The sequence below is a fragment of the Periplaneta americana genome, chromosome 17 (genome assembly GCF_040183065.1).
Source record: "Periplaneta americana isolate PAMFEO1 chromosome 17, P.americana_PAMFEO1_priV1, whole genome shotgun sequence".
Classification (NCBI taxonomy): Eukaryota; Metazoa; Arthropoda; class Insecta; order Blattodea; family Blattidae; genus Periplaneta; species Periplaneta americana.
The window spans coordinates 11,779,155-11,847,587 of NC_091133.1; the positions used below are offsets into that span (position 1 = coordinate 11,779,155).

The 68,433-nt window shown below is 36.3% G+C and overlaps 2 protein-coding genes across 4 annotated transcripts; both read right to left on the reverse strand.

Annotated features, from left to right (window-relative positions):
- Positions 1-532: 532 nt before the first annotated feature.
- Positions 533-33,716, reverse strand: LOC138693467 (zinc finger protein 235-like). Its single transcript, XM_069817448.1, has 5 exons — positions 33,214-33,716; positions 10,332-10,431; positions 9,486-9,626; positions 7,753-7,835; positions 533-1,796 (listed from the first exon to the last, which is right to left on the reverse strand). The coding sequence occupies exons 2-5, from the start codon at positions 10,356-10,358 to the stop codon at positions 653-655; spliced, it is 1,395 nt and encodes a 464-aa protein (XP_069673549.1). The 5' UTR covers positions 10,359-10,431; positions 33,214-33,716; the 3' UTR covers positions 533-652.
- Positions 33,717-38,488: 4,772 nt separating this feature from the next.
- Positions 38,489-64,895, reverse strand: LOC138693402 (zinc finger protein 664-like). 3 transcript variants are annotated; one of them, XM_069817347.1, is made up of 5 exons: positions 64,584-64,895; positions 60,869-60,966; positions 55,272-55,367; positions 48,370-48,507; positions 38,489-40,940 (listed from the first exon to the last, which is right to left on the reverse strand). In XM_069817347.1, the coding sequence occupies exons 2-5, from the start codon at positions 60,959-60,961 to the stop codon at positions 40,863-40,865; spliced, it is 405 nt and encodes a 134-aa protein (XP_069673448.1). In that variant the 5' UTR covers positions 60,962-60,966; positions 64,584-64,895; the 3' UTR covers positions 38,489-40,862. The 3 variants fall into 3 exon arrangements, with proteins under 3 accessions (XP_069673448.1, XP_069673446.1, XP_069673447.1); XM_069817345.1 differs by having other exon boundaries at positions 38,494-40,902; XM_069817346.1 differs by lacking the exon at positions 55,272-55,367 and having other exon boundaries at positions 38,501-40,902; positions 64,584-64,889.
- Between the last annotated feature and the right edge of the window lie 3,538 nt (positions 64,896-68,433).

The window sequence follows — 68,433 nt, forward strand, 5'->3', positions numbered from 1 at the left end:
ACGTCAATTTTGAAAGGCATTTCGCCAGTATGAAGGTACTTAAATTCTTTAAACTTCCAGATTCAGGTTAAGTCTTATCGCATATATCATATTTCATTACTCTGTCCTGTATAGGTGGACGTCACTGTAGAGATATTCGTTTTGTGAAGAAAGATTTCGCATGTGTGTCTGCTTAAAACTGATGATGCTGAGAAATTCTTTCCACAAACGTCACATCTGAAACGTATTTCGCCTGTTTTTTTTTTCTTTTTAGTGGGTTACTTTACAACCCTATATCAACATCTCAGGATATTTAACATCTGAATGTAATGAAAATGATATTGGTGAAATAATTCCATGGGACAGCATCGATAGTTACCCAGCATTGACAGAAAACCGCAGAAAAAACTTCAATCAGGTAACTTGCCCTGACAGGGATTCGAACCCGGGTCAACTGGTTTTGCATTCAGACTCGCTAACCGTTACTCCACAGGTGTGGACTCTCCTGATACTATTTAATGTTCTTTTTTAAGGGTCTCAATTTTGAAAAAAAAAAAAAAAAAAAAAAAAACCGCCCACAAGCCAAGTAATTGAATGCCACTTCGCCTGTGTGAATTTGAACATGTCAGTTTAAATCTCCCAATGCTGAGAAATGAAATCCACAGATCTGGAATTATAATGGTTTCTCGCGTATATGTATGCTTGCATGTCTGTTTAAATCGTACGGGAATGAAAAACACTTTCCACAAACATCACATTTGAATGGCCTTTCGCCAGTGTGTATTCGTGCATGTCTATTTAAATCTCCCAATACTAAAAAACATTTTCCACACACACCGCATTTGAATGGCCTTTCGCCTGAGTGAAAGCGCAAATGATTTTTTAAAATTCCCGGTTGTGAGAAACACTTTCCACATACCTCACATTTGAATGGCCTTTCCCCAATGTGTATGCGTGCATGTCTCTTTAAAATTCCCTGTAGCGAGAAACATTTTCCACACACCTTGCATATAAATGACCTTTCGTCTATGTGTATGCGTGTATGACTTCTTAAATTTGACGCTTGTGAGAAACACTTTCCACAAACTTCGCATTTGAATGGCCTTTCGCCTGTGTGAATGCGTACATGATTCTTTAAAACTACAGGTAATGAGAAACACTTTCCACATGCATCACATTTGAATGGCCTTTCGCCAGTGTGAATGCGTGCATGTCTCTTTAAAACTCCCGGCACCGAGAAACATTTTCCACATACCTCGCATTTGAATGGCCTTTGGCCCATATGTATGCGTGCATGACTCCTTAAATTTGACGCTTGTGAGAAACACTTTCCACACAACTCGCATTTGAATGGCCTTTCGCCTGTGTGAATAAGTACATGTTTCTTTAAATTTCCCGAATCCGAGTAACCCTTTCCACACACCTCGCATTTGAATGGCCTCTCGCCTGTGTGTATGCGTGAGTGTCTGTTTAAATCAAAGGATCTCATGAATGTCTTCCCACACATTTGGCAATGAAATGGCTTCTTGTCTTTGTGTACGAGTGCATGCTTTTTTACATCACTCAGTTTCAATAAAGATATTCCACAGATATCGCATTTGAATAACTTCTTTTTTGTGTGTATATGATAATGAAGTTTCAGAGATTGCGGTGTTCCAAACACCTTGTTGCATATATTGCACTTGATAGAATTATCGCTTACGTCGTTAATGTTTGAACACTCCGGTCTGTTGCTAGCACACTGTATCAAATTGTGTTCTTCGCTACCAACGCTGGCGTGTTCTTGTGACAAACTCTTCTCAACATCACTTGCAATGCTGAAATGAATAAAACATTATATAAAATATTATAATAATCACTGTGCTGAGATGAAAATAAATTAACAAATGCGAGAATAATTATACAGAATGGATGGTAAACTCTGCACAAAAATTAAACTGGTATTAGATCATGAGGATAGATTTGAAATGTCTAAACAAGTTTATATTAGAACAGGGCTGGGCACATTACGTGATTCTGAGAAATGAGCGCTGTGTGCTTTAAAGAGCGCGACTTGCGAGCGCTGTGACGTAAGCATACTCTACGTCATTCGGTGTCGGTGCAGTGGTGACTCTGTAGTATGAGACGAACTTTGAAGACGAGCTTCCGCTCATACACTAAAGCGGTCCACTACTCCCAATGCTTTTAATGTATCATGGAAGGAGGAGTTCTTTTTGGTAGAGAGCAGTGGATTAGCAAAGTGTTTAATTTGGCATAAAACACGCCGACTGATTAAGAAGTTCAATATCAAACGACATTATTCTTTACAACATGCTACTGAATATGACAAATATGTTAGTAATGAACGCCATAAATTAATACAACTTAAAGAAAATGTTTCTCAGGTACATTATATTAGAGTATCTATTTGATATTTACATTGCATTATAAGTTATTATACATTTAGTATTATATAATTTTAAATTATACAAGTATTATGATATATCATAGTATAGTATATTACAGTTCATGATATATCATATATCATATTATATATCATGAACTGTAATATACTATACTATGATAATACTTGTATAATTTAAAATTATATATTACTAAATGTACTATAATAACTTATAATGCAATATAAATATCGAATAGATACTCTAATATAATCTACCTGAGAAACATGGTTTTTAAGTTGTATTAATTTATGGTCATATATCATATCATATATAATATATATCATATCATATTATATATATATCATACCATATATTATATTATATATTATGTATTAACAGGATGACAATAATGCACTTAGTGAATCGGCTATGAGAATTAGCTACAAAATTTGCCACGAAATTGCAAAGGAATTGAAAACATTCAACGAAGGTGAATTCATCAAGCGATGTTTAATTATATTGGCAGATGAACTCTGGCCACAGCAAGTAGGGGAAGTGGAAGCCATACGCCTGTCTCGTAGAACCGTGGTGAGGACATTGCAGTATGTGCGTATGGGTTATGTAAATAAGCATAATGATTTGTGTGTGTGCATAGACCGAAGTTTATTTCATTAAATTAATAAGAGTGTTATAAATTCTGTAATGTACAATGGATTGATGTAATATCCTTATTAACTATTATGTACTGACAGACTGAATGAATAGAACAACCATGGCTCATGTTATATTAATGCAGGGAAGGTAGCTGTAATGTGAGTACGCCACTGCGCGAGCGTTCTGCTCTGGCTTGGAACTGTAGTGCCTTGCGGAGCGAGAGCAGCTCTGGCCGGCTAGACTGAGCTGCTTTCATGCCCGGCCCTGTTCTACAACATTCACTCTTCTAGAGGAAACAGTTGTGTTTCTATGAAGCATATGGCAACATCACGTCTAATCCAATAATTCTTAAGTGCAGCCTGCAATCTTTACATTCTCCTCCACTGTTGTTCTCGGCTCGAAAGTGTGCTGCTTTGCAAGATTTATTTTAACGATTTGGCCATTATTCAATTTAAATTCATGACTAAACGGTTTCAATTTTCATGTTATGCATTGGAACCAAATATATGATACATAGCTGTTTTTGATTATGAAACAGAACAGTGTGAAGTTCCAATTGCCTTTTGAACTGTTTTGAAGTTACAAGATGTATTCCATAAAAACTGCTTTATATTTTCAGGAGTATACATATTTTTTTTATTTTTCCGGCCCTTTACTCTATTCAGATTAATTTTAACAATATCGTTTAATATTTTCTTTGAATTAGCAAATTCTTGTATACCTTTTTACTTTTACTGTGGCTGTCAGCAGTAATCGAATGTAGAGAATTTATATTGTCTACAAATTTGGAGAAGTTATGTTTTGATGAGTCAGTAAAGTATTATGAAATAGGTATGTTACAATCATTGAACTGGTCCTGGTAAAAACATTGACAATGTGAAGTTTGAAAATCACTGTTACTGTCTCTTTCTTTACCTTTCGCTTTATCACACATACAGACCTACAAGATTCATCTACTGAGAGCTAAGGTATCTCTTGGAAGGATGAAATAAGTAGGCTACTAGATCCTAGTGCAGCATCTCATAGCTGTATGTAGATCAGGATATGACCTCATATCACTATTATTTCAATTGATGCCTGTGATATCAGAAATAAAAAAATAACCTTTGTTACTTCTGTTTCCATTTATCCAAGTACAGTACGCATCTCATAGCTGTATGTAGATCAGGATATGACCTCATATCACTATTATTTAAATTGATGCCTATAATATTAGAAATAAAAAAATAACCTTTGTTACTTCTGTTTCCATTTATCCTAGTATAGTGCGCATCTCATAGCTGTATGTAGATCAGGATATGACCTCATATCACTATTATTTAAATTGATGCCTATAATATTAGAAATAAAAAAATAACCTTTGTTACTTCTGTTTCCATTTATCCTAGTACAGTGCTCATCTCATAGCTGTATGTAGATCAGGATATGACCTCATATCACTATTATTTAAATTGATGCCTATAATATTAGAAATAAAAAAAAACGTTTGTTACTTCTGTTTCCATTTATCCTAGTACAGTATGCATCTCATAGCTGTATGTAGATCAGGATATGACCTCATATCACTATTATTTAAATTGATGCCTGTAATATCAGAAATAAAAAAATAACCTTTGTTACTTCTGTTTCCATTTATCCCAGTACAGTGCGCATCTCATAGCTGTATGTAGATCAGGATATGACCTCATATCACTATTATTTAAATTGATGCCTGTAATATCAGAAATAAAAAAAATAACCTTTGTTACTTCTCTTTCCATTTATCCTAGTACAGTACGCATCTCATAGCTGTATGTAGATCAGGATATGACCTCAGATCACTATTATTTCAATTGATGCCTGTAATATTAGAAATAAAAAAAATAACCTTTGTTACTTCTGTTTCCATTTATCATAGTGCAGTATGCATCTCATAGCTGTATGTAGATCAGGATATGACCTCATATCACTATTATTTAAATTGATGCCTGTAATATTAGAAATAAAATAAATAACGTTTGTTACTTCTGTTTCCATTTATCCTAGTACAGTACGCATCTCATAGCTGTATGTAGATCAGGATATGACCTCATATCACTATTATTTCAATTGATGCCTGTAATATTAGAAATAAAAAAATTAACCTTTGTTACTTCTGTTTCCATTTATCCTAGTACAGTACGCATCTCATAGCTGTATGTAGATCAGGATATGACCTCATATCAGTATTATTTCAATTGATGCCTGTAATATTAGAAATAAAAAAATAACCTTTGTTACTTCTGTTTCCATTTATCCTAGTGCAGTATGCATCTCATAGCTGTATGTAGATCAGGATATGACCTCATATCACTATTACTTCAATTGATGCCTGTAATATTAGAAATAAAAATAATAACCTTTGTTACTTCTGTTTCCATTTATCCTAGTACAGTATGCATCTCATAGCTGTATGTAGATCAGGATATGACCTTATATCACTATTATTTCAATTGATGCCTGTAATATTAGGAATAAAAAAATAACCTTTGTTACTTCTGTTTCCATTGTCCATAGTTGTAAATGCTCCATACTAATTTTGTGTACAAATTGAGGAGCCCATACCTTATGTTGATCCCCAAGCTTGGCACCAAAATATCATAGATATGCTGTATTCAGAAACTCGGAAATAGGTTTTCTACTTGCTTTAAGTGTGCATTAGCCACAGATATAACAGATTGTGATGATGCAAGCATGACTCTTGTGAAGTGGCCAATCCTTAGCGATGCTCTGTCTGCCAGCATGAAATGATATGAGTCAGAATATAATTAGACACAACTCCTGTACGATCGTAACTGTGATATAATTAAGAGCTGACAATTCAGAATTCAATATTTTTTATGTAAAATTACAGTTGGTAGTACGTAAAAACAATACTTACAAATTTAACGCCTGTAAAAACACAAGCTAGGAAACCAAAGAACATACTCCACTGTGGAAGTGACTATATAGATGAGTACCAAAATTATGTGATCTATAAAAACAGTGCTGTCTCTAGAAGTTAGCAGGATAATGTAACAAATCAGGATTATAGTAAATTATATTACATAACTGTAATATAAATTCAAGAGTAGTTCAGATACTGGATCTTAGTACAGTCTATCCAATGACGATTTCTGAAGCAGCACTCCAATTAACCTCAACAAGAAATCCAAAAACCAAGGCACCAAAAAAATATATATTCGCCACAGTTATTATTATCTAATGTGCAACGTGGTTCTTTCTGTATAAATATATAGTTTTTACTTTGAGACAGTTGGGACCCTTAAATATCCATGTACGCATTCGCACAGGCAAAAGACAATTAATTGCGACATGAGTGGAAAATGTTTTTGTTAGTTTCCGTAGTTTTAAGTAGAAATGCTTGAATGCACATTGTATACAAGGTGAAAGGAGACCAGTGTACAATTTCAAGAGGTTAAATATATGTTAAATATAACAAAACTTTTAGCATACTTTTCCTTTGATGAAGCACCATTAAGCAGGGGGAAAAAATAGTCTTTACCAAATTTTTGCAGAGCTCTAATGTGGGTAATGGCCCGAGATCAATGGCTGATTGTTTTTGCTCGAGCGCCAAGTAGTTCATAGCATAATCCGATAGGTAGTGCACATCCAAAATTGTCACGAACGATAAATCCTCGAATGGTATAAGCTGAGCATTAGACATTCGTTCTTGTTATAGTGATGAATTGTGTAGTAACTTCATAGATGTTTATCATTTCAAAACTTTGCAGTGTTTAACTAACCTCTCCATAGTACAACTACAAAACTTGCTTTAAAATGTAATATAAATGTTGTAGGTAAATGTTTTTTTTTTTTCTTTTTTTTCCACACAGGAGTGATTTTGTTTTTGCCACATCTGATAGATGTTATTGGATGGAAATGTAATTATTATAAATGGAGAACACAATCACGATAATGCAAGAACCGTATCAACTTTTCTAGTAGTAATAATAATCTCTAATAATTAGTGTATTAATCTTTGCGTTTGTAACAGTTGCGCAGCATGATTATTCGTTTTATTATATTTTCTGTGACGTTATCTCTGTACTAATATAGTTATTAATCTCCTGCTATATCAATATTATTTTGTAAAACATTTCAACATTCTGACAGTATATAGACGGAACACTATGTATGGACCTATCATATTATATATGTGGTAAATCAAATATTTAATAATTATTAATTAGCAATAATAACTGTATATCGAAAGGGAATACAACCGAATAATGCAGTAAAGTATGACCACTGAGAAGTAAAGCTCCACACAGCTGCTGCTGCAAAAGTAACGCAACCAATATGTACAGAAGTAGAGAACCATAAAACTAGTCGCAACTTTCCCAGCACTCGAATTTTGCTGCACGAAAAGCACCACCTAGCACAACGAGAAGGGATTGCAGCCACAGTAGAAATGTTGTCCATCAAAGTAGTGACATGATCGTCCCTAGAAGAGATCATGGTTCTCGAAGGACAGCAGAATAATAAAGTTGCAGATATATTAGGAGTTATGGTATGTTATTGTCATGGTAATGATCATTTTAGTGAATCTTATATAATTTCAGTACCAAGACAAATACTAAAGCTTCTACAAGGAAATCTACACAAATTTACTACATGAAAAACAGGAACATAGATTATAAAATTTATTTTCTACGTCGCCATTAAATGAAGTTCTGAAAGAATGGAAGAAGCAAAACCAGCACAGTACACTCACCTCTCAGAGAACACTTCATCCTCTTCTGAAGATACTTCCACTTTCTGCTCCTGCTCAACTCTGCCTACCTCGAACAAATCTTCCTGCAAAAGTGAGTAAATAATGAACCTCGACCAGAAGTGCTTAGAAAAATATTTGGGGCAAAGAGGCATGAAGTTACAGGAGAATGAAGAAAGTTGCACAATGTACTACTACACGCATTGTATTCCTCACCTGACTTAATTAGGAAATTAGACGTTTGAGATGAGTAGGGCATGTAGCAGGAATACATATAGAGTGTTAGTTGGAAGGCCGGAGGAAAAAAGACCTTTGGGGAAGCCGAGACATAGATTGGAAAATAATATAAAAATATATTTGAGGAAGGTGATATATGATGGTAGAGACTATATTAATCTTGCAGAAGATAGAAACCGACGATGGGCTTATGTGAGGTCGGCAATGAACCTCCGGGTTCCTCTGTAAGTAAGTTAAGACATGGCTAATAATAACTCCTTCACTGTTGTATGTGACTATCACATGACTTTCACCCTAGAGGGTTTTCATGTCGCACTTTTTTTGGATGTGGTGATTCTTCGTGGTGCCATTCATTAGACTGACAGTTTAGTTCAGGCTTGTATGTCTGTGCGCATGTCTCGTCAATGGCAACAATACGTTGCGGAAATAGGCACGTCCCATTCGTTGTGGTATCTCTGTAGGTGAATTCAACTATTGCGTATCGGTGTCACTTCTGTGTTTCTCTCAGGTTATGAGGAACCCAGCGTGCTGCAATTTTTCTCATGTGGAGGTTTTCCTTCAGAATGTGCCACACAGTTTGATGACTGAGTCCAACCTGGATGGATAATTCTCATTCAGTCCAGCGATGGTCAATGGCAAGGATACCTCACACTACGTCCACTTTTTCATCACAAATGGATAGACGACCTGTTGGAGCCACATGTGCCGTCTCATTCTGACCCATACGAAATGCAGAGACCCATCTTGCATCCGTCCAATACGGGCGTGCGTCACTGTCACAAGCCTCAAGTAACTCTTGATGACATTGGCGTGCATTTCTACTATGGGCTACCTCGATTTTTATTCACGATCGGAGCTCAAGTTCAGTAAACATGCTTTAGAGGAGTTAAAAATAGTACACAATAACATTATTTGTTGGCATAGCAACCGGCTTTATCATTCAATACATCGACAATATCTCCAACTATGAGATCACCAGTTGTCTCGTATCGTATGTAAATGAGTATGACAAATTCTCGGTACCTAGTGTTGCGACTGTACTTCATTTACAATCCATGTATTATATTATTATTATTATTATTATTATTATTATTATTATCATTATTACTACTGATATTATTTTATATAATCTCAATTCTGAACAAAGTTAAAGGATTTCCAAATAATTGATTTGTTTTGTATAAACCTTACACCTGTTAGAAACCATCATTCAATATCTACCAATTGCTACATCAGTAACAAGAAAATAAAATATTTCCTAAAATTTAAAAGAAGTCTGTCGCTAAACAGAATAGCCTGCGTAATTTCTTCATAATTCTCTATTCAATATCAGAAATATCATTATGAATTATTATTTTATTTCAAATCTAAAATGGCAACCGTCCAATTTATGAACATAAAATGAGACAACAGTTAATACAATTCGAGACTGTTAATAGGTCTGACTTACTTAAAACAACACTCCTGGTATATGTGTATGCTGACAGTGAACCACTTACATCAAATTCAGATTTCACCATAGGAAAGCTAATAGGAACTAGATTGGTGTCTTCAATCTTTATCTCTGATTTGACATCGTAGCTCTGGTCCACACATTCCGTCTTCATGCCAGACACTTCCAGATGCGATAAATCCCCTTCCTACAGAACAAAAAAGACATTGTGAATTAACTTATTAGCTATGCGATGACTTGATGTGTAACAGCCGCAATCAGGTTCTGTATGGCAGTCATTGGTCACTGAATCATAACATGAACGTCAGTAACACAATTCAAAACAATGTACCAGTATTTTAAACTTTTTCACATAATATTTAATTACAGGACAATCACAGTTTTACTTGTCAGTAAGTGGTCGCATTTATTTCATAAATACTGATCAAGTGAAAAAGGGTTACTGTTGCAGGATAACAGAAAGCATCTGGCCTGAATACAATTATGTCTTAGAAATTACAATTCAAAACATAATGTTGTGGGGTACAGAGCAAAATCTCTCTCGCATGATAATCAAGGTTCATCCAAGTTTCATACAGAGGTACCAAACAGAATGCTGTTGAGCTGTTCAATATGATCTTGGGACAGCGTTGAATTAATAACTGTGGCTCCATTATTCGATCGTCATACAGGATTAACAGCAGTCACACAGACTAGCTGAACAAGGTGTGAAAATTTCTTCTCATGAGGAGAGTAGAGCCAACGCACACTTCATAAAGCCATGACGCTTACACCACACACAACAGCATGGGACTCTACTTTATTCTACCGAATATAAAGTGTGAAATGTATGCTTTTCTCCACTGTTCGACAAACACACAAAGAAAATGCATAGTAAGACTTTTCCGTTTACCTCTAATGAAGTCTTATTCTCTTCCATTCTGTTTGTGTTATCATGAGGTACTAAGCCAAAAGATAATCGTCAGCCTCCATCTCGATGAAATCCATCACAACTGAAAGAAGAGGTTATGTAGCTGACAGTGATTATAAAAACTAATCTGCTAAGAAACACTTACTAGAAATTACAACACAAATTCAAATCGCACTTCCTCGTACATATTTTTGCACAAGACCTCTTATATAAAATTATTAATACCGGTATAACTTGTATATTTCAAGTCACTACGAAACAAACCATTTGAGGAGTCTGATACTAAAACCGGCTAAGTTACAACATTTAAGAAAATAAGCTTGAACTATAAGCTGAATGTAATAGTGTATCTCTATCTGGTGAAACAAGAATTTTCTACAAAGTCGGCCACGTCATCGTATTACAGATGACTCAATCACGGTCGACTATACTAATCGACCTAGTCGACCGTGACTCAATATAGGGTCGTGCAACAAAATGGGCGTCACTCAACTAGTTAATTAAAAACTGGCCAAGTCAAGGAGCGACTTGGCGTCATCTTTTTGCGATGTTTTTGTTTTTAATCCTATATATGGTTTAAGTGAAATAACACTGCAGATCGAAAGGGACGATGGGATACACTTAAAGGAACAGAAAACCTATATTACGTTCCGTCATTAGATACACGTTAACAACCCAGGTATTTCTATACGCGAACTTCCCTTGCTCGCTATGACGTTACAACCTGCTCGCATGTTCAGTGGTTTGAAATTAGTGGTATTTAAATTAAATTAACATGAAAACCGTCCACGCTACTGAAATACACCAGAGGGATAAATAATTCATTAGATTTTCTAGCGATATGAACAGAAATTTCGATCCTCCTCGCAATAGTAACCGAATAAGAGTGTGTTAAACATATGGGGAAAAAACACGCTTCTTTTCGTTGCAGAAAATTGTTAAAAAAAACTGTAGGAAATTGTAAAAATTATAAAAGAGATTGTAAAAAATTTGTAAAAATTGTAATTGTAATCTTGTAAAATTTTGACTTGTTCCACATCTTAAAGCTTCATTCCTTACGTGAGATCTATGGAATATAATAAATGAAACGAAAAAAAAAAATGAACTTCCTTCCAATATGGTATTACCACAGTCTAGCATGTACAGTCACGAAGCTTAGGATGATTTTTTGCATTTCTCGCGGTAGTTGCTAGCCACTTGGAGTGCTGAGTATTGGGAACAATAGACTGTGCCACTGCCATCGTGATCTAATACAGGCCGTAAGGCAGACCATGTAACTCGCTTAACCCGATCACGAAGGGCGGCGTTTCAACCATATAAATTAGTTGGAATGCATAATGAGTGACATATATTTCCCTAAAGTGTAATGTGATTGCATTAATAAAATTTAGAACAATGATTATGAGACACTTCAGATATAATTCACTTGCCAGTTAAGGTGTAATATTATTTTTGATTTGAAAATTACGTTGTTCGTATGTGTAATACCTGCCTTTATTTCGATTAAATATTGTGAAATTGTTGTACATTCATTTATACACGATTCAATAATTTTTAGTTGCACTGCACGGATATGTTGAAATTATACGTTATGTTAACTGTACCAGTTGCCCCTTTGTGTAATTTTGGTGGTCTCCAATGCCCTGCCATTCATATGGAAATTATAGGTTATGTTTACTATGTTTAACTCATATTCCTAAATTCGCAATTATATATTACAAATTAAGTATAATGTCATGTATGATACCCCGCACATTCAATCTGTCTGCATTTTAATACTACAATTGAGTACTGAATGATTGTATTTATATACTATCTAAGAGACCAAGTAACACAATCGTACGTAAACTAATTTCATAGGAGTGGTATGGTAAATTTTCTGTCTACAGTTAAGGAAGGTAGATGTGCTAAATTAAAATCACAATATAAATTCTTTTTTATTAAACGTCAAAACAGCTTCCATTCTAAACTTAAAATGTTGATGCGAACAGATTACCGGTATGTTAACATGTAAAATTCTCTTCACATTAAAATAACACAGGTAATTATTTCTCCAACATATTATGCAACAAGAAGTAAACGGAACTTATGGACACATTACGGTAAATAAAACTCAGCAATGATACGCAATAAAGTTATAATATAATATTTCACTGAGCTCCATACATTGAAATATAAAACCCAAACATACTGTACATTACGCCCTGGTCTAGATCGAAAAGGCATTGACTGTGCCGTATTTCGCATTGTTGTGAAAAGTTGTGTAAACTGTGAAATGTTCGTTATCGGTTGTAATAACTGTAAATGGCTAAAATACAACAATTGGAATAATGATATTGGACAAGGAGACGTTTTTAGTACAATAAATTGTAAGGAAAAGAGGTCAGAGTTATCCTTCTTTCGAAAGATCCAGGAAGGTGAGTTTATAATATATAATATATACTTTATGAAAATAATATATAAATCTTATGTATTTCATATTTCAATACTGGAAGGAAGGTGTAAATTTTTTCAAAAGAACACGATATCGAGAGTCGTCTGCTGGGGAAAGTGTCTGATGAAGCGATAATAGCGATCCTAGTGGTTAGCAACTATGGATGCATATTTATTAAGTACTGAGCTTCGTGACTGTATATAGTAGACTGTGGTATTACACTGTTGTTACATGCAACATGAGCTATTCGCTCTGAAAATCTGCTGAGTTATTTCGCTTCCACTCTGTATTTCTGGATTATGCAACAATGTTACCAAATCAGTAGATAACATATGTGCCTATTCTTGAAATCCTTATATATTTTTTTCGTTTTAGCGATGTTGGTAACAAAAATTCTGAAGTTTCGCATTGTCGACACCACAACTTCAGGACTTTAGCATTCATTATCAGGAGATGAGATTTATTATTAACGAAGGACAATTCATTGCAATCACCAAACCTAGCAGATATAAAGATTCTTGATCGAATCCCGATGGGTGCACATAAGGTAAATTCATATAAAATAATATTTATAAAAGATATAGCAAAAAAAAAAAAAGTAGAGTGAATGAGGGAAAAGAAGATAAAAGGCAGAACCCATACAAAATTATACTCTAATTTCTTACAGAAGACTAAAGTAAACTCCATATTTTCACGCATCCTATTATATATTCATCCATGACTACACCAGGAAGCAATCTGGAAAATTGTTTTCAAAATATTTCAATTCATATTACTTGTTGTTCATAAAGAAACATCAATAGATGACTCCAGTGATATGTACATCTATTTTATCAGGCACTACATCTCACTTGACGTAAAGGAACAACAATTGTTTGTATGCACCTCAAATCTGATTAGTGTAATACATAGCTAAGGCGATGTATGCAATGGAGGAGGAGAGGAACTGGCCACTCCACCTCATTATCTCCTGGTCTAGTTGCCTCGTAAGTGGTACCTTGTTGGTATCACTTGTGAGGTTCAGACCTGTCTTCGGACAGTTGACTAAACAACAAACAACATGACGCCAGATTATAGGTCACTTCCTGGAACTAAGCTGAGTAGAAATTCCTTCCTATTAGCTCTGTCTCTGTTTAAGGCCCGTATTCACCAACGTCAGTAATATTTGCTATTATCTCAGATTTCTAAAACCCTGCTAATAGCATTATCTCGGATAACGCTCAGTTCTGTATTCACCACATAATTTATTATCCTGGTTTTCAGACTGCATTTGGTCGTTAATTTTTTCATAACAAAGCACGGAAAGCATAGAGGGAAACAATTGACTAACGCCATGGAAACTATAAATTCATGATAAAAATAAACAAGTTTATGAGTGTATATAGGTTAGGTGTGCGAAAATAGTTTATCTACTGTAAGTTATGGCTAGTGTTGATCAGAAATGTAGAAAGAAACCTAATATGACATGTCAAGAGAAGGAATTGTTATTGGATTTGGTGGCAGAAAATATAAATGTGATAGAAAATAAAAAAACAGATGGTGTAACAACTCAAATGAAAAATGAACAGTGGCAAACAATTTCAATTAGTTTTAATTCTCAAGGAAACGGGCCTGTTCGGGATGCTACAAACTTGAGAAATGTTTGGGAAAATTTAAAGAAGGCTTCTAGAAAGGCATCGGTGGAAATCAAGATGGAAGCATTGAAAACAGGTGGGGGCACAAGTAAGGTTATTACAAATGATCCTATCCTTGAAAGGGTAATAGAACTTATTCGGCCTTCGGTAGAGAGACTGAAAAGCCCATATGACGGTGACAGTGAACCGTTAGATATTGTAGTTGTTAATAATGGAGATACAATTGTGCTGACAGAAGGAGCCGCGGAAATAAGTAGTAATTTTGAGATTCATCCAACGCAATTCAATTGGGGTCAATCTACACCAAATATGCTCAAGTCTCCCAAGCATCCAGCACTACAATCGACTGTGACTGCACGCTGCAGTAGAGCAGTCGACAACGCTAATGTTCAAGCCATAAAAAACTGCTCCACTGAAGCTATAAGTGAAGTTGCCTGTGACGACTCGGCCAACGTCAGTGTTACAGCTCCTTCAACTCTTCAAAAAAAGTCCCCACAAGCTGGACTACACGCAGAAGACCGATGCTTAGCAAGTCCCTGAGAGCCCTTAGCAAAAATCCACAAGTTGAAGGCTGAGGCAATAATGAAGAGCATTGAACAAGCAACACAAGAGCACTTGTGAAACAAGGAGCTTCACTCTCTTCGACTAGAGCAGGAAAAATTAAAACTCGAAATTGAAAGAGGAAAACTTGAAAAAGAAAATGAACTACCCAAACACGAGAAAATAAAAACTGAAATATTATTAAACAACAATTAAAATTGTTACAATGCATTGTGCTGATAATTATTCATTCATTCAATCTCATTGTTTTCATTATATGAAAAAATCATTTAGCCGTGTCAGTACATTAAAAGATATGAATAAGTAATATGTAAATAGTACATTTGTTTACAGAATTGAACCATGAAAAAGGCAAATTATTTCTTATGTTTTGTAATATAACAACAATGTGTGAGAAAAAATAGACAACATTTATGCAAGACCTTGTAATAATGTAAAATGCTGTGCTGCTACTGTGGTAGGAGACTTCTAAAGTAGGTATCAATTATTGTTCGTCTCACTAGATTGTCGCGGCCAGATTTAGGTCTACTTTGCTGATACAGTCGTCCATCAATCTGCCCTTCTCCTAAGAGTTCAGCCCATGGTGCAGGTAACAGTAGATGTGGATCGTCCTGAGGTAATTCTTCTCCAGCTCGACGAAGAATATTATGCAGTACCGCTGTAGCAGTTATCACGGCAAACGTATGATCTAATGTCACATTCATCCCCAAAGCAAGAACCTGAAATCTTCGTTTCCATAAGCCAAACGTTCTATTACATTTCTTGATCTGATTTGCGATTCATTATAGAGATTCTCTGCCGGTGTATGAACTATATCCAGAGGAGGCATTAGGTAAGACCTACAGGGATAGCCTGCATCTACTAGTAACACTGAATCCCCATAGATCCCCTGTTCGAACCTGGCTCGATGTACATAATTATTGAAAATGGTACTGTCGTGATTACTGCATGGCCATTTAGCCACTATGTCGCTAAATTCCATATTAGCATTACATATTGCTTGTACATTTAGCGAAAAGTAAGTCTTCCTGTTTCGGAAGAGTTCCGCATTATTACCTCCAGGGGATCGTATCCTAATATGGGTACAGTCCATTGCTCCTATTACTTTTGGAAATCTGGTTATGTTGTAAAAACGCATTTGCGTTTGAAGTACAGATTGAGGTGTTTGCGGAAGATTAATATATTGGCATCGTAAAGCAGCTACGGCACTCTGACTCTATGTAGAATTCGGGAAGCTGTAGACTGACTCACACCAGCGTAATCTGCAACGCTAAGCTGGTCACCACTAGACTAGACGCCAGTTTGGAAGGCGGTCGGCTGCTAGCGTTTGCGTCGAGAGACACAGATAGCGAGAGAAAGGCAATACACAGCACTGCCACATCGTACTTCACGCGAGCGCGCAATACAAGTAGCTGAGGAGAGAATTTCAATTTTAAAAAGACAATAATGACCTTAACCGATGATTACTGCAAGCATGACAAACCTTTTATCAGAACATTATCAAATCTTACGTTTTATTAATAATGCTTATACCAAGTTTTAAGATTTTTATATGCGGTATTATTATTATTATTATTATTATTATTATTATTATTATTATTACACACAGTTTTAATAAGAAATGTATACGGTGTATTACTAGAAAAATGATACACTATTTAAGTAATAATAAATAATAATAATAATAATAATAATAATAATAATAATAATAATATTTATTTGTCAGAAACCAGTGTACAAGGCCTGGATATGACATCGTCAGGTTCGATAATACACACACATGCACACATTGAAGTAGAAATTGAATTTAGATCTATTTCTAGGCGCAAATTATTTTATCTAGTTAAATACCCTAAAACAATAACTACGAGTACCATGTTATATTGTCACATTTCGGTCACATTTAATATAAATTAGGATTTAATAAATATTCAGTACTTGGTTTCAATCGAAGTCGCTGATTCCATCATCAGTCCCGTCAGATTCTTCAGAGTTGGATTCTCGAAGGTGAATTACAAACCATGATTTCGTCTCTCGAAATTCCCTTCGATAGTCCTCTTCTTGTAGATATTCTGCATGTCTCACACAATTCTCCCAGGCAGATGTCGAGATGCTTTCAATGACCTCATTTGTAAGTTTCTCAACTTCTGCAATCTTGAAAGTGTTGTTTCTTTCAGCGACATAACTCTCAACTTGTGACCAAATTAATTCTATAGGATTATAGTGATAATGATAAGGGGGAAGGCGCACTACATTGTGGCCAAGGCTTGATGCAATAGTGTCTAATTCATATGACTTGCGTTGTGGTTTGTTGGACTTCACTATATATAAAAGTTCTTCTCTGTTTTGTGAAGGCGAATGAGGAATGTTCTGCTTCTTTAGCCACATAATTATGTCTGCCTTTCTTGTAACTGTGGATGGAGCTTTCTCGAGTTGCACAGAATGAATGCTGGCGTTGTCCGTAACTATTGTAGAATGTGGAGGAAGATTTGGAAGAAGCTGCTCGACAAACCAGCTCTTAAAAATGGTCGAGTTCATATCGGAATGGTAGTCAGTAGATGTATTCTTACTTTTTGATTTGAATATTAATTTGCAATGCGGAATGAATCCTGTTTCTGCGGACCCTGCGTGACACACGATGAGGCGTCCCCCTTTACCAACAGGCACTTTAAGACCTCCCGTTCCGTCGCTCATCTTCCAGCAATATTTCCTGGTGTGATTTTGATTTACCCAAATTTCATCCAGGTAAAATATTTTCGATATTCCTTCTTCTCTAATTCCATGCATTTTTCTAAGGAACTGAGTCCTGGCTGCTACTATATCAGAGCGTTCCATTAACATCTTCCTTCCATCATTGCACTTCTTGTAAGTGAAACCTATTCCTTTCATTATGTGAAGCATAGAAGTTTCACTACCTTTGAACCCTACAGCTTCGTTCATTTTCTTTACTAGCTTTTTAGCTGTTGGAAATTCTCCTTTGCGGTACATATCTAATACTGTACGTCGCAGCACACTTTTATTAAAATCATCTAATTCAGAGACTGTTTTTTCACGACGAGGATGTTTTTCAGGAGAACGAAACGTGGCAGTTTCACTCACATTAAAAGATTTATTTCCTTCATTAACAATTCTTTGCACGGTTCGCAAACTCACACCACATGCTTCTGCAGTCGTCTCCTGCGCGTTGACAACGTTGCGGCCAGCACCATGATACCCGGCAGAGTTCTGCTCGTTAATGTTTTTGAAGTAATTATACACCTTAAACACTATTTCCCGCGCCTGCCTGTGGAGTACTTGTCTTTTTATAGTAGCTCCTTCCATTTATTTATCTTACACATACACAGTATATGTTAGTTTTACTTATTCGATGTTTTAAAACACTCACACGTGAACAAAGTAACACGAGAAGCACCTGTTAGTGATTGATTCTGATTGGTTCTCCTGTTCAAGCTTGTGACGTCACATGCCATACAGGCTACGGCGCATCTAGTGGCCACCCGCCTTCCGAATTGCCGTCTAGTCCAGTAGCGTAAAATCTTAGTGCTAGTAGCAGCTGATTTATGGGCGATACAGCTTGATTCCTAAAATGGGAGAAGAGTAATTTCAATGTAATTTTAATTTTCTTAATTTTATGAAAAAATGTAAAGATACATAGCCAACCACGATGCCTGTCAATACGATCGTTAGTATGCATGTATATGCGCGTGTGTATTTATAGCACTAACTTATAGGTATATAAATTGGGTAACTATAGAGAGAGGAAGCGAAAAGTTACCGCACTAAGCAGAAGACGTCGGGGAACAGATAGCCTGTAATCCATTGCTCGACTCGCCGATCAGCTGTAGCAGCGCGGGCGGGCCAGGCGTTCAGTTTTATTACGATAGGCCTAAAATTCCAAGTGGTGAGGATTGAGTGTGTGGACAGCTGGTAGCGTATGGAGTGTTTAGTTGACGAGTGGAGTGTTTATTGAGTGTACGTTATTACGTAGTGTTGCATTACTACACTTGTTATTGAACACTGTCTGTGTTCGCTGTCAGTATGGTGACGTATAGTATTGTACAACGAATATTTCTAGTTGAGACATTTCACCTAAAAAACAAATCTTATGACTGTACTGTTCGCAAATTTCTACATCATTTCGTGTCACTGCAATGCTTTCGAGACAATACATAACCAAGTTATTCAGAAAATGGCGAGAAACTAATAATTTAGGCCTACCGTAATGAAACTGAATGCTCGGCCAGCACGCGCTGCTACAGCTGATCGGCGAGTCGAGCAATGGATTGCTTGCGATCTGTTCCCCGACGCTGCCTGTTAAGTGCGGTAATTTTTTGCTGCTCCTCTCTGGTATAAACAATAGGTATTGTAGGGAATTCAGCTTACCTATTTGTTGTAAATTCCAGGTTATGTTCTATCATTGATAAGACTGATAAAGCTGAAGTTTTAGATAATCTAAAATGTGTTACAAAATCTGAGTCATCGTAGTCCTAAAAGTATGTGGCACGTTCTTTTAGCCACCTGGACGTCGTCTTTTGTACTCTTGGTCATATTCCTCATCACTGTCATTTTCCCTTTCATCAATTAAATATTCCAGTCGTCTACGAGCCATCTTGTTATTCCGATTATCTCGGTTTTTCCTATTTTATCGGCCAACATTTCTCCGGTAAAATTTTAAACCGAAATAATCCCAATTAACCGAGATAATTTTGTTGGTGAATACAAATGTAGCTTTTATCTAAGTTTTTGTAGCTAAAAACCGAGATAAAATTTTTACCGACGTTGGTGAATACGGGCCTAATTCGGAATGTAGTTCTGTATTTCTATGCAAACCTCTATTACGCCTAGCGTAACAACATTAAAACAAATGAAATATATACAAGTGAAAAAGTGAAATTTCCAGTGAAGTTAATGTAGTGGAGCAGAATTAACCTGTGAGAAGAAAAATTTAAATTTATAAATCAAATTAATTTATTAATTTAATAAATAAGAATACGTTATAAAACAATAAAATTATTGTTGTCATATTTCACATTACTTGATCCACTAATGAAAGCTATCATTTAAACCGTCCTTATAAGAGCAATTCATGAATATTACAACATCAACTGAACAAAAGCACGTCGGAAAACTGAGACTGCAAACACGTATAACGTGAGTACAAAACCGGCATATCACTGAACAGTGTATTATGGTTAATTATTCATTTGTATTGTATTTAGCTCCAGGGAAAAATTGTGTTTTCAAAATACATGCTATTATAGTACTAGCATTGTACAGTTCCCGTAACATTTCACTGCATTGTAAACGAAAAATTTTCAGAAATGTATAGCACTTGGTCACATTAATAGTGTGACTCCTGAATTTGAAAACAATTTTGAAGTTTTTTATTTATTTGATTAGGTTATTTTACGGCACTGTATCAACATCTAGGTTATTTAGCATCTGAATGAAATGGTGATAATGCCAGTGAAATGAGTCTGGGGTCCAGCACCGAAAGTTACCCAGCATTTGCTCGTATTGGGTTGAGGGAAAACCCCGGAAAAAACCTCAACCAGGTAACATGCCCCGACCGGGATTCGAACCCTGGTTTCGCGGCCAGACATGCTGACCGTTACTCCACAGGTGTGGACTTGAAGTTTTTTTATGTCGTTCACAGTGCAAGACATGATTTTTTGTTTAAATACATTATTTCTATTAATCATTTATTATGCCTGCAGCATATGTTGACAACATGAAAACAATGTTTTTCGTTTCTAGGGAATTACTTAACTGTTAAGGGTCTTTGAATGTTTGTATTAAATTCCATTACCTTTCACAAATTGACAGTCTCAGTGAGATACTGAATTAGTTTGCACTAATAAAGTATGCTAGTGTTGTTACTTTACTACATATTGCACACTGTGTTTTTTGGAGTGATTTTGTCAGGGTTTGTTATGGGCAAAATTAGCATCTCACGACTAGAAAGAAGTCTGGTGTTGCAGCTTCAATCCAGAACACAGAGTTTCTCACGAAGCGAAATTGCGAGGAAACTTGGCATTTCTCAGGACTCTTGTTAACTGTATTAGGAGAAATTGAAAACAACAGAAGATTTATGTTCACTTCAGTAGAAAAATGCCGTTCAAAAAGAAAAACATCACCAAGAGATGACAGGAAAATTCTCAATATACGAAGAAAAAAAAATAGAAAAGAGCATACATTAGTTGACAACTAAGCTGGAATGTGAAGAACTGGTTATTTCTGAAAGAGCGCAAGAGATTGTATGAGCAAGGCAACAAGTGCTGCATACTGACTAAAAATCTTTCCTGATGGATGCAATGATGAAGATGGGAAAGCAGCACTTTCACTAGGAAGAATTGGAAAAATGTACGTACTAAACATTATGCATATTCTAATATCGTATTTCATAATTTCCACCTAGCTAAATACTGTTAAATTTTAAAGTTTGTATCACTCATAGGGTACTGTGTTTTTATATCTTCCTCTGGTATGGTTTTTTTATTGGGTTATTTTACGACGCTGTATCAACATCTAGGCTATTTAGCGTCTGAATGATAAGGTGATAATGCCGGTGAAATGAGTCCGGGGTCCAGCACCGAAAGTTACCCAGCATTTGCTCGTATTGGGTTGAGGGAAAACCCCGGAAAACACCTCAACCAGGTAACTTGCCCCGACCAGGATTCGAACCCGGGCCACCTGGTTTCACAGCCAGATGCGCTGACCATTAGGTATGGTTTTCGTATGAGTCAATATTGAAGTGCATGATTGATAAAGAAACGTTTTTCTCATGACAAAATAAAAAAGAAACAAGACGAATTGGATCCTGAATGCATGGTGAAGCATCCAACATCGATCATTATGTGGTGAGTGATATCAGAAAAAGAACCAGGTCGTCTGTATATTATTCAGGAGACAATAAAACAGGAACAGTATATCACTGTATTGGAGACACAACTAATTCCATAATTAAAAGACTGGTATCAAAATGGAGAGAAATATTTATTTATGCATGATGGGACATCTTGTCAGACTGATAAAAGTGAAAAGCTTTCTTTCAGAAAAACATTCCTTGTTTGCCTTGGGTCTGAAATTCTATGGATTTGAACTAATCGAGAATGTTTTGAGGGCTAGTGAAAAGGGAAATTGCTTTACAGGTTACTACAACCAAAGTACAACTAACTGAACGCCTACTTCATGTTTGGAATCACAATAATCGAATCCAGCAGGTTAGGCAATCCAGGATTGAGAGTATGCCATGCAAAGTTGAGGATGTTATTAGAGTAAAAAGAGGGCTCATCAATTATTATGTACTTCATATGGGCTTATATAGAGTATTTTGCCATTTTGTAATCTGAAAAAATAAATATTGTTCAAAATAAGCCTATATTCTGGAAATGAAATGAAGACAACATAATTATATGTTTAAATACAAAATTTCAGTAAATACTTACTTACTTGCTTACAAATGGCTTTTAAGGAACCCGAAGGTTCATTGCCGCCCTCACATAAGCCCGCCATCAGTCCCTATCCTGTGCAAGATTAATCCAATCTCTATCATCATATCCCACCTTCCTCAAATGCATTTTAATATTATCCTTCCCTCTACGTCTCGGCCTCCCCAAAGGTCTTTTTCCCTCCGGTCTCCCAACTAACACTCTATATGCATTTCTGGATTCGCCCATACATGCTACATGCCCTGCCCATCGCAAACGTCTGGATTTAATGTTCCTAATTATGTCAGGTGAAGAATACAATGTGTGCAGTTCTGCGTTCTGTAACTTTCTCCATTCTCCTGTAACTTCATCCCTCTTAGTCCCAAATATTTTCCTAAGCACCTTATTCTCAAACACGTTCCTCTCTCAGAGGAGAGTCCAAGTTTCACAACCATACAGAACAACCGGTAATATAACTGTTTTATAAATTCTAACTTTCAGATTTTTTGACAGCAGACTACATGATAAAAGCTTCTCAACCGAATAATAACAGGCATTTCCCATATTTATTCGGCGTTTAATTTCCTCCAGGCCTATTGCTCAAAATATATTCTGGAAATGGAGTGAAGACAACATAATTATATGTTTAAATATAAAATTTCAGTAAATATAGAATTAAAATGAAGTCTTTAACAAACTGCAGGTGATTCTATTAACGTGGGCGGTACTATACACTAAGTAGAACAGTACTTAAATATTGCAAGTTTATGACTACATAGAAGACCTAACCTCCAAAAATGAACTGAGATCCAAAATAACAAATGAGTTCAGTATCTGCTAGCATACTTCCTATTGAATTAAAATAAATGTAGTAACTAAGTTTAAATCTCGATGTGATTCTATAAATCAAGTTAATACTCCTTAAGAGTAGACTTGCCAACCCTCCCGGAATGGCCTGGAATCTCCCAGCATCAAATGCAATCTCTCATCTCCCAAGAGAAACCTGAAATCTCCCAGAATTGTCAACTCCACTTTTAGCTTTTTCTCCTCAAACGAATGAAAAATGGCTTGCTCTGCTTCAGGTGTTACAATGTGTGAGGTTGACAGACTTGCCAACCCTCCTGGAATGACAATCTGCGAGAGTGGATGCAAGTTAAACATTGTCATGGCTAGTTCGGAATGGAAAGAAAAAAAAGAAATATTATTGTACGTTTAATGATGCATGGAAAAGTTTATATAATTGGTTAATAAAGAAAAGTGACTTTGAAGAAGAATGTAGTGATTGTCGTCATAGTTTTTCAGTTAAGTCAAGGGTATTGGTGCAATGGTGCAAGGATATCACGCAAATTCCTCTAAACAGCAACGTACTGAGAAACAAAGAAAACAAAGTGCCGTCCTCACATAATTTTTTAAGAAACCTTGTACGAAAAAAATGATCTTATAACGGCAGCAGAAATTACAGCAACTTATTACGCGGTTAGATGTATTAGTTCTAATAAATTATCTAGTACTATTCAGGGACTCTAGCATCGCAAAGAAAGTGTAATGTGCTCGAACTAAATATAGCATGCTTGTGGAAAATGCGATTGCGCCTGCAGCACAAGGAAAACTTATTCAAGATATGAAAGAGGCAAAATATTTTTCAGTTGCTACAGTCTTCGAATGTTGGAGACCGGAAAATATTTCCCATAATCGTGCAGTACTTTTGAACAGATGAAGGAATCAAAACTGGCCTTCTGGATATTTATAATGATGCCGACGAAACAAGCGAAAATATAAGCACACAAATTTTAAATGTGATTGAAAGTAATGATTTCAGTGCTGCAAATATTTCGTTTGCTGCAGAACTTTGGTAAGAACTGAAAATGCGTGTGCCGTACATAATCAAAGCTAGCTGTAAGTTCACATATTACACAACTGTGTCAAGTATAGAACGAAAAATTTTAGTTTTGAACAAAAGAGCTTAAGTTATTTTTTCGAATTTGTCAATCTAGAATACAGAGAAGTGTTAAGGCATGTTGTAATCAGATGGTTGTCCCATTCGGCCACTCTCAAACGCCTTCTTAAGCTGGCCAGAACTAAGATCATATATTCTATCACAAGGAGAAGACGATCATTTGGGAGACTTTTAAAGGCGAAGAAGCCTCATTTCCTCAAATTGTGTGTCTGTTTCTCCTAAACATCATGCAGATTTTCCATAATAACATTAAGTCATTGGAAGCCGACCACATATCCAGTACAGTACTGCATGAAGTAATAATAAACTACAGAAAGAAATTCGTCGATAGAAGAGACGACAAATATTATGGGAAAGTAGTTATGGACATAAGGAAGAAAATGGTACAGAACAAGAAACGGAAATTTGTAAGAAAAGTTAATATGTTTATGGAGAAATGATTGTCGTATTTAGATTTTGATAATTCTAATTTCACGCTGATGGGGATTCTAACTTTAAAGAACCTATTCAATGGGATGACTTTATATTTCTCTGTGAAAATTTGAAACTCGATATTAATATGGATAAACTGTATGATGATTTTTGTCTTGTGAGAGAAGTGCAGATATCCTTGTGTAGTAACAATGACAGAGCTCACATGCGTTGGGTGGAATTTTTTAATGAGGCTCAAGAACAGGACAAAAACTGCGAAAGTGAACTAATAGTACATTATGCAACGAGCCTATAATAGTAGTAAGTAAGACGCGAGTATATTTATGAAACGAGCGTAAACGAGTTTCATAATTTTCATACGAGCGTCTTAATTACCATTATAGGCAAGTTTCATACGACTTTTTATGCTCGACCATATTTCTAACTTGAAATTATTCATAAGAATTCATGTTATTCTTATCTGACTGGGGAGCGGAACTGACCTTGTGCAATATCTGGTAAATTGTGAGATGTGCGCAGACGCGAAGGTATTGATTTTTTCCGAGAAACAAATGTCACTGACCTTGATATAATCTAGAGAGTAAAATAAACATTAATCTTGATATAACCTTGAAATTGATTTAGACATTGAAAAACGAGATGACAAATTGAATTTATTTGAATATTATTTACAATTAACGCTAATTATTACAGTAACAGAACATAACCTCCTGCGAAAGTATTGGATTTCCAGCCTCCGTGACGTTTCGCTAGTTGTCTTTCGATTGCATATCCGAGAATAATCGATACTTGCGCTTTCATATTGCTACAATGGTGTTTTCTGATTGGTGAAACACCTGAACTTTAATGAAGTCCATTAAAGGGCTTCTACCAGGTGTATAATTACTACATTTCGGCATGGTCGAGCATAAAGTAATTAATGTAATTTGTACAATCAATTTCAGTTCCTAATGCAACTTCTGTACGACAGTTTAGTGTAATGAATCCAACATTTACTAAAGAAAGACGAAAAATTACCCCAGTACTACTAAGGGCTGAACTTCAAGTATGCCATAATTATCGCATGACGTGCTTTGAATTGTATGACAGTATACTTAAAAAACCCAAAGCTTAAATGCAGCAAGGAGTGAGGCAACGTACAAATTCAAGAGAAATTAGAACCCGGCCACCACAAACTAGCGTAAAACAGCAGCAGAAAAAATTCAGAATTATTGATTTTCAGTAATTTTGTTTGCTTTACTGTATTATCATTTGAATGTCATAGCATTATTATAAGCTGATATTATGGCAGTTATGCATGATTTGGTTTATTTACTTTTCATGTTCGCAAATGTTTCCATTTTTTAATTGATGAATTTTAAGTTCCTCTGTTCGAGATGTAGACGTTAAAAAGATTGTATCTTTACATATAGTGCTTCTCCTCAACATCAAGGTCATCACTGCGTAACAGTGAAGATGGAAAGAAACTAACAGCCATTTGTTACCTGATGTAACATTTCTCTGCCCTTGGACATTATAGTAGGGAGCAGGAATATTAGTGGATGGAGGTATTCCCCTTCATACTAACCCACCCCACGTTCCACCCCTACTTAAGGTGTAAACGTTCTTCGAAGGGTTGCTTTCGAAACATCCTTCACTCCTCGCTACGTAACCGAAAGTATATAACATCGAAATAGTATCTATATATAAACACTGTCTGTATGTTAGTATGTAGTGTAATTTCTGTGCGCAGCATTATAATTATTTCATTATATAACAGCACATGTGAACACTTAATTTATTATCATACAAACTACTGGTATACAGGGTGTTTCAAAAATACGGGGCATAATTTCAGGTATGTATTTCCCACATGTAGACAATCAAAATAGTTCATTACAACATGTGTCCGGAAATGCTTCATTTCCGAGTTATGGCCTTCACAACATTGAAATTCACAGGAACGTTTTTCTTTCCGCAGGTCGTTGTCATTACAGAAGATGTTCTTCAAAATGTCCACCTCCTGCATGAATACAGACCTCACATCGATGTCTCATTGACCTGCGAACACGATCCCAAACTCCAGGAGTATTGCGTATATCCTCAGAACATGCCACAATTCGATTCTGAAGGGATTCAAAATCAGGCACCGAGTCCACACCTGTGGAGTAACGGCTAGCGCGTCTGGCCGCGAAACCAGGCGGCCCGGGTTCGATTCCCGGTCGGGACAAGTTACCTGGTTGAGGTTTTTTCCGGGGTTTTCCCTCAACCCAATATGGGCAAACGCTGGGTAACTTTCGGTGCTGGACCCCAGACTCATTTCACTGGCATTATCACCTTCATCTCATTCAGTCGCTAAATAACCTCAGATGTTGATAAAGCGTCGTAAAATAACCTACTTAAAAAAATCAGGCACTGGAGACGAATAAACCAATGATTTTTATGTGCTGATAGAAGGAGTCATGTTCACAGCCTCCAGAATCTCCTCCTGTACTTCTGGAGTTGTAGATCTTGGTCGTCCCCTTCCCAAACCAGTAGAGTTAAATTTTCCATACTTGCACAGACGGTAATGGAGACGTACAAATATCTTCCGATCTGGACATTGTCGCTGTGGGTACCTCTCCTGGTGCAAACGACGAGCCAGCGCAGCATTGCCGTCCGCCTTACCATACATGAAGTGTATCTCTGCCAGCTCTTGATTTGAATAGATGTCGCACAGTCTGATGCCTACACAACACTGAATGTAACCTTTGCCTCGGAATGAACTGTCAGAGTGCCCTCTTAATGTATCCTTTGACGGCAACGACCTGCGGAAAGAAAAACGTTCCGGTGAATTTCAATGTTGTGAAGGCCATAACTCGGAAACAAAGCATTTCCGGACACATGTTGTAATGAACTATTTTGATTGTCTACATGTGGTAAATACATATCTGAAATTATTCCCCGTATTTTTTAAACACCCTGTATAATACGCGACATGATTTTATAACAATATTGATACCGAACAACATTCATATTTTGAAATGAACAGCATAAGAAATATTAAACTTTGTAACAAAGAAATTTAATTATTTATTGCTATAGTACTTATTAATAATCATTAATCACTTCATGAAACAATTCATTAAGTACATCTTGAAATTATTCACTTCACATAAGTTACCATCCTCACTTTCATTACCTGCACTGTAATTTTCTCAATTAAACCTCTCCTTTCACTTGTACCCACAAATTCGATCGCATTGTACTAAGAGTGATAAGGAGGAAACCTTACTACTCATGTCCCATATTTAATGCGATCTGATCAATTTCATACTGGTATATCCTATACATATACATATGCTGATTCACTATATGCAATAATTCAAGAACTATATCAGAAGGACCGTGAGCAATGTTTTTAGTCTTAAGCCATGACACAATGTCTGCCTTCCTGGAGTTCGAAGAAGGAATTTTCTCCACTAACGTAGAATTGTAACTCGCATTGTCCATCATAATGACACAACCTTCTTTTAAATTTTCCATCAGATGCACAAACCATTCTGTAAACACTGTGGCATTCATCTGGTCATGGTGGTCCCCGGGAATTCTTTGTCTGAAATGCAAGCATTGCCTCTTCAATAAACCCATGCTGTGCTGAGCCTGCATGAGACATAATTACCCGCGAACCCTTCCCAACAGGTACCTTAAGTCCACTTGTTGAGGCCAAATTTTGCCAAATGTACTGCCTGGAATAACTCTGATTAATAAACGTTTCATCTATATAAATGTTTGGTCGTGGTAGTACCTCCTATCTAATGAGATGTATTTTTCCGAAAAATGATATTTTCAATGAAAATATGTCGTTTCTCTGCATTAAAAAGCGTCTACCATCGTTGCACTTCTTGTAACGGTAACCAAGATAGCTTTAAGAATTCTGCCCATCGACCATTTCTAACCAGGAAAGTTGATGTTTTGTTTCATAATTTCCGTTACCTTACTTCTGGTGGGATATAATCCTTTTTCGTAGAACTCTTAAACTGTCACAAATCACTTCCTTCTCAAAATCATCAACTTCAGTGATACCTTTTTATGTTCTCTTGGGAGAAGAAAAAGATGGCTCTGGCGCTTCCATATTTGTTGTTTGTTCTGCTGATTTAGTTTCTGCACAAATTCTTTGAACAGTACGCTCAGAAACTCCACAAGCTGCAGTAGCTTTCTGAGTTGCAGATATAACACTGTTAATGTCCTCACATATTTTAAGTTTTTTTTTTTATTATTCGTAAATTCCTTTCGCTTGGCTTCGCGTATCCGTCCCCCTTCTAGACATGTCGCTCAATTAGACATAGAAGCAATTTCACTGTTAGTATTGAAAAATACTCTTTCAATATGCACACAATGAACTAACAACAGCTACGAACACTACTCTCTCTATTCAAAACGACTGGCTTGTAAGCGACTACTAACATCCGAACGCGCCGACACACTGCCAGTCACACTGGACAGTAGAGATTGGTAAAAAATAACACAACAGTTATTTTGGAACTGTTCCGGTCTCGGAACTGTTGCAAAAATGAACAGTAGGTCGGAACCTCCTGTTCCGAAATAACAGTGTTCCGACTCCGAGCTGCTCACTTGCCCAGCTGTTGCGGGCTCGCAGTACCGCGTTGCACAAGGTATGTTCCGACTCCGAGATAACAGTCGGAACGTCGGAGCTTGTTCCGATGAACCAACGACAGCTTCAGTTACACTGTTCTCGTTGTTCTTTATGTTATACTTGGAACTTCGTTGGATGAAGTTGGTACTTGAAACTCTCACGTGGTTGGAGGGGGGCGCATGGAAATTGAAATCCTTGCGGTGGCGCGAACTTTAATATCAACATTTGTAAGACTGGCCAATCATCTGTAATGTTATAGTAAGTATTTAATAATCTGTAATATTCATTCCCGCTTTATGGTTTATTTCACCATTAGTTGACTAATTCTGTTTTATAAACATTCTACAAAGTCATAAGTACGCATACTATTATTAATTCATTGATCAGCTGATTTTATACAAAGGTTAAAGTCGTAAATGGTAATGAGTGGTTTAGTTACAATGTCTGTATGTCGTTTGTTGAGGTTAAGTCTGACAAGCACAAGTTTTTGTGCTATCTTCTCTGTTATCAAAGAACGACAAAAATGTTGTAGCATTATTTGTTGGAAACTACCCATATAAGTACTGATTTGGAGAGCGAGGTTTAATGCGAAGTTTAAATTACACTTTGGTAAAGATGCGATTCCAAAATTTTACTAACCCACTGCGGGGTTTCCAGGTTTCAGTATTGCCAATATATATATTTTTTATTTATGAAATTGTAATATATATTATTATTATTATTATTATTATTATTATTATTATTATTATTATTATTATTATAACTGTGCATTAAGAAAAGTAAAAATTAAAATTAATGATTTGTTTTTTTTTTTATTATGTAATAGAGAGAACAGAAATTACATACCATATGTTTTAAATGTTATGTTATTTTTTTTTTTTTTTTTTAGTCGGCTACCATGTCTTTATAACTTTATGTACGAAAACAAAGTGTTGTATTCTGTCCTTGTAGTCAACAGCTGTGTAATTACTAACATTAAGCTTTTGAGTTCTGTCCGCATGCACAGCAATTTTCCAAAATCGATTCGAATGTGCATTGCAGTGCCATCTATAGATAAGAATGTGTACTATGTCATGCCTATGAGTGCTCCAGTGTGAGCAGCATGGTGAAGAGGGAAGGTACTGTACCGTTCGTTTGAACGACTCAACGACTCCGACTCATCACCACTGGTGACTGTTATTTCGGAACTGTTATTTGGAACATAGTATATTTCGGAACCGGAACAGTCGGAACTGTTCCGGGAAAAGAACAACTTCGCCCATCACTACTGGACAGGTTAGAAAATAGGGGGCGGTACGTGCAAAAAACGTGCTATGTACGTCCCGACAATATCTTTGCTCCCTACTATAGCAATAAATTGTATTATGCCTAATAGAAATTATAATTTAATAGCCCTAGATGCAATAATAGGTAACATATAATATTATTATAGCAATTGTTTAACTATGGAAATGTTCAAAAATTAAGAAGTGACGCAACGGAAAAAGAGAAGAGACCCGCGTCCATCTGAGTTTCTCCTAGCAAAGCCGACTTGATGTTACCTTCGCTGAGAAGCGAAGCGAGCATCAAGTCGGCCGTGCTCCTAGTTAATGGCCAGTGTTCCCAGGTTTTTACAAAAGAAAATCCCTCAGATGGGTTGAAAAATCCCTCAAATTTAGAAAAAATCCCTCTTGGGGTGAGGTATAGCCTAAACTCCAAAATACACCTTTTTAAAAACACATTAAAATATTAAATTAGAAAAAGACAATGTTTCCAATAAATACCACAGTGCAACAGATCGTCATATTATTGATGATCCTGTTCACATTCTTCTCCCTCGTCTTCCGCAACCAGCAGCCCAGCTATTTTGTTGTCTCTTGATTCCTTGTTGTAGGCTATATATTTTCATTAAATAGTCTCAACACGTCGTCGGTGATTGGATGTTCATTTTGCTCATGTCAAGTTTCACTCGTACTAGAGACGACACTGTTTTTGTTGCTAGTTTATTTCTTTTTTTCGTTGTTATATCACTAACCCTTAAAAATATGCACTTTACAGCTGCATTAGAATGGGGCAAAAAGGGCAAATTTGCTAGTTTTCCTAAATTTTTGAACAAGAATTCAGAAATAAAACTGTGATATCCTTCTATTCGCTTTCAAAATTCTAGTACAGGCAAATTTAGATAAGCAGTTTTCTCTTCAGAAGGAAAGTAATTGGGTAGAAGACTCCATTAATTTAATATTGATTCTTGGTTTACTTTTGTCTTATATTTATAAACTAGTGAAGTAAGGCTGATACTAGATCTTTCAACAATCTTACTGATACCTAATGAAATTTTTGGATAGAAAAGTCAAATTAGGCTACTTATAACATCTTGTTGAAGGGGCAATCTTTTCAAGGACTCATTGAGAGCTACTTGATAGAACTCCAAACACCGTAATCTGAACTTTCACTTTGTCATCAGATGGAATTTTGTAAAAAAATACTGGTAATTCTGGGGATATTTTTCAACTGTAATGCATTTTTTATGCGAGGGCATGGAGCCATGTCTTTCTAATTCACTCTTACTGGCCGACAGTTCATTTTTTGCAACACAAACATTTTACTTTATAGCGATCATTAGATTTGTCCAACCAACCTTTTAAATGAGGTGCCTCCAACCATGATTCAACGAATGATTGTTTTCGCCAAGATTCCTCACTTTTAGATAACACTTTTCTGATTTCACGTTTTTTTTCGGCGTGACGGTCCTTCTTGAAGATCACATGCTTAAAAATATCAGTTATTTAAAACTAAGAAAATGAACAGACACTTAAAAAATATCAACCTAAAACTATGGTCATAATGTAAAATATGTACATCTTTCCCGGCTGATAACCCAAGAACTGAAACTACAGTATATTCCTAACGTACTCATTTTTGCAACAATCTACTCTCTGCTGAGGTACTGAATTGGTTTGAATATAAAGCGGGAAGACATAAACGACAATGGTAAATGGCAGCCAACAAGCAGTAAAATTAAAAAAGAAAAACACGAATCTCATTGGTTGTTTCTATCTGAATTACTCAACTCTTTGAATTAAAATTATGTTACAACAATCCATTGTTGACAAACCACATATTAAGCATATAATAGAATTTTCAGTGTTACACCACTTATATGTGCTTTTAACAAAAATAATTAATAAACGTCGACCTGGTTGGCGAGGTGGTATAGCGCTGGCCTTCTATGCCCAAGGTTGCGGTTTCGATCCCGGGCCAGGTCGATGGCATTTAAGTGTGCTTAAATGCGACAGGCTCATGTCAGTAGATTTACTGGCATGTAAAAGAACTCCAGCGGGACAAAATTCCGGCACATCCGGCGACGCTGATATAACCTCTGCTGTTGCGAGCGTCGTTAAATAAAACATATTTAAATTAATAAACTCATTTTATATCTGAAAAATAAAAATTTATTTTCAAAAATATTTAAAAATTGAAAAATTGGAAAGGTGTGAAAATCCCTACTTTTGTGTCATTGTCAAAAAATCCCTCAATCCCTTTTCGACCAAAAACTCCCTACGCCGAGGGTTAAATCCCTCAATCTGGCAACACTGTTAATGCCCCGGTAAGGAGCATCCAAGAATCTCCCGGAATCCTGTGTTCAGGAGTCGGCAAGCCTACTTACGAGACTAGTCATAAGAAAATATCGGTACCGATAGTAAAGTAACACGTATCAATCTATAATGATAATATATTCAAGACTAAAACCTATGTACACTTATAATATATATCCCTTTCATCTTTAATATAATATCTTAAAAGTAAAAAATTGCAATCTACCTTTTCAACAATGTAACACTTCCATCAAACAGCTCTTCTTCCAGAACATGAACCGAAACTTTATTGCCTTAGAAAACGGCTAGAAGCGAGGATCAAACTGGCCGTGAAACGAAGTGCTATGACGTCGAAGTAGCCGCATGCTGTCGGTTCAGATACAAGTTACGAATAGAACGTAAAGTCACGCTTCATCTACTAAATTTTTCGTTAGGCTACTTGCCACTTTCACGTCTAGTCAGTCTTTCATGCTCGTATAACTCGCAATAAAGAGGAATGGTTCATTTAGTAGTAAGCGTTAAAATCAATCGTTCATAAAATTACACAGAAACAAAGTTAAACAGTATACGTTGCTGGTATTTAAAGTTAAATTTTTTACTGCTATTGGAAGGGTTATTGACCTTTTGACACACAAACCGTTACTACTGGTCTCAAAGATTAAAAAATTTCTATATAATATTATTTTGTGACTTTGCATTTGTACTGATTTATTTTACAATGCTTTTCAACTATGACGGTTCTTTACCGTCTGACTAAAATGCAGGTAATCATGCGAGCACCGAAAGTTACCCAGAATTTGCTTTAACTGAGTTGAAAGAAAAGAAAAAATCTCAATCATGTATCTTGTTCCAATCAAGACTTGAACCAAGACCCACTGATTTCATGCTCACGCTATACTGAAGAATTAGCACGGTCACTTTGAACCGTGCCGTTACGTTTACCATCAAATTTAAGTAAATACACAATGTCACCAACACAAGAACATGACGTTGGTGTGTGGCGTAGTTGGCGGGAGAAATTTTTTCTCTCTGTCTACCTCCTTCGTTCTGAACATTATTGAGAGATAGCACCACTGTTAGCGACAATGTGCATTTGCGTAAATATTGCGAGTAAATTATGACGAGTGCCTTAGATGAGAGGCTCGGGACAGAAACAGGTTTGCTGTAGCGCATGCGCGGACCTCTCATGCAGTGGGAGCGTGATCCTTACTTGAATTTATTTTTGCGTGTACTTGCAGATTAAATGATTGAGATCCCTTCTTGCTCCGGTTACAGGCCTTGCATTTACGAAGGTTATGTTATGTTAGGTTAGCTTAGATTAGCTTAGCTTAGGTTAGGTTAGCTTAGGTTGGTTAGATTAGCTTTGGTTAGGTTAGATTAGTTTTGGTTAGGTTAGCTTAGCTTTGGTTAGGTTAGGTTAGGTTAGCTTGATTTGATTCGTCCATGTAGTAGTTAAAATTATATAATATGACAGTTTTTGATTCGTAATATTGTTAAAAAATAATAGGCCTATAATGAAAGCGGCGAAAAATTTCATTGTCCTTAAATTTTTTTTCGTAAAAGGCTAGGTATTTTTCTATAGGCTAGAAATAAAACAGCAACGCCGTCATAATTACGTACTTTACGCTTTGGCGAACATTAACTGGAAATTTACTTTCCGTCATTTTAATTGTATTCCGTGAAACATACCTTTTTTTCCTGTTAATTTCCTTGTGATAACCTAGTTTATTATCTTATTACATCTTCATTTTCTTTTAATGCATTCAAAAAACCGCCGTTGTACTACATAAAACCTTGAACTTGACTAATGGAGTGAATTATTTAAGAATATAGTCGCGAATTTGACTACCACCATTTCGATTATATTTTGTTTGATACGGCTCGGTACGGCCCGGTGACTAGTGGCCAGCGAGTAGAGTCGACTATCGATATTGGTCTGCCGTGCGTATTATCCAGTTGTTCCCATGCTCAGCCATATCAATCATCACTCCAGTGTTTGTGAGCAATTTGCATATAGTGATTTGGGGTAACTTTGTATTAGTTTCCAATCTTACTAGTAGATTTAATTTCACATTTCCTGAGTGTTATATCTTTGGACTCAAGCTATCTCTGTAAACTAGCATCGCTATGCCTTGCTTTTTTTACCAATTAAATTTATTATTATTATTCGTCTCTGAAGAGTCTTTAAGGTTCCACGTCATTAAATATTGGATTCTGTTTATAGTATCTACTTAATGAACGATCTTAAAATTTATATTAGAAGTATACAATTCTATCTTAGTGTAGATCTTAGATCAAATTTCTTAAGCTCATTAACAAGTTCCATAGACGAGAGCCAGTTATCTGCAGTAATGTTCCTGTTTGTCTTCATTATGGGTGCAGTCAATTTTAGAATACTGAGTGTAGGTACTGATAACTTCCTAGGATTTGTGGAATTGTCATTCTTTCCACAATAAATGAATGCATTGAACAAATAACTATTTTAGCACCACATAAGCACATGATTTTATAACATATTCATACTCTAAAGCTGAATCTACCCCTAAATCCAACTAGCATCTCATCTATTGTAATATATTCGGAATAACAGTAGTTGGATTGGCAATTTAGCAAGAAATCTTGAACTATATCTGAAATTTCCGCTAATTTGTCACCATTTTTCTTCCTTTCTTCTCTTGTTTCACAGTCATCAAATCGCAATGCATTTATCAAGGAAATAAATAATTTCAATGGCATTGTGCACCTGAATATGTCACGCTCAGTACCATCTGTTGTCCATAGTGATTCTACATCTTCGTGACCTGACTTGAAAACTCCGGACAGAATTAGCAAACCGATCAACACTTTCATTTCTACCTCATATGTGTGATTCACAAATGTAACTGTGGTACGGAATTTGTAACCGAGTTCTGTTATCTTGATATTAGTGTACCGAACAAGTGTGCCGTTTATATTTCGGCACATCTTTCTTTTCCTTTCTATTTCTTTTAGATTTTTCTATCTTTATATTTTTCTCTGTTAATTTTAATTATTCTAACTTTTCATAGATGGCTTGTAGTTTTTTCTTGCTGATCTAGTTCTTCTTACTTCTCGTAGATGGCCTTTCTCTCAACTTTCTTTTTTTTTTTATGCTCTGTTTCTGTTCCTATTACCTATGATAAGTTGATACCGAGGGAGCATTAATTTTTTGATCCGGGGAGAATTAATTATTTTGTAATTACGCTTGCTGATTGGTCAAGACAGTGGTGTGATTTAGATTTGGTCTGTGAAGCGAGTTTCATCTCGAAAAGTAGAGTGAGTCTAGACGTTGGGCTCGAGGAGGTCGGACGCGTGGCAGAGTGCGAGCTGTTGCGCGGGCAGGGACCGGGTTCGATAATTCTGCCTGGGGCAGAATAGTACTGCCTGGGGCAGAATAGTAATCGGTGTGCGGGAACCTACAAGTGAATTGTAGAAGATATTCGGGTGGAGTTTAGCGGCGAGTTTTGGGATGTACTTATCAGTTTGAGAGCTGCTACCATTTTGCAGATGGATTTGTGTTCAGTCTACTCTGGTGAAATTCTGGTCGGTATTTGTATTTTTGGTGGATCGTTATTCGAGTTGTGAAATACCTAAAAGCCTCCCTCTAGAATTCATCAGTTCAGTGAGTTGGTTTCGATTTATGTTTAATCAAGTATTTCCAGTAGAATGGATTTAAACAGTATGGAATCCACGACGAAGGCGCCCATTGTTGGGTGACGTTTGAGGGGTGAATAAACTGTATAGAACGGTTATGTGTTACGAATTTATGTTGCATGCCGTAATAAATAGTTGTGTTTTACAGTGAATGTGTGTTATCACTTGACTACCTCGACACCCAGATTACCATCCTGATCATAACGATTCATGGCAGGGTTACCTTATTATTTAAAGGTCTTGTTTTTCATCTAACAAGTTGAGACGTTTAGAGAAGACGGACAAACATAAGTAACAAGAAGAGAGCCACAGGATGTGTCACAAGTTTACTAATAATTTGTTCACCTATCAATAATGACCATGCCTTAATTGGTGACAGGTTGTACATCACGAGCTGCACCTCTTAGGCCAGGTAAGTGTGTAACACTGCTGTGACTTCGTATTTTTGTTGAAGAAGGAGGAACATTCGAATATTTCAGTCTATTTTTGGCGTAAATATATCTCCTTGGTTCATTATCTCCAATTGCGTCTTTCATCATTATTTATTACTTCTGTAATTCCATTGTTATCTTCATTTTGACCAGAATTATTGCTATGTACATAACTTATGTCATTGTTGTCTACATCTCCAATGAAGTTTTTCCCAGCTATAAGATGAGACTGAGAATTTACATTATTATTTATGCACACCTCTTCCTCTGAAACCTCCATTTCGGAATTTGTATCATGTTCACTAACTTCAATTTCCTTATCACTATGGTTATCATATTCACACTCTGCATTACATATCCACTTTCGAATTTGCTTTTTATTACTAGCAGGAACACTCATGGTTGTAAACTAGCACGTTGGAAACATTACTCATAAAATGATTCTGTATAAACTGATACAGACTGTACCACAACAATCGACCAACTGAGCTGCATTTAGATATACATAATATGTACAGCTAAGTAGTGTATGGTAGCGTTCGGAATAAAATATCCAATAAGTGAGCACACACTACTGGACAAAATAAGAACTACATTCATATGGGTCGTATTTGACCCCTAGATACTTACTCTAAACTCAAACTTAAATGTGATACTTACTCTAAACTCAAACTTAAATGTTACACTTACGGTATCTATGGGTCTAAAATGACGCATATCTTATCATAACAATACTTGCACAGACATAATCAATCTCAATTATACCCATTTATATGTAACTGAATATGGTTTGAGAATACCTCGAGCCATGATCCGGTAAGTATGTGCATACTATGGGAAAATATGAGAATAAAATCCATATGAGTCTATATTGACCCACACTTTCTTTACATCAGAGAAGAGTTGAAAAGGCCCTAACTGTGATGAAGAAAGAAAACGAGTCACAATTGTTGCAAGTGATACGTCTGTTGTGTCTACAGATATACAGCAAATGCTATACACTCCTACTCTTAACTCACAGCAATATGTACTATTCAAGACAACTGGCTAACTACAATTTCTATGTTCATGTAGGAGTCACTAGTCATAGTTTCATGTGTACGTGGCATGAGGGTTCGGTTGCACGGGGAGGGAATGAAATTGCTTCATGTTTCTTGAAGATACCGTAAACTGGGGTAACATTGAACACAGAGGAAACTTTGAACATTTTTTCAGAAAATCATATTTAGGTTTCTACATACTGCACTTGTTAGAGATGAAGACAAATTATTATAAAATCATTCTCATACCAAATTTACCTCTATCTGTAACGAGAAGCATGTAGAAACCTAAATATGATTTTCTGAAAAAATGATCAAAGTTTCCTCTGTGTTCAAAGTAACCCCAGTTTACGGTAATGTTATCAGGAGTAACAAGGAAGAGGAAATTGGTTGTCTGGTGTGATAACTGTGCAGGACAAAATAAAAACCGCATGATTTGGCAGTTAAATACTTGGAATTTTTTATGCAACTGATATGAAATTTCTTATCAGTGGTCACAGCTGTAACAAAGAAGAGAAATAAGAACTGTAAAGCTATGGCGCCTGAAGATACGCAAGAAACAGTATGGTCAGCCAGAAAAATAATAAAAAACAAAACCTTTAAAGTAGTTGCCATGGATTGTTGAGACTTCTATGATCTTACTGCTGAAGCTGATAAGTTCATTAATAGTGCCAAGTTGCAGACCCGTAAAGTATCTTGGATCAAGGTCTGCTAGTGCCAATATACTAGAAACAAAGAAATCTTTAAGTGACACTGAGGATTGGACTATTTTTCGCGTGATCAGAAAAGATTCGAACTCCATCATCTTCCAAATTTGGGCAAGGTCATACAGCTCAATAAAAAAAGGCCATAACTGTGAAGAAGAAGGACCTTCTTTCCATGTCGGAGTTAATGCATTTAAAATATCATACGTTCTATGAAGATCTTTGGAAGTGACATTCCAAACTATTTTTCATTTTATTTCATATGCATGAGTAACATTATGGAAACACTATAGGCTCAGGGTAAAGTGAAAAGGAACACATTCATTGCATTCATTGTTCATGTTATGATCTAATACCCACTTATGTTCCATGTAATGATTTACTGTATCTGATATTCGTGTACTACACTCATTTTTGGTACTTGTATCTATCCTAATCAAGAACTCCATTGTACATATATTTTCCATACTTGGAAAATTTTGTTTCACGTTATGCTTTGCCTATTAACAGACTATCGTAATTTCATTTGACAATGCGTAATATGAGTCTTAAATACTGTAAAAACTATAAAAAATGTAAAATCTTTAATAAATAAAGTGCAAAAATGTTTTTTTCTGTTTCTTCACAATTTTAGTTTCTGCACTTGTAACAACACCCACGGACAGTTCACATTTATTGATCATAATGTAGGTACAAATCGAGTCGTAATAGTCATGGAAACCGTGGAAGATCTTCAGATCAATTACCTTCCACTTCCACATTGTTGCCCAGATTCAAATGCCACGGAATATGTCTGGGCTATTCTTCAAAGGCATCTTGACAACCATCTACCACACAAATATTTTACAAAGATACTAATCACGGCATTGAACGAAACATCAGAAGAAAAATTTGATAATTGTATTAAAGCCATGTCTGAGGAGTGTCAAGCTACTGTAGATCTCCGTGGGAAAAAAAAAGCTTTAGAAAGACTTGTCAATCTTCTTTGTGTAATTATATAATTTTAAATTTTGTTTCACTGTTTCTTTTCTTTGTTTCGCGGTATTACTTAAGAATACTCTAGAAAATTATATACAAAATATTTAACTTAATCCATTGCATTACTATATTTAAGAATAGATGAGAAACTACATCTTTTGTTATTTTCATTTTGAAAAGGTGGCATAGACCGATAAGCAATTAAATAAAGTGAATAAAGGTTAAATGGATCCGTCTTCTTGCTTACTTGATAAGCAAGAACCATTTAACCTATATTCACTTTACATCTTTTGACCTCCACTCGTCAGACCTCCTTGAACGATTTCTCATCTTCTGCGAGAAACAACTAGCACAATGACTGCAGTCGAATGACATGTCGCTCGTGTGCGCGTGAATGTACTCTTAAGTGTCCAGGTTTTAAGAACAATTTACCACACACATCACACACGACTGACTTCTCCTCTGTGTGTGTGAGAGAATGTCTTGTTAAGCATCCAGACTGTGCGAAACATTTACCGCACACATTGCATTTGAAACGTTTCTCGCCTGTATGCGCTACAGCATGCCTTTTAAGACATGAAGAAGCGACGAAAGTCTTTTGACAGACCTCACATTTGAATGGCTTCTCACCAGTGTGCACACTTAAATGCATTTTTAAATGATGTAACCGTGAAAAACATAATTCACAAAAATCACACTTGAATGGCTTCTCACCCGTGTGCAAGCGGACATGAACTTTTAAATTACCCAATTGTGAAAAGCACATTTCACATTCACCGCACTTGTATCGTTTCTCGCCTGTATGTACATGTGCATGTTTAGTTAAATAAGAATACTTCGAGAAACTTTTGTTACAAATGTCGCATTTAAATGGTTTTTCCCCTGTATGTTTCCGAACATTTTTATATAATTCTGATGAACTCGAGAAACATTTTACACTACTTTCGCATTTCAATGGTTTCTCGTCTGCGTGCTCACGTACATGAATATTCAGATCTTCCAACTCCCAGAAACAGTTTCCACAGTCATAGCATTTGAATGGCTGCAGCATCACATCTTCTGCCACTGACCCCACGTCACATGATTCTTCCTGCAAAGAGGGTAACAGAAGAGATGACGCATCTGTAGCTGAAAAAATAGAGCACTCAGTTTCTAAACTGGAGAAAAAAAAACTAAAAATTTAAGTCAACCAGTGGCGAAGTTCTTCATAGATTTTTGAGGTTTAGCTTATCAAGAAATTTCAGTTATTATACCTAGTAACACTAAGCCTCATAAGTTCGTAATAACGATGTATTAGAACTTCCACCCTTCCACATAAAAAGTATACTGTTGGCAGTCATTTCAGGATTTGAGAGTTCAGTGCGAGGCTTGTGGCAGAAGCTTCTAACGGCATGGCTATGATCTAGACTCGCAAGCTTGAGGGGTAACTGGGAATGGGATATCGATTCGCTACATCTCCGTATGAAACGAGGCTAGCCTACCCTAGGGTGACCAGATTAAAAAAAAAAGAAAAAACGAGACATTTATTAAAGCTGATATGAATCAATATTTTATCTAAACATTCATTATTTGAGCAATAAGGTCCAGTTTTATTTATTTTAAAGTAGTAAATATTGTTTACAATAACTGGGCTATGATAATTAAGCAAGAAATTAATAGACAAAATTTTTTGCCTCATGTTTAACTTCAACTATTTTGACATTCTCCATGAAGATAAATTGTACAATTAGCATCATATTTATTTGATGTGAATTTGCTCTAGAAGTGTTAGCCTTTCCTTCAGGATACTATAGATGTCCATGCAAGACATTTTTGAAATGACATTTTGTGATTAACATGGCCTTTATTGAATTCATTACTGTAACATCTGATGGAAACAGTATAGAATTAATGTTTTACGTGACTATTAAATAAAAATAAATATTTTAACAATAATTTAGAGAAAAGGGACACAATTTAAAAAACCGGGACATTTGGCATCCTGAGCATACTCTTCTCATGACAGGGGACAAGGTTAGCATACTCTCACATAATCAAAAGTGGATTCGTGTGTGCTACATATTAATTTTATGTAAAATGGCTCGTACTCAGAGAACATTGAGTAAATTATTTGCAGAATTGCAAGAGAACCCATTTTAGGAGGACGTATGAAACAAAATGTTCTTACAAAGATAGGATATCGACACCACATTTACAAATATAAATAGTGGACGGAGGAAGACAAAATAGAAATTTTCGTGGTATAAGAAACATCCTTGACCAACAGGGTACTCTGACAAGGTGCATTCGCGATAATGGTATAAAATCAAACACGATGGAAAGTTCAGCTGTAATCAATTGTAGCTGCCCATAGTGATAATTATACAATGTTTATGAGCCTAGATAGATATTGATATAATAATGAATATGGAAGGAAACTCACCTATAAATGATTATTATACTAATTTTAGGTGTTTCTACATATACATGTATTTAAACGTTTATGGGTGTTGATTTAGAAATTCGTTAAGCACAGCTGTTTTTTAGTAGGTTATTTTACGACGCTTTATCAACATCTTTGGTTATTTAGCGTCTGAATGAGATGAAGGTGATAATGCCGGTGAAATGAGTCCGGGGTCCAGCACCGAAAGTTACCCAGCATTTGCTCATATTGGGTTGAGGGAAAACCCCGGAAAAAACCTCAACCAGGTAAGTTTCCCCGACCGGGAATCGAACCCGGGCCACCTGGTTTCGTGGCCAGACGCGCTGACCGTTACTCCACAGATGTGGACAGCACAGATGTAAATGACAATAGTCATTGTAGAGCAAACGGCAGAGTCAACAATGGAAACACGATTCTCCCCCACCAAAAATGTCCAAAGCAATACACTCAAGTTTCGGTAAAGTCATTTTGACATTCTTTTTTTCTAGGGGACCTCTGCTTGTTGAATTTCTCGACCATGGGGTCACAATCAATGGACAGCGTAATGAAGGAACTTTACAGAAACTGAGACATAGTGCCTAATCCGTGAGGAATACGATTCAGAGATTTGGTTGGGAAATGCTTCAACACAGCTCTACAGCCCAGATCTCTCCCCATGCGATTTTCACATTTTTGGAGAGTTAAAAAAAAAAAAAAAACATTCGTGGACTTCGTTTTGTATCGGATGAAGACGTGTGTGACAGAGTAAAGAATTGGTTCGGTAGACAGCCCACAAGCTCTTTCAAGAATGGGATTGATCGCTTTGGCTCGCAGTGGAATAATTGTATAAACAGTTTTGGATATTACTTTTGTGGTAATAAACGCTCTATCATACTTTTTGGCATCTGACACGTTTTCATTTGACTGCCCCACATATAATTATCACTATGAGCAACTACAATTGGTACCATAAACATTGATTACAGCTGAACTTTCTATCGTATTTCATTTTATACCAATATCAATCAGGCACTTAGCGAATGTACCTTGTGAGACAATTAAGTTATATTGTTATACCTGTATTCTGTTTCGGGGTGAAAACGAGTGGTCACCTTCTTATGGGGTCTGTGTCACAATATTACAACATTCCCTCATAAGGATAAACATAAATATACTTGGACTTCTCCAGATGGATTGACACACGACCAAATGGCTCACATCTTGATAGATAAACGAAGACATACTACCATAGTAGACATTCGAACCTTCAGGGGAACAGACTGTAATGCTGAACATTATTTGGTAACTGGAGAATTAAGTGAAAGGATATCAGTAACCAAGCGAGTAGAGCAACAAGTTAATATTAGTAGATTCAAAATTCCGAAATTAAAGGACGAGGAAACTAAGCAACATTATCAGGTCAAAATATCAAATAGGTTTACCACTTCAGCAAGTTCGACGAAGTTGAGGAAAAGTTAGATGTTAATAGTGTGTGGGAAAATATCTGAGATAATATCAAAATTGCAGCTGAGCAGAGCATAGGTTATTACGAAACTAAGAAAAAGAAACCATGATTTGATTAAGATTGTGCTAAGGTAGTAGAAAGAAGAAAACAAGGAAAATTGAAATTCTTAAAGGATCCAGTTGAGGCGAATAGAGATAATTATTTCAGTAAAAGACAGAAAGCAAATCGTAGGCTATACCTAGGAATAAAAAGAGAGATTACTTGGAGCAAAAACTCAATGAGGTAGAAACAAATAGTAAGAATAAAAATAACAGAGATATATATGTGGGAATTTAAGGCAAGGATAAATGTCATCAAGGATGAGTGAGAATGGTGACTTTCTTGCATACTTTCATTCAATCCTGAACAGATGGAAAAACTATTTTGGATAACTACTAAAGTACATACGCCAAATTGTTATGACCGAGACGAAATTCAAATACAAATTGCTGAGCCATTTGTACCTGAACCCACACTTTCTGAAGTCGAAATTACGATATAAGAGCTGAAGAATTACAAGTCTCCAGGTATAGATCAAATTACAGCAGAATTAATACAAGAGTGTGGAAACGCATTATCTAAGAAAATTTATAGGTTGTACTTGTTATTTGGGAAAAGGAACTTGTACCAGAACAATGGAAGAAGTCCATAATTGTACCTATCTTTAAGAAGGAGGACAAGACCAACTGTAGTAATTTTCGAGAAATATCACTCTTCTACAAAATTTCGTCCAATATTCTTTCGAAAAGATTAACTCTATATGAAGATGAAATTATTGGGGATCATCAGTGTGGTTTTAGGCGTAACAGATCGACTATTGATCAGATTTTTTGTATTCAACAGATATTGGAGAAAAAAATGGGAGTGTAAGGGTACAGTACATCAGTTATTGATAGATTTCAAAACGGCATATGACTCGGTTAAGAGAGAAGTTTTATATGATATTCTTACTGAATTTGGTATTTACAAGAAACTAGTTCGATTAATTAAAATGTGTCTCAGTGAAACGTGCAGCAGAGTCCGTATAAGTCAGTTTCTGTAGGATGCTTTTCCAATTCGCTGTGGGCTAAAGCCAGGAGATGCACTATCATCTTTACTTTTTAACTTCACTCTAGAGCACACATGGGCACAATTATCTGTCTCATAAGGCACTTGATTTGAAATAGTTTACTAGGAGAGCAGACTGCAGAGTAGGATGGGAAATATAAACTGCTGTGACCTACGTCACCTTATCATAATCCCTAAGGCGGTCATTGGCGAATTATTAGGAAAACGCCTAGTTAACGTCAGGCTCTCGAAAGCCTTTGTTTAATCTGAGCAAATTAATTCTGCAAATTTATTCATTAATCTCTTTACTGTTCCTTCGTCACACAATTGATTTTAATCACAGGCGAGTTCCCAAGAAATTGCATAACTAGCCAATAATATTCCATCACGTTTTCTAATTTATTCTCTTGAATATTCTGCCGTTTCTCAAGATTATTTAATAGATTTACACGTTCTGGACATAAAAATAATTTTAAAAATTATATTTCATTTTCTACGCACATTTGATATGTATATATTTCCTTGGGAAATTGAAGCGACGTCACAGTCTAATACTTACAGTCGCGCAACTTCAACACTTTTTTTGCCAACATTCGCGACACTAGCGCCCAAGCGGCAGGCAAGGCACTGGTAATAGGGTTGATACAGTCTCGTTCAGCCAGCACGTGCTTTAAAGGGATGCGAGATGTTATAATAACGTTTTAATCATGCGTCGGAATAAAGGCAATGTGTGCAATGACGAAAATTGCAGTAACAACAAGTTTAAATCTCCGAATTTGTCGTTCTTCAGATCCCCTAAAGACCAAGAGAAAAGCATAACTCAGCCATAACCAATAATCCACGTTGTAGGTACCCTGCGTATTGTGTTCTATAAAACATTTATAGTTATCAGGTACCTATTTGTATGTCAGGAAGGAGAGTTTAAATAAAAACATAGTAAATACCTGTTACAATATATTTTTATTATTATTTTTTGTTTTGCAGAGATCATATGTATAAATGTGTAACCATTTCGATTTTGGATAACGTATCTACAGTTTTTAATGCAAGTAGGCCTAATTCCATAACTTTTGTATTCGTGTTTTTTTCTTTATATTTTTCAAAAGTTGAATGTGATATTGCATTCAAATAGGGATCATGGTGTTAATTTTTCAAGAATTCATGGAGTATTATTGTAATCCTTTTGCAAAATATTCACTTCTTGAATAAATCCAGACTGTGTCGATAAATTTCTGATGTGTTGGTGTGGATTCATGTGGCAGACGTATTAAGTGCTCAAGAAATAAAAAGAGCCTTTTTTAATTTAATATAAAAAGCAATATTTTCTGTAATAATTTGCATGACTGTTATTGGTGTTGATTTTACATTCCCAGTGATTATTTGAGCCGTTCAGAGCAGAAATGGTGTAAGTCAAAATTAGGTAATGACGTTTAAAGTAAAAATTCTGTAAAATACAGCACAAAGTAGCAATTAATATATCCTTCGTGCTATTCACTGTCTATTAATAGTTTAAATAAATTTAATATTAACTGCTACTTTGCGCTGTATTTTACAGAATGTTTACTTTAACCCTCATTACCCATTTTTAACTTACATCACTTCTGCTCTGAAAATAAAATTAGGCCTACATTTTCTGAGTTAATTGAAGTTACAATTTTTTCAACAAAATTGTGTGTTCATTTATTTGTTCTCACCTACGTCATATTAACAGTAAGTGCATGTAAATTACGTATTATATAGGTAGGATAAGTTAAAATTAAGCTTATGTGTGAAAACTGGAAATGTAATGTAAAATGCGGTAAACTTGCCATAAAAATTTAAACCATAATATCAGCACTATTTGTGACTCAAATAATAAAGGAAATACCGGTTCTTAAAAAATGGAAAAATAATGAACTTCATAAATCAATGTCTATCATATTAAGGTTTAAATCCTCCCCTTTTTTATTTTGCTTAGAGCTTTTCTAGGTACATAAAAAAACAGTAATTTATTTCCTAGATTATATACTTAAAATTTGTATGAGGAGATAGAGTTTGAAAATATGCTCCAATTTTTTTAGAAAAAGGGCATAACTCAGAAAATATTTGGGTGACATTCATCAAAATTTGTAGCATGTATATGTATAAGTATATATATATTGGAATGTGTGTGCCAAAAATGAACCAACTAGCTCAAAAACTACAGAGGTTAGAAATTTCACCCATCTCCTCACTTAAGCAGAATTTTCGCGCTAACTATCTAATATGAGCTTCGTCAAATGTCAGCTCCTTCTCAGGATTTTCTGGCCAATACTTGGAATCAAAAATGTTGGCACATTGAGGTAAATGGACATCTTCTTCTAGTAGTCAGCCTGTGTGTGGAGTCAGCAGAATACTGGCCATCTATGCCCGAAGTTGCGGGTTCGATCCCGACCCACGTTGATGGAATTTAAGTGTGCTTAAATGCCATAGGCTCACGTCATTAGATTTACTGGCATGTAAAAGAACTCCTGTGCGAGGACAACATTCTGACACACTGGCAACGCTGATATAACCTCGGAAGTTGTGAATATCGTTAAATAAAACATAATTTACAATTACTTCTTCAAAGAAACTCTTTCTAAAAGCTTCTTTCAGAGTTCTATAAACAGAAGATTTACTAATTGCCGGATTGTGGCTTTCAATTTTGTGAAGCTTGATCTCATTGAACCATTCATACAAGTACCCATAGATCTTTTAATGGTAGACATGCATTTAAAAAGCATTTTTGGTTAAGAACCATACATAAATTAAATAAATTGATTCAACAACTATTTTATAGATTAACTATATGAAACAATTAAGAATAAAATGTAATTATAAAAATCTGATGATCTCACAGGCCTGGACCAGAAACCATTCAACCTGTAGTCAAATGCTCTATCACCGAGTCATACCACTTCCTGCTTTTAATGTGATAAAGTTTCACTTTTGCAATGAGGGGGGGGAAATAGCATTGGAGAAAATGAGGGAATTATCTCTATAGTCAAACAGCATGGATGAATGGCTGTCCAAAAGACAGTTACGACTTATCTTAAGAGTGATTAGGCCTATATTTTCTTCGTTCGTTGTCACAGTCGATCTGCGGTCTCGTTTCACAAACATCTCTTACTCACGAAATAAAATTTCTCTTTCAACACTTGTATCGTAAATAACTACTGTGAAGAAACGCACCTTTCTATAATTCTCACAAATCTTTTTTATGCTAAACGTGTGAGCATATATCTAGATTTCAATTCAATGGAAAGAACATACAGATATTGGTAATCATTAGGAACTACTCCAGATGGTAATATTAAGCTCTTTGTTCCACATATTATAGCAAGATCTCGTAATTTGCCAAAAATAATTGTATTAACATTGAAATAATCTCGTTAAATACTTAAACAGACAAGCCATTTAAATTTAAATTTAGGCAATTCTGCAACTAAGAAATAAGTAATAAATAATATGCAGATAACATTATTGTCCCCACTGTAATCAAAATACTCTGTCAACATTGTTGTACAAAGAAGGCTTCAATTACGAACAGAATACAAGTTCAACTTTGGAAAGAAGAGCCAGCACACCCAATGGGCTCCACTTACCTCGGTTTCACATTTCACTACAGGAAAGTTATTGGGCAATATAATTTCTTCAAATTTTATTTTTGATGTGTGATTGTAGCTGTCGTCCACGTATTCCTCCTTTATCTTTGGTATGTTTAGATCCAATAAATTCCCTTCCTGTAAAACAAAGAGATATTATGAATGAGTAATATATTACAATGCGATATGAGCTGATCACAAGTGTTACAGGTTGCACTCTGGGTCTGCATGCCAGTGCTTCAATACTACTTGTAACACTGACAAGAAATTATGGAAATAACTGAAGGAAGAATGGATAACCGATTTCAAAAGAAGCATATGTCTGATAAAAGGTGCTAATACTTCAGTTGTGAGAATGAATAAAATACCACCAAACCTGTAATGGTATCCAATTCACATTATACTGTGATTTCTAGATGGCGGGCTTGGTATACCTTTACGGTGGCAATAGGTTGATGCACAACGGAGAGTAGACATGTGACGTTACTCTCGTCGGTACATTTTGTTAAGAACGCAAAACGACCTGTCAGCCGTCCCATTGCGCACTGTAAGAACCGAACCTAAGCCAGCAGAGTACTGTGCACAGTCATAGTGAACAGATATCTGATGTTTGTGTCGAGGTTGTTTGTCACAGTGTTTAAGTGGATTTGGTAACGTGTAGAAGTGAATGACGAAGACGAAAGAATCGATTCGCGGAGAGCTAAATAGCACGATTGATAAATATGGAAGTGATATTCTAGTGATAAAGAATGGACATATAGTATGTCAGGTATGTAAAATTCAACTGAAAGTACGAAAAACTCAGGCTATTAACAAGCATTGCAATAGTAGGGCTCATAAAAGAAACGTCGAAAGAAAAGTGCAAATGCCGTCAAATATTAGTACCGATAGCTCACAATTGGACATACAATCAACATTTAATTATGATTTGTGCAATATGATGGTGCGTTGTAATATCCCGTTTAAGAAATTGAACAATCCATATTTTGGAGACTTTCTCGAACAATATACCAGTTGCCATATGCCAGACGAGTCTGCAATTCGTAGACAATATTTAACTAAAGTACTGATGTTGATGGCAGATAAGTAGCGAACGTTATTGTAGGCATTCTGTCACCCATTAGTGCAGGATGGAAATATTTGTTGACATGTGAGATGTTGGACAAGATTAACCATACAACAATAAACACGCTGTTTGAAACAGCTATGTTCATTTTATGGCCTCGTGGTATTCAATATGAAAACGTGTTGCTCTTTGTCACCGATGGTGCTCCTCATATTGTGAAAGCAGCGACAATACTACAACAGTGTTATAGAAACATGGTCCATATCACCTGCCTAGCACATGCGCTACATAGAGTGGCGGACGTCATTTGCATGTGGATAACTTCATAGCAATGTAAAAAAAAAATATTTCGCAAAACCCCATCCAGACAGTGGCATTTAGAGAACTCGTACCGAACATTCCTCTTCCCCAAGCCCAGTCGTCACAATGGGGTTCTTGGTTAAATGCAGGATCTACTATGCAACATATTATGATACTATCTCAAGAATTATTACACCTTTTGATCCCAACGACGCTTCTTGTATAGAAGTAGCTAAATCACTACTTTCGAAACAGTTGTACGAAATTACATTTTATAAAGAACAATTTTGGAAATATATCAGCAGCCATTAAACAATTCGAAGAATCTGATGTAGAAATATCAAAACCCATAAACATTATTGACGAGATATCCAAGAAACTTACTCAGGCAAGTCCAGGCCCAATTATCGAATGAGTGCAACAAAAGTTGAACAGTGTTCTTGATAAAAATAATGGGCTTAGAATGATGCGAGACATAATGAGTATATTTAACAATAAACAAATATCAGTACACCAGTCGTATTATTTGCATTCACAATTGACAACCGGTGATGCTGAACAGTCGTTCTCAAAATATAAAAACTGTTTGAGTGATCACCACAGGACGTTTCATTTCGCAAATCTTCGGATGTATTTTGTTGTTCATTGTAATGCCGGCAACGAAACCCAAGAAGACCGAACCTTGCATGTATAAGGTATGTATTCATGTACTGCCTTTGTTTATGTCCACAGTGTGTGCCCAGTACCGAGTGTGTAAAAGGTATAGTCAATGCTTGCATACATTGATTGCTTAAGTATCCCGGTTCCACCCTTTAATGATTTCTATACAGTGATGGAATATTTTCCTATTACATTTGGATATTATATTTTAGCATTCAACAGTACCCGAAAAGTAGTTATATAGCACATTGCAAGCGAGAAAAAATTCCGATAAGTGTTATTGGCGACGAAGTACAATCTGATATAGGCGGGGGGTGGGTGGGCCAGCAGGAAGGCAGGAAAACAGACAGATAGAGTATAAAACAATGAAAGAAGGAATACATTCACAATATTACGTACTTTGTACGTACCGTAGTACAATTTAATTACTGATCTTATGAAGGCCGAGATTAGGCATCCTCCAACTTTTTAAAATTTCACATAGTTCTTTTATTTTTGCTATTAATTTGAAAAATTCTGTGCTAGATTGTAGAAAATTGTGAAATGCGGAGTAAAATACTAAAGTGTATAGTAATTAAAATGCATATGTAGGCTACTCAAATTAAGAATATGAGTTGAAGAATTCTCTACATTTTTCTGTTAACATTTTGCAAAATAGTGCATCTGCAAATCATTCTTAATTCTGTGAACCAAACTAAATTCACGGAATACATTAGTTGCATTTTTACCACTCTCGTTTTGATTTTAACATTAACCTAATATTTGACATGTAAACACTTTAATTCCTTTGTCCCTTGCTCCATTGTGTATAACACCTCTTCACAATATAATATGGTATATAAGGGGTTGTTGGCACAACAGAAGGAAGAGTCTGGCCTACCCCAGACTTCACACTCTTTTCTTAGATGTCCTACTCTTTGCACTTGAAATGTTTTTGTCACAGTAACTCAAAACAGGATTGGTCACTAATAACATTACTCGCTACTGCGAATTACTCTCAGCCACAGTCTCTGTTTCATATACATAGAACATTAACTTTTAAAGAAATTAATGTCTTTAGCTGTCCTTATAAACGAGAATCTTATTAAAAATGTGTTCTTATACAATTAAAAAATCACATTTGTTTAATACAAATAAAAGCTATTCCTTCCAATGACTCTCACTGTAGCTGAGGTGTAGCACTAACTGTGGTCGCTATAATCAAGTTTAAGTGTAGTTACAAGTTTTTTAACACACTGACACTGACACACCGGACATGGCGCTGGGACTACATTTTTTGGGGTTAAACCCGTTCATTAAGTTTATTTATGTGATATTTTTTCAGGGGAAAAAACGTGGCAGATATTCTTGAATCTACCCTCTTTCGATTGAGACAAAAAAAAAAATTATGATGAGGTAGCGACGGAAATTGGGGTCAAATTTTCGTTCCGGACATGACGTATTTCAGACACACTTATTTTATCTTTTTTGGAAAACTTTAAATCTCTGGATATTTTTTAGATTTTTCAAATGAAAAAAAAATATGGGACTTACTTAGTCTTCAAGATTTATTTAACGCTTTTCGGAACTTTATACCAAGAAAACTTCGCCAGAAAATAAATGAAACGTGCGTTCCGAACAGGACGGGAGAAATTCGTTCCGGACATGACGTCCGAAAATCCCATTACAAAAGTTATAAAATTGTATCTATTTCTTAACATGCTGTTATATATTACATAAAGATTACACTAACAATGTGAAAATCTGACTCTGATGTGTACAATAAATAAAAAAATTGTTAACAAATTAGGTACTTCAAATGCATCATTGACGTATTAATTTTAATTACTTTCAATAGCTCGACTATTTTACAGTAATTAATTTGTATTACTGTATTACTCTCAAATTTCAGAACTACAGATTCACTGTAACTGTTATGGCTTATTTTATTTAAAATATAACGAGACTGCTTTTAGGTTATTTATTTTTTTTATATATTTACCTACTTAACATTACTTCAAAACGTCAGATATTCATATTTTTGCATTAAGAGATATGTTTAAACAGTACAACACCTCCTAGGACATTCTATAGGCTCAATATGATGTAGTTTATGTGTCGAAAGTATTCGTCTCACTTTCTCTCACAGCAAGTGAGGTGTCACTTGCATTACCTTTGACCTCTCCTTCGGTGATAAGTGTAATATTTATCCCTTTTGTTTTTGATGACACAAGTCTAGAGCTTGCTTCTTCACTTTAGAACAACGGTAGTTGTTTTTAAGCCTCTTCGTCCTTTCCCCCACGCCATCTACAGCATGCTTGCAATGGTTACTAAAAAACTCCAAGTCAACAATGTGCATAGATACAATAAATAATGTAAAAATGTTCAATCTTATGACTTATCAATTTAATATTAACATTTGTTAATACATGTTAAATATAAATAATGCATAAACGTTTTCGCCTTTTACGGCATCATTAGATACAACTTGTTTCTACGATATCTAAATTACATAGTGGAGCCATTCAGTGCGCCAGACCTGGCTGTAGCATCCGCGGCCTCATTTCCTGGAATCCCTACATGGCCAGGAATCCACACTACTCCAATCTCATAATCAGAGCTAAGGAGAGTGTGGAACAGCTCCTGAGTTCTTAAGACAAGTGGATCATCACAATTAAAAGACTGCAAGGACTGGATGGCACTTAAAGAGTCGGAACAGATAAGGAATCTGCCCCGAGGTTGCCTAATTAAAAACAATAAAGCTCTGTAAAAAAGCATAGAGTTCAGCAGTAAAAACACTAGTATATTGGCTTAGTCTGTATTTAAATATCTCTCAATTTGTAACGAAGGAACAACCAACACAATCATTTATCCGGGATCCGTCAGTAAAAACTAATGAATAATTTGGATATCGGGATAAAAGTTCACTAAAACGAAGTCTATACACAAAAGCTGGTGTAAAATTCTTAAAACATCGGCTCAGACTTACATCAAACATGGGACGTCGCATAATCCACGGTGGAGTGGTGGTATACTCCACTGTGTGAACTGATGGTAGCTGTATATCCAGCTCAGAGAGCATTCACGAAACCGCACACCTGCTGGACGAAGTCTCCGTGGATTTTCACTGTATCGGCCGTAAAGAGACAAATGATGGAGAGTCGTAAGAATTGTGCTCAGGCTGCGAGCGGAGCTTAACAGCATATGAGCACAACAAGACATTATGTCGCCGATACAGTGATGGTTCTCCTGCTTCACAATAAAGACTCACTATCCGACTGGTTCGGAAGGCCCCTGTAGAAAGTCGTATCCCATGGTGATGGATAGTATCTAAAAGACGTAATTTCGATTTATTTGCTGAGCCATAAATAAAACAGCCATAATCCAGCTTTGATAGTATAAGAGCTTGGTAAAGGCGTAAAAGCACTGTATGGTCTGCACCCCAGCGCACCCCTGACGAAAGGCGTAAAATATTTAAGGATTTCTCGCAACGCCTTCTCAAATCACGTACATGCGCCTCCCACGTTAATTTATAATCAAAGATAAGGCCCAAGAATCTCGCAGTGTCTGTATATTGCAACTCCACTCCATTAAGACGCAGTTCAGGATGTGGATGTAGTCCACGTTGGTTGTAAAAGTGGACACACTGCGTCTTCTGAGTGGAGAATTTAAAGCCATTGTGAACAGCCCATTCTGATAGTACATTGATGACCAGTTGCAACTGTCGACCGATGGATGGAAGATATCGGGAACTGTTATATATAAACCGAAGTCATCAACGTACAACAGAGAACATACTCGGTCACCCACACAGTGGGCAATTCCATTGATCGCAATGCAGAAAAGAAGAACGCTTAATACAGAACCCTGCGGAACGCCGTTTTCTTGGAGATGTTCGTTAAAAAGTGTGGTGCCTACTCGAACTCGGAAATATCACTCTGCCATGAACTTCGCAATAAACGTTGGTAGACTACCACGAAGTCCCCAATTATGCAGAGTTTGCAGAATGCCATACCGCCATGTGGTATCATAAGCCTTTCTAGATCAAAGAAGACCGCCACAAGATGATCCTTCTTGAGGAAAGCATCTCTAATGGCAGTCTCTAGCCAAACAAGTTGGTCTGCAGCAGATCTGTGCTTGCGAAAACCACATTGGAAGTTAGATGAACGGTTTTCCGATTCGAGTACCCACATAAGGCGTTTGTTTATCATTCTTTCCATAACCTTGCATACACAGCTGGTGAGAGAAATTGGTCTGTAGCTTCCAGACAAAGAAGGTTCCTTTCCCGGTTTCTGGACGGGGATTACAATGGCGGTACGCCAAGCAGATGGAAAGACCCCCTCAGTCCAGAATCTGTTATACATTGCCAGAAGAAAGAATTTTCCAGCTGGCGGAAGATGGCGAAGCATACGGTTATGGATGTTATCAGGACCAGGGGAGGTGTCAGGGGATGTGTCTAGTGCCTCCTCCAGCTCCTCGGATGTGAACGGTGTATTGTAATACTCTGTGTTATCTGATATAAAATTGAGGTTTCATTTTTCCGCAGCATCTTTGATTTTTAGAAATTCCGGGACATAATTATTTCAGCTGTTAATCTGTGTGAACTAGGTAGCGAATATTTCTGCAATTTCTATTGGACTGGTGGTCGTTACTCCATTGCTTATTATTCCCGGAATTACAGAACTACGTTTCCCCATTATTCGACGGACTTTTTCCCATACGATGTTAGATGGGACATTCCTTACGCATTCAGATGGGGTAGTGGTCACTACCATGTAGGTCGCGAATCACAGACCATTCAAAATGTGTGGACAAAACTGGGCTACAAATGGAGATATCTATCATGGAGTATGTACCAAAAGCCAAGGAGAGGTGTGTTGTTTAGACGGGTACATACCTCTGCTATTTTATTTCCTCTGTCGTCATCGGAATTTGAGCCCCAAGAGTGGTGGGATGCATTGAAATCCCCCACTAAGAGATATGGTGCAGGTACCTGTGGAAGAATATGTTGAATTTCAAGCACTGTAAAGGGTGTATCTGGGGGCATATGAACAGAGACTATTGAAAACTGTATGGTAGGTAAGGTTACTCTGGCAGCTATGCATTGATGAGGACTGTTAATGTTAAGAACAGAGGAAAATATACTTTGGCGGAGAAGGAGGGCACAACCTCTGTTAGCACGAATACTGGCAAGATGGTCATACCGATAAACATTGTATCCCGAGATTTTCAGGGAATGTTCAGGTCGGAGGTGTGTCTCCTGTAGACATAAAATAGCAGGGTTCTCACGATAGATCAATTGCTGTAGTTCTGTATATCTGCTGCGTACACCGTTCACATTCCATTGTATGATATCAGTCATTATGTCGATCTAAATTATCATGGTGGCTTTACGGGTGATTTTCTCTTCTTATCTTTTCTAGGATTTTGTGCCGTTGACTGTGACTGCTTAGCCTTCGACCATGGGGATTCACTTGCAGATCGCCACACGCCCGATCGTGATCTTGATCGAGACCATGATCTCGACCCATCACCCGAACAGGGAGCGCGAAGTCGCGGCGATCTACCAGGCCTAGAGTCTTTCTCTGTGGCCACGGTAGTAATCTTTTTTTGGAATATAAGGCCTTATATCAAGGCCACACGAGTCGTCTGACTCAGCAGTCTGAGTGGCAACGTCTACATATGTCTGGGTTGGGCTTTCAATACGCTTCCCAGGTATACAAACAAGAGGTGGCGTTTGCGTAAATACATCTATTGCTTGTGTTGCCTTTTGCAATATTGCTGCATAGGACTTTTCCGTCGCCTTTTTCTGTTGATCTAAAATACGCTTACGCGCCTCGAAAAACGTAATATATTCTCGGACTCTCCGTTCTTGGATATCCTTCTCTACCATATACTTCAGGCAATTTTTAGAATTGGAGGCGTGGTCCCCAGAACAATTCACACAGTGCTCTGCGCTGGCACAGGGGGATTCACCATGGTCAGCACCACCGCACTTTGCACATTCGATGTTGTTTGTGCAACGTATTTGCTTATGTCCGAACCGTTGGCACCTAAAGCACCGCATTGGGTTTGGCACATACGCACGAACTGGGACACGCTCATACCCGACATAGATGTATTCTGGTAGGACAGGCTTTTCGAAGGTCAAAAAGACAATGCTCAGGGGAACAGTCTGTCCGTCCCGCTTACGTAATAAATGGTAACCCTTGGACACAGAGTGCTCCGCCAGTTCTAGTTGGATCTCTTCATCAGACATACCGTCCAGAGAATCCGTATGCACTACTCCCCGCGTGGTGTTCAGCGAGGAGTGCCGTTCGACTTTAATAGGGTAAGCCCCTAGCAACTTCGCTTTCAACAGCGTCTCACTCTGTTTTGGAGATACTGTCTCGACGAGGAGACTACTGTTCCATAGGCAAGTTGCATTTTTGACCTTCCCAACGAGTCCATCGAGTGAATGTCTCACGTAAAATGGACTAATGTTATTCATTGTCTTTTCTGTTCCGTCCAAGGTGATACTGATAAACTTCGGAGGCGGCACTTTGACAGTTACTTTCTCAGGGTCCAAATCCATAGCAGTTTTCGTCAAAATATGACCACCAGTCGCATCAATTCCTGTCTTCTGTTTTTTATTATTTTTTTCTGAGGGAGGAGAAGAGGAGCGCGAGGACATTTTGAACTGGCCCCCCCTACGGAACCGTCGGCGTCAGCCTGCCACTGGGGGAGGGGCGGAAGAAAAAGACACCTAAAATTCTTCTCGATCTGTGCTGGCCGTGGGGTCCCCCCACAGCCCGATCCCAAGCAACCCACTTCACGCAAGTTACCCTTCAAACTGGTCATTACACACCTAATGGCAAGTCTTACACCAGAGGCGTGGCGCAGTTTTATGCCCCTACCACAGGAATAACTGCCCGTGGCTCCCCACTCTACACTACACAACCGCCGGACTACTCGGCTAGCTCTGACCCACCCACCAAAGCCGGAGCAATCCGAGGCAGCACGCAGCTTCAGGGGACTTGTGGTTGATTACACTGCGACACCCATAAGTCAGCCGTAACACGTCGGAGCGATATATTCGCCCCGGCGAGCAGAGTCGGTCACCGGGATGTCCAAATCATCCCGGGCCCCCTTTCGGACTCTACGTGAGTGTACTTGACATCTGGTCCGGGCTCGGCACCTAAACTTGCATATAGGGGCAGTATGAAGGGTCCACTATTGCTTCGGTGCTGGGTGCCCTGTCGGGCCGCACAAGTTGGAAGTCGCGCTCGAAACCGTGGGACAGGGCCATGGAGGTAGGAAACATCCCTGCTGGTGAGACAGGAGTTATAAGCCTAAGATACTTAACCTAATAATGTATATAAAGACTAGAAAAGGAAGTGGAATGTAGCCTAGCAAGGCATCCTTAACAAATCAATCCCATCATTGTGGCGGACGTGGCAAAACAAACAGCGGGGATGGAGAGGTGAAAATGGCTGTGATGATGTGGTGGGCGTTCCGCATGCAATGGTGGCCGGCGAGGAGAAATACAGCGATGAAAAAGATGAGAGAACGAAAAGGGCTGGGTGGTGATAAGGCGATTAATGTCCGAAAAGAAAAGCACGAGAGCCACCATTGCATCTCCCGGTCACCAACTTGGCAGAACCCACCTCGACCATTTCAGTATCGGTTCAGAATCAGTTCGAGTCTTGTTGGAACGCACACTGTGCTACTTACTACACATGAGCAGGCAGTTCAGAATCGATTCTGAACCGTGCTGGAAAAAACCTAATATTAAACTCATGTTAAACTTGCATTTATATATAAACTTTTCAATGTTGCCATGTTATGACTAAGAATGGACGTCGTGCCATAGCATGTATTTCTTGTTAGCCACGATTAGTTCCAATACAACGCCAAATCACGGAAGTCTTCTATCATTGATTTTAAAAACAAAACAAGTCACACTTTCACTTAACAATGAGTGAAAAAACAAAACGCCCTTTACTGGTAGGCAACTAGCAAATTCACTGTTGTTTGCAAACTCTGTAAGTGTTTTAACCATGAGTATCATGATCCAAGATCTCTCAATTACAAGTCGATAAAGACATTACTATCGTAATTGTGAAGAAAGTGGATCTATTAACACGCTATATACAATTGGCCATAGGTGTGTTATCAAAACCGAATCTGCTATTAGCTTGGTATGACAGCATCCCAAGAAGAGTCTCACGCAACTGTTACAACGTATATATGTTTACATACATAAACATAGCCGACCTACACCTAGTGATGCCAGGAATGATCTAGATTGCATCGAAATGTTAAATTAATATCTGAGTACTCAAGTTAGGTTTGGTTTCTTTGTTTCTGCGGTGTAGCTTTGGGTGAAGTCCTCAATATTTACTATATAAATGGATTCCTCACATTCACAACATAAAGTTTACAAATAGTTACTAATTATGTTACAATTTCCAGACCTCACCCTCCCTCAAGGGCAGTCTTCAAATTCATGTTTTTGTTCCAAATTGTGCTTGTTTTGAAAATCGATTGAATTTTATTATTTTTTCAGTCATTAAGATCAGGCACACTAATAGTTGTTTCGTGCTTGTCGTTTTTTCTACATTTATAACACATACATCGCATTTCTTGATGCTTACACCTGATTTGTCGACCTTTAAACGGAATAAAATTGTTTGTGGTCGCAGTACAGCCATTCTTTTATAACATACACAACATACTAAAAAGGTAAAATTATTTATCCTGTTGTGAAAATAAGAGAATAATATCTACAGTAATACTATTTCTGAATATTTCATAGCTTAATGTGTTCTCATAATCTTCGTAAAGCATTAATTTTCCGTATAAAATAAAGACGTTGAATAATTTTAAAGGGAAAAACTGTTCCGAAACTGGATATCGAACCCAGGCCCTTTGGCTAAGCGCACCAACGCCCTACCACTGAGCTATTCAGGAACTATATACCAGACCCAGGACCAGTTCTTCCCTTTATATCCACATACCTCAAGTGGATTGAAAGACGGCAGTGAACCCAACATTGAGTCCACACTATACTGTGTGGCTTTAATTGTGGTTTCATGTTAATGAACAAATTATTCGGGTTAGCTTTACAGGAAGCTAAACCTGAAAGCCAGATTTGCAAAGTAAAAACGTGTCTTACGTGTTATTTGTCACGTCCATTACAGAAATTAACACTAATATTTTCAGTTCAAAATAATCATGCAATTTATCAACACAGATAGTTAATGTCATCGTTTGAGTACCTGTAAAGAATTTTTAAGATACAATTATTCAAAAGAATTAATATATTTTTAAGTGTTAAGGGGGTGACATTTTTGTCACATCCATTACAATGCAAAAAATGACGACAAAATGAAACTCTTCAAAATAATAATGATGGAAATTCACAAGAGTGTAAGAAAGTCTGCAAGGCAACGAGGTGAGAATAAAACATCTGAAAAACTATCTTTTTCCATTTTTTTAAATAAACTTCTAAAACTGTGTATACAGTATGTCATATACTTTACTAAAAGAATGGCTAAGCAGCGTGTTAGGTAGGTGGCTAGCTACTGATAGCTATTACGCATGCGAAACAGAACGAGTTTTATGTAGTGTTACCTTTGTGCATGTAATGTGAAAAACTCAGATTACGAATTTAAAAAGTGTATGTAAATCTGTTGTAAGAGGTAAGTTGTGCAAAGAATGTATTTTCTTTTTCTAAGCGTGAAATAAATGACCATTCCCCCTCCTGCTCCCTGTACCAAACTTGTTTACCATTACTGGTGGAATAAATAATTTTTTTCATCGAACATGTGCCAACAAGAAGACATAAAAAAGTTGTGCCACTCATTGTCGTCACTCTAATATTGTTCTGTTATTTCAAGTGTTCGCCCATAAAATAATAGCATATCAATTAGACCAAAGGAAGATACTGTTGCGTTATATACTATAACACCATCAGAGTTTCAAGTCCATGCAGTGTATATCTGGACTAGTGAAGAATTTCCGTGAATCGAAGTTCACATGTTCCAAGACGAAAGTGGAAGCAATTCCTTCATCAGCTATGAACCACATGTGAACTTCTCAACGTGCAAGATTATGTGTAAAAAGTCCAACCTATGTTCACAGCATTACAAACTTTCCCATGACACGATCTAGATAAGGCATATTACATAAGATTCAATTATAAGAAAAATAATGTGTGACTTCATGTCTGAACAGTTGGAAACTTGTTTTTCAACCTTGTAGTAATTTAATTTAATCTAGTAATAATATATAATAATAGGACCTAATAATAATAGCAAAACAAGAACAAGAACAGCAGAGACAACGGTCACAGTAACATAGTGATAATACTGTGCAGCTACAGGTGTCCCCAGATTTCAGGTAAAATATCTGGAAACCTTAAATTATAGTGGTAGTGTAACTTTATAGATTCGCATAGTAATTAGTAACACAGGAATGATAGAGTAGACATGGGGATAAAAATGGTCTTACATCTGGTGATGGATCTGCCTCTTCTTTAACTGCGTCATCACATGGCTGTACTGTCAAAGGGTCGACCTCAGGTTCCGTCTTGATAACATCCATTACAACTGAAAGCACAATGTCAGAAAATTACCTGTTTGCTGTTTATGAGCTGTTAACATGTGCCCTTCATAGTAATTAACCATAATGCGCCGTTGAATTACATATATCGATTTTCTACTCACAATTGGACTGAATGAAAACGGAAAATTTTACTATTAACACTCGTATCAATGTTATGTGTTATATCTCTTTTTAATGGTTTAGACATAACATGCAAGGGTTATGGTGGCGGTATAATGGAGTTGCAGGGCTTGCAGACAGAGCAAGTATTAATGTAAACATATATAAATAATATACCATTTTAGTATTCATCTTATATCTTATTCAATATTTTAACTTGTACTGTTCATTAGAAAAAGGTTACTAATAAATTTATAAATAAAAAAAAAGTTTTGAACCGGCTTGGCCATAATCTGGATAGAGTCTGTGTATGTCTTGTAGCAACAGTTTAATTTTGTTGTTATTCTTACGTGTAATCAATAAATGTCAATGCGAAGTTTTGAACTATAATAATAACCTATACGGATATCGTTAATAAAATTTAGTTTCAGATAATTTCAGTACTATACGAATCAATTAATTTGTATCGATAGTTCAAAGATATAATCGAAATTATGTCTTCTGAATTATTTTAACGAAGAACATTCAACGATGTTATGATCAAATGTTTAATGTTTTAAGTTACAAAGCAACCAAGCAGAAGGTTCCTGGATCGATTCCCAGTGGTTCCAATACAACAAGTAAAATCAAAATGTATAGATACTGAAGTGCAATGATAGTAACAGAGACTGAAAATGAAGAGAGGTAGGGAAAAGAGAGGGTGAAAAAGCAGATGAAAGAGAAAGAGGACAAAAATGCAAATGTGCTTCTTGTCTCCACCATCCATAACTGTAAGACAATAATGAATATATAACTGTCATACAAGGAGGGACATTCTTTTTCCATCATACCTAATACCTACGTCCAGTTTCTGAGAGTGATATGAGTATGGGCAGAGTTGATATGTCATGACTAAACAAAAAAAAAGAAAACTAGTATTTCTTTATGTGTAATTATAAAACTGAAATATGGTTATCAAAATTATCATTTTAATAAAAAGTCTTAGAAATTGCTTCCTCCTTGAACTATTGACAGCAAATCATTACAAGACCTGGGAATAACTCAGGCAGCAATAGCAGCCCATAAAACTGCTCATTCCTACGATTCATATAGCTGTTTCTCAAATCAGGTGCATAATATAGAAAATAACTCTGCAATTAGGCAGTTTTCTGGCTACAGTTTTAAAATTGTTTGCTGAAGCAATACTGGCAACATTTACAATAAACTTTAGATAGCATTAAGAAAGTTTATCTTCAAAAAATGCCTGGAGTATTTTAGGTGGATTCTCTTGTGACAGGAAACAAGGCTTAACACCTCCAGCCACCTTGTGGGCATTGACGGATAATTTCAGTCATTTCATATCAAGCCACCCAAAAAAAATTTTCAAAGAGGCATTTTTCCCATTAGATGATCTACTAAACTCATTATATGGTTTCGCTAAAGTGGAGAACTACCTATGGTAGCTTTCAATCATGCTATTACGGTTACGACCAAATGAAATTAAATACACAATGTCGCCAACATAAGGGCATGACATTGGTCTATGGCGTCGTTAGAAGGAGAAGTTTATTTCTTTTTTCGTTATCTTCCGCGCTCTGAATATTATTGAGAGATAGCACTACTGTTAGCGACAAGGTTAGGTAAAGTTTGATGAGGAGATACATATAATAGTCTAAATTAGACACACAGACAGTGATAAGGCTTATTAATATTTTGAAATATATTTCATTAGAATTATGTTGTTCCTTACCAGTATGTTCATATATATTGACATTAGCATTAGATACGGTACTGGTATGTTATTTTTATTATCAACAAAGAATCTTGTGTTCGACTATGTTTTACTCTTCCCCGGCGTGTATTTGCGTAAATATTGCGAGTGGATTACGTGGCTTAGATGAGGGGAAGCTGACATGAGGTTGTAGAATGTCACAAATTTTTGTTTAGAATAGAGGCTCGCAATAGGAACAGTTTGGTTGCGGTGCATGCGCGGTCCTATCATGCAGTGCCAGCGTAATCCTTACCTGGATTTATTTTCGCGCGTACATTCCAGATCAAATTAACAATTTCCCTTCGCGCTCCGGTTACACATCTTGCATATACGAAGGTCAGGTTTGGTTAGTTTACGTTTTTATTAACCAAGTCCGCGCAACTATACCACCTAAAAATATGGAATGACCGAAATTCACTGCAAGGGTTAAATATTAGTTCTATCAGGATGTTTGACCCGATCGGAGACCGGGAAATCCCAATTAGCCTTTGCCCCCCCCCCCGCATCCTGGACTAGCTTCTACAAATCATCAGAAAATCCTGGAGGCGGATTGGGCCAATTTTTCCGCAAATGTTTTCACACTTGTGCCCTCGTAGCTCAGCGGAAGAACATCGGAATTTAGATGTCAACGTCTCAGGCTACAATTTCTCGTCACTCCTTTTAATTTTATTGTGGTTCAAGATAGTATAATGTAATAATATAAAAAGAAAAACTAACACCAGTATTAATTATGCAACTGTATTTTTCCAAACCTAATATCAAATTTATGTTATTTATATCACTAACGAACGATAACTGAATATAAATTATAACTTGAATAATATTTATATCGCTAAAGAACAATAACAATATATTTATTAAATAACTTGAATATTATTTAAACAGTATCACTAAAGAATGATAACAGAATATAAATGATAAATATCGGTTTGTTTAATTAATATAAGATATTATATAACACATATTTAATTATTTAAATAAAATCATCTATTTTACAACGAAAAATGGTTATTTGTATTATAATACATAAAATTCAGATTAATTATATCGCGAAAGAACAATAACAAAATATAGGCTAAATAACTTGAATATTATTAATAACGCTAAAGAACGAAAACAGAATATAAATGATAACTTGAATATTATTTATATCGCTAAAGAACGATAACAGAATATAAAAAAACATGAATATTATTCATATCGTTAAAGAACATAACAGAATACAAATGATGACTTGAATATTATTTGTATCTCTAAAGAACGATAACAGAATACAAAACATTATAATTTGAATATTATTTATATAGCTAAAGTAACGATAACACAATATAAATAACTTGATATCGATAAAGAAAGATAACATAAAATAAATGATAATTTGAATATTAGTTAGCCTATATCGCTAGAGAACGATTAAAAAATAAAAAGAAAACTTAAAGAAGACCCGAACCCACAACCTTCGAATTATTAAGCAATCACTCTACCGCTGGTCTACGAGACGCAGATATGGAATGACTCTGTGAATTTAACGTAATCTATGTACCTACGAAAAAGAGAACCATTCAACACGATATCAAGACACGTAATCTGCCGATATCACTTAGTTACAACCCTGCATTGCAGTAACATTTCAATACACATCTATGAAAATTAAATATAACTTGAGCATGTCTTGGCTTGCATAAGAGTGGAAGATCAATGAACATTCCCAATAATAATCAAAATGTTTCACACATGTCATATCATACACACCTGTGGTAATGAAGTCGAATCCTCCAGAAGTTCAGCTCTTTAGTCTACAATGACGAAGTAAGACTCTCTGAATACTGAATATGTTAAAGGTGCACCATATTACATTCTATAAGATTAATGGTTTGGAAGGCATGCAGATGCTCTAAAATATGCGATAAAACTATTACGCCTACCACCTAAACTAGAGCAAAAGAAACAGGCAACAACATAATGGTGAAACCTTCTAGATCGTCAGATAAATCTGATGCATCAAGAAGACTGTGCAACTTTTAAATTATTAGGTTTAAGCAACGAGTTAGAAGAGTGGCCAAGTAGTCCTGTACAGCGCTCTTTGAGGTATTACATGGTATTATCTTACCAACATAAGCATCTATCAGTGACTTGAACATTAGTGTCAATTAGTGAATATTTTCATAATGTTTACATACGAAAGTAATTATTATTATTATGGTTATGTTGCCATTCTTTGCCTCATGTCTTTCAAATTGTTAAAAGATGAGTAATAAAAGTTTTCAGTTAATATTAAATTATGCCAGTCCTCTAAGATTTCTTATGTAGATGGAGAACCATCTGGTGGAGATTCCAGATATTAGATTCTGTTTCGTGACGTGCGCACTCAGAGTTAGTTCCCACGAAATGGGCTAATTGTCTCTACTGTATCTTCTTTATACTGTGGCCCCGCTGCTAAAATGGCTGGCAGTATTTTCTTTGAATTTAAGTCTAAATGAGCATTATTATGAACTTATGACAAAGTTAGAGCCGTCTCTCATCACAAAGCTTACGATTGCGAGCAATGAGATCTGCCTTCCTAACGTATCGTAATATAATACTACTTTAAGGTTATCACGTGAGACTCTCACGGTAAGAGGGCATAACAAAGAGAAATGTGCTATGATCGCATTGTGACACTATTGTTGAAAACTGTCCTTTTTTTCTATTGGCAGACCGTTGATTAAATTTCAACTGGTTGTTGCCAATGTTATTCATATTTAGAGAACGGATTTTTATGTGGTAAAAATTTGAATATATTTATTCTTTATGTGCTAAAAAGTACGAAAATATTTGCTAAAAATATTTTTTTTTTAAATATGACAAAAATACCTTACTTAGCTTGAAAAAAAAAATGTTACTAGGTAGGCCTACTCACCAACCACACTTGAGTGCTTGTATTTGTCCGAGAATTGCAGTGAACAACAAGTCATTTCCAAATTCTCTATCACAAATGCATGCCCATTATCTGTGAACAACGACTTATACTGTGAAAATGATCTTTCCACATCACAGGACGTCAGACGTGTATATTTAAAGAGAGGAATGTCAAACACCTACACCGTCAATTTCATCTACAGGCACACCCTCCAATACTTGAGCAACTTTATACATTTTTTATATCCACTGTTTTGCCGTGAATGCACACGTGAAGCAGCGGCATTGTGCTTGTTTCCAGACAAATGTTGGGTTATCTGAGAGCTCTGATCTGCACTTACTGATTTACCACATGGTTGGAAAAATAACAGTTTTCCGTCGGTAGTAAAAATGTTTTTAAATTCATCTACATATTGCTGTAGATGCGATCTTAAACTCGATTTGATTTTAGGGATCTTAAGAGGCTAATATACACACGTCTTAACGTAAAAAAAATGTTTCTAGCTACTGACTGGCAATGTCGGAGAAAAGCTTCTTATAGCGACGCCAACACGTCTACACTACGCAGCTTATGCTTATGCATATGGGGAATCACAACAAGATGTATTTCCTCACTTCATAGGCATGAACGAGAGGCGAGAGATTTGTTTAAATTAAATAATGTTTATACCCGAGCTCTTATCCATTTTGGTTCACAAACAAAGTGCTGAATGAAATCATCTTCAGCAACAATAAACATTCCTAATTATGTGTTGCAAAATCTCTCCTTCTTGTGCATGTTAATTTATTCTCATATAATAACACTGATATGCTACCTAGCAGTTCTCAGAACTTGAGGCAATACTATTACAAAAATGGATCACGGATACACTACACAGCCCATAGAAACACGAAGCAACCAAGAATTCTTAAAAAGATAACGTATTTCTGAGTGTTATAATTGATTTAGTTTTAAAGTATTTAAAAGTTCTTGTAAAACTGATTCAAGTAAAAATACTCCAAGATTTATGTGTTTATAATAGATTTCCTGAAAATATGTATTTACATAAATTTTTTGTGAAAATATGTGTTTTTATGTGAAATAAAATTCGGGTTTTAAACTTGAAACTTGACATTCGGAATTTTTAACTTTGTTAATTGTGTTTTATCACACGCAAGAAAAATATTTAATTACATAGGAATCCACTCCTTATTCATATTCCTTTCATTGTGCGTTTAAGTTCATGTACTCTTTTAAAGAGTTGTGAATAAAATTAAAAAGAAACATAAAAAAATTAACAGTAATAGCATAAAAACAGCCCCTTCAAATATGCCGCCCTAGGCAGCTGCCTAGTTTGCCTGCCTTTGTCAGCAATATCGTACATTTCAGTCTGCCTTAAAGTCGTAAGTACTAGGGCACTGATGTGACTGTATTTTTTTAATTAATGAAAAATTATTTCAACTTCAGCGAAATCCTTTTCCTGTATTTTACAATTATAATTGGGCTATTTGTAAATTTATGAGTCATTCCACGTCAGTTCGGACAATTTAAAGAGAAAAATGCCCTTCATGTCAGCAACTTTTATGAAACTTTTTTTTAGCAATTCTATGAATAAAAATACACACACATTTGTTTTTATTGTCCCCAAAGTTCTCTGATTTAATAGCTACAAAATATATAAATTTCCATAAAAGTCTGCACATTGTTTCATATTAACTTTAATATCTCATATACTAATTCTGAGACCAAGTGAACAGCTTCAAATATTTGGAGTGTATTATAAGCAGTAATATGAGCTGCTGCCAGGAAGTCAAAAGGAGGATAGCAATGGTCAAGGAAGCTTGTAATAGAAAAAGGAGCATCTTCTGCGGACATCTGGAAAAATAGCTAAGGAAGACACTGGTGAAGTGCTTTGTATGGAATTGGCATTGTATGGGGCAGAAACATGGATATTACGACGAAGTGAAGAGAAACGACTAGAAACATTTGAAATGTGGCTATGGAGAAGAATGGAACGTGTGAAGTGGACAGACGGAATAAGAAATGAAGCTGTGTTGGAAAGAGTGGGTGAAGAAAGAATGATGCTGAAACTGATCAGAAAGATAAAAACGAATTGATTGGGCCATTGGCTGAGAAGAAACTGTCTACTGAAGGATGCACTGGAAGGAAGGAGAAGAGCTCGGGGTAAAAGATATCAGATGATAGACGACATTAAGATATATGGATCATACGTATGAGGAAACGAATAGGAAGACAGAAAATAGGAAAGACTGGAGAAAGCTGGTGAAAGACCTGCCCTTAAGCAGAACACTAAATGATTTATTGTATTGTTAGTGTTCCGCATAGTGGTTTAGTTTTCTCATACTCTTTTCTTTTTTTCAGAAGTTCGCAATCTATTTGTTAACCCTCGTTGCTGAAGAATTTGAAGAAATGCCACTAATATTTTTCACAGCACATTCGAACAATTTCTTCAGTGTTATGATGGGATGTTTTAAGTGGCTGAAGACTCACTTTCGTAGCAAGCCTTTCAGTGCTGTTGTCTATGACATCATAAGGGCCCTTATTGTGCGATGGTACAAAAAAGTGCCACTCTGCGTATACTTGATAATCCCTTTCATGTTAGCATGTGTTTACAAAATTCTTTCTGTTCTTATATTTTGCACTCGTACCATCAGAAGAATTAAATAATTTTATTTACAGCACCTACTTCCTCCTTTAGAAACG

Bases quoted from the DNA above. Each gene is read 5' to 3' on its own strand.
- LOC138693467 (XM_069817448.1), bottom strand. From the start codon at position 10,358: ATGGAAGAGAATAAGACTTCATTAGAG. The intron at 7,836-9,485 runs GTAAGTGGTTCA...TCACTTTTGCAG, and splicing joins TGGTGAAATCTGAATTTGAT to GAAGATTTGTTCGAGGTAGG. The intron at 1,797-7,752 runs GTGAGTGTACTG...TATTCATTTCAG, and splicing joins GATGAAGTGTTCTCTGAGAG to CATTGCAAGTGATGTTGAGA.
- LOC138693402 (XM_069817345.1), bottom strand. From the start codon at position 60,961: ATGGATGTTATCAAGACGGAACCTGAGGTCGACCCTTTGACAGTACAG. The intron at 55,368-60,868 runs GTAAGACCATTT...ATTCTTCCACAG, and splicing joins AGGCAGATCCATCACCAGAT to GTACCTGCACCATATCTCTT. The intron at 40,903-48,369 runs GTAAGTGGAGCC...CCCTCTTTGCAG, and splicing joins TAGTGAAATGTGAAACCGAG to GAAGAATCATGTGACGTGGG.